This window comes from Pollachius pollachius, assembly GCF_949987615.1.
Source record: "Pollachius pollachius genome assembly, chromosome: 4".
NCBI classification, from domain to species: domain Eukaryota; kingdom Metazoa; phylum Chordata; class Actinopteri; order Gadiformes; family Gadidae; genus Pollachius; species Pollachius pollachius.
The window spans coordinates 12779829-12849664 of NC_136937.1; the positions used below are offsets into that span (position 1 = coordinate 12779829).

The 69836-nt window shown below is 45.2% G+C and overlaps 7 protein-coding genes across 7 annotated transcripts in view; 2 read left to right on the plus strand and 5 right to left on the minus strand.

The window, feature by feature from the left end:
- LOC307074052 (MAM domain-containing protein 2-like) overlaps window positions 1-10451 on the plus strand; it is a 14802-nt gene extending 4351 nt beyond the window's left edge. The window contains exons 4-15 of the mRNA XM_079734045.1: window positions 1864-1948; window positions 2378-2509; window positions 3593-3870; window positions 4506-4599; window positions 4978-5124; window positions 5626-5763; window positions 6165-6310; window positions 7166-7262; window positions 8034-8189; window positions 8995-9248; window positions 9669-9753; window positions 10051-10451. Coding sequence (XP_079590171.1) covers window positions 1864-1948; window positions 2378-2509; window positions 3593-3870; window positions 4506-4599; window positions 4978-5124; window positions 5626-5763; window positions 6165-6310; window positions 7166-7262; window positions 8034-8189; window positions 8995-9248; window positions 9669-9753; window positions 10051-10097 — 1659 coding nt within the window. The 3' untranslated portion in view covers window positions 10098-10451. The remainder of the gene's footprint in view (window positions 1-1863; window positions 1949-2377; window positions 2510-3592; window positions 3871-4505; window positions 4600-4977; window positions 5125-5625; window positions 5764-6164; window positions 6311-7165; window positions 7263-8033; window positions 8190-8994; window positions 9249-9668; window positions 9754-10050) is intronic.
- Window positions 10452-11282: 831 nt separating this feature from the next.
- slc30a5 (solute carrier family 30 member 5) lies at window positions 11283-23064 on the minus strand. The gene is made up of 17 exons (XM_079734644.1): window positions 22877-23064; window positions 22533-22752; window positions 22112-22234; window positions 21916-21982; window positions 21607-21692; window positions 20399-20486; window positions 20065-20152; window positions 19867-19943; window positions 19247-19417; window positions 18519-18810; window positions 17736-17944; window positions 16815-16972; window positions 16120-16249; window positions 15473-15734; window positions 14196-14422; window positions 12409-12537; window positions 11283-11580 (listed from the first exon to the last, which is right to left on the minus strand). Exons 2-17 carry the CDS (start codon window positions 22601-22603, stop codon window positions 11410-11412), a joined length of 2349 nt encoding a protein of 782 aa, XP_079590770.1. The 5' UTR covers window positions 22604-22752; window positions 22877-23064; the 3' UTR covers window positions 11283-11409.
- Window positions 23065-23217: 153 nt separating this feature from the next.
- LOC307074145 (annexin A1-like) lies at window positions 23218-28616 on the minus strand. The gene is made up of 12 exons (XM_079734158.1): window positions 28473-28616; window positions 27771-27852; window positions 27328-27430; window positions 27121-27215; window positions 26728-26841; window positions 26556-26646; window positions 26144-26280; window positions 25954-26047; window positions 25105-25200; window positions 24787-24845; window positions 24552-24674; window positions 23218-24051 (listed from the first exon to the last, which is right to left on the minus strand). The coding sequence occupies exons 2-12, from the start codon at window positions 27840-27842 to the stop codon at window positions 23995-23997; spliced, it is 1041 nt and encodes a 346-aa protein (XP_079590284.1). The 5' UTR covers window positions 27843-27852; window positions 28473-28616; the 3' UTR covers window positions 23218-23994.
- A 751-nt stretch (window positions 28617-29367) lies between these two features.
- Window positions 29368-42691, minus strand: tmc2a (transmembrane channel-like 2a; the record flags this gene model as incomplete). The annotated part of the gene is made up of 21 exons (XM_079735691.1): window positions 29368-30279; window positions 30818-30923; window positions 31358-31436; window positions 32563-32688; window positions 33515-33754; window positions 34088-34155; window positions 35100-35228; window positions 35937-36095; window positions 36673-36852; window positions 37507-37695; window positions 38403-38550; window positions 38793-38935; window positions 39321-39419; window positions 39543-39649; window positions 39729-39810; window positions 39911-40001; window positions 40661-40801; window positions 41272-41464; window positions 41570-41791; window positions 42217-42255; window positions 42655-42691. The coding sequence occupies 21 exons, from the start codon at window positions 42689-42691 to the stop codon at window positions 30065-30067; spliced, it is 2793 nt and encodes a 930-aa protein (XP_079591817.1). The 3' UTR covers window positions 29368-30064.
- Window positions 42692-44024: 1333 nt separating this feature from the next.
- On the minus strand, window positions 44025-50047 carry LOC307075307 (AN1-type zinc finger protein 5-like). The gene is made up of 6 exons (XM_079735857.1): window positions 50021-50047; window positions 48147-48327; window positions 47515-47677; window positions 46649-46746; window positions 46408-46536; window positions 44025-45503 (listed from the first exon to the last, which is right to left on the minus strand). Exons 2-6 carry the CDS (start codon window positions 48301-48303, stop codon window positions 45355-45357), a joined length of 696 nt encoding a protein of 231 aa, XP_079591983.1. The 5' UTR covers window positions 48304-48327; window positions 50021-50047; the 3' UTR covers window positions 44025-45354.
- Window positions 50048-51148: 1101 nt separating this feature from the next.
- On the plus strand, window positions 51149-54824 carry ccnb1 (cyclin B1). Its single transcript, XM_079734562.1, has 9 exons — window positions 51149-51220; window positions 51406-51531; window positions 51663-51752; window positions 51834-52016; window positions 52162-52320; window positions 53139-53375; window positions 53470-53610; window positions 54375-54485; window positions 54570-54824. Exons 1-9 carry the CDS (start codon window positions 51200-51202, stop codon window positions 54681-54683), a joined length of 1182 nt encoding a protein of 393 aa, XP_079590688.1. The 5' UTR covers window positions 51149-51199; the 3' UTR covers window positions 54684-54824.
- Window positions 54825-64177: 9353 nt separating this feature from the next.
- On the minus strand, window positions 64178-64630 carry pmchl (pro-melanin-concentrating hormone, like; the record flags this gene model as incomplete). The annotated part of the gene is made up of 1 exon (XM_079735848.1): window positions 64178-64630. The coding sequence occupies one exon, from the start codon at window positions 64628-64630 to the stop codon at window positions 64178-64180; it is 453 nt and encodes a 150-aa protein (XP_079591974.1).
- Window positions 64631-69836: the final 5206 nt, after the last annotated feature.

A 69836-nucleotide genomic window follows, 5' to 3' on the forward strand; every position in this document is an offset into this window, starting at 1 on the left:
GAGGTGGTAGTGGTGATGGTGGTGGAGGTGATTGTGGTGGAGGATGTGTTGGTGGTGGTTGTGGTGCTGGGGGTGATGGTGGTGGAGGTAGTGGTGGAGGTGATAATGTAAATGCCATGACGTTATTGACGGGGGGGGGGGCATGTCTGGGCTCGACAAGGGATCTCCTCACCACATAAACACAGAGTTCAGACCCGTTATCATCATCCATTACCTCGCCCAAGAGAGACTACAGCGAGGGCTCCGGTCGATCAGTCACACTGCTGTGTTCTTTACAAGGCCTTCCAGACCTTTTGGCTGGGTTGCTCTTTGCAATGAATAAGGAATTGAAATCTTAAATTCCACCAATTGAAGACCTGGTGTTTTAAGCCTTTTTTAAATAATGATCCAGTCAAATAGTGTTTGCTGCTTTTGAAGTCAGAGATAGAGATGGATAGAGATGGAGAGAAAGAGATAGTGAGGTGGATTACATTACACTACATCGGTTTCTTTGGCAGATGTTTTTCATCCAAAGTGACCAGTACGTAAAGCTCTGAACAATCATTGCATTCAATCAATCAATCAATTGATTTATAAAGCACATGTTGCCTAAATACTCGTGTAGTTGATAATAATCAACAATAATCACAAGGTAAAAAGTAAGTAGAAGTAAAAAAAGATCAATAACAATCAATAACTAAGAACAATCAATCAATAGAACGTTTAAAAGCCATGTTCAGAAAGAGGTTAGTTCCCTGTCAAATAGATGAAACCAACCAGTTAGGATAAAATGTCCAAAATGTAGACAAAATCCAAAGAGATGGTGATGTGGATTAAGTTACATTCCTTGTTTGCTTGGCAGATGTTTTTCATCCAGAGTGATGCTCTGAAGAAAATCTCTGAACAATCATTGCATTCAATCAGTATTGGAAGAAGGACAACTCTAAGGGCTGCACAAACACAGATCTAACAACATCCCAAAGCACTGCAAGATATCTGCAGGGGTCAGAACCAGGGGAGTCATATAAAGAGGATGCACACACCCTCAAAGTGCAGACAGACTCATGCATACACATATCCACAAAAGCACACAATGAAAAAGCACAGAATACACGTGATGGTCAGCACAAGATCTTTTGTAACGCCGCAAATTCAGCCAAATCTGCAATACCAATAAAAAGCTTATAACTACAACACACAAGGGTGAAACCGGGTAATAAAAACAGAGAGGTTAAGAAAAGGAACAAAAAGATAAAAGACACAGCAGGGATTCAGCTCAAGACAAACTGCATACGACCGTGGTTTAAAAAGTTTCTAACCTCAACTTTTAACTTTTGCGCATCTGCTTCCAAACAAATAGTTTTTAACCAATCAGCATCTGCCAGTGATATCCATGTCACTGTGTACGTAATGGCATCGCTCTACTTCACACTAAGTGTTTGGCTCCTTTGTCTACAACAAATACCTACTGATGAGCTAGTGCTGATCATGATGTGTTGTTGTTGAGGAGAAGAAGAAGAAGAAGAAGAAGAAGAAGAAGAAGAAGAAGAAGAAGAAGAAGAAGAAGAAGAAGAAGAAGAAGAAGAAGAAGAAGAAGAAAAATAAATAGTACATGATGAATCCCTGCAGGGGAGGACATTCTCTGTATTTAACCCTTCCTAGCATACTAGGAGCAGCAGGTTACCCCACAGTATAGGCTACACTGTGTGGCCCAACAGGAGTTGGTAGGGCCCTTTCCTTAGTCCTCTTGTATGTATTGTTTTGTGCTGGTAGTCTTTTGAGGATGGGTTGTGTGTTGGTTTGACAGGTGACATGTTATCCACGACGTGTGCTTCATGATGGGTAGTTGCTGCTGTGTTGATCATGTCGTGTTGTGTTCATCAGGTGGCCATCGAGGGCAGTCCCGGGGAGTTGCAGGGCAGTAGCGTGGCCATCTTTGAGATCCACATCAGCCCAGGATACTGCCTGGGTCAGTGACATCACTGCAGGACTCATCACTCCAGAACACATCTTCTTTTGATTTACACCATGTGCACCAGCCTAGCTGTGCTGTTATGCATCTCTCACCTCCTCCCTCTTTCACTTTCTTTTTGATCTGCCTCCCTCTCTCTCCCTTTCCCCTCTTTCTCTCTCTCTCTCTCTCTCTCTCCCTCCCTCTCTCTCTCTCTCTCGCTCTCTCTCTCTCTCTCTCTCTCTCCCTCCCTCTCTCTCCCTTTCCCCTCTCTCTCTCTCTCTCTCTCTCTCTCTCTCTCTCTCTCGCTCCCTCATTGAAATTCAGCTCAATTCAAAAGAGCTTTATTGGAACGGAAAATAACAGATTCATTGCCAATCCATGTTGTTTCTTTCCGTTTAAAGGTTGATTTATGAGACGCATGTTGTTTTGTTGTCCTGTGTGTAGAGTGTAACTTTGAGGAGACCCACCTGTGTGGCTACAGAAACCTGTGGAACACCAACGTGAACTGGTACATAGGAGGGGGGCTGGCCGTCCAGAGCGACCTGCCAAACGATAACACATACAGCAACAAAATCGGTGAGTGACGTTGTATAGCTTCTGTGATACCTCTGCTTCTCTCTCTATAGCTCATTGTTTTCTGCATCCCCATGAAGGATCCATGTGCATTATTCTGTAGTACTTAAAGATACCATGTCATTTTGTACAACTTTGCACTTTGCAATATCACTATCGCAATGACCGCCTCCATTTTGGAAGCATAAGAAACATTTTAATGTTAATTATTGTGTTCATAGAAATTTCATTGTCATGTAATTTAGCGTGAAATGATTTGTCATCATGGGATGACAGTGTTGTGTTTGAAACTGCTAAAGCATTTCTCATGCTAGACAGGCCATCTGAAAACTTTGTATCCTTCCGTCAATCAGTTTATCTTTATCATAAAATATCTCCAATAACAAAACAGGAAACAAGGCGTAACTCTCCCCACAGTTTATTTTTGGTTTCCGACCCAGGCTCTTGGCTGTCTCCTAGTAGGACTGCTGGATCAAAAGTTCTGCTGTAACATAGTAGGACTGCTGGATCAGAAGTTCTGCTATTACATAGAAGGACTGCTGGATCTCAGATTAGCATTACCTTACACAATGCTGCAAACCATGTTACTAGAGAACCAAACCCAAGTAATTAGCCAAACAAAGCTAGCTACAGATTGTTTCCTCTACAGGGAATATACTGGTCTGGCTATGTGTGGCCATGTTTTCGACCTCACATCCTGTCTGAGAGACAAACGCGCATAGAGTTGAGATTGTTATCTCTCCACCATTGGTCGGCACAGACCAAACAGAGCTGGACTGCATTTGTCGATCGAGGACGAATTACTTTTATTCTAATTCTACATTTAGTGATTGACATACACTTAAAAAAAAATGCAAAAACGTGTCATGAAAAGTGACATAATAGAGCTTTAGTTATCATAAGAATATATGATAACATCTGTCATATTTACATGATCAATCAGTATAATACATGTTCATTTCACATCATACACTTAAGCTGATACGTGGTTAGTTACAGTCAATCGATCTGTACGTCTATACAGCAAATACGATACAAAAAAACACAAGCATAATCAATGACCTCATATTGGACATCTCTTCGTAGGCCACTTCATGTACGTGGACTCCATCTATGCCAAGACCTTCAAGGAGGTGGCCAAGCTGGTGTCGCCCATGACGACCGTGCCCGTGTCGGGCTGCCTGGGCTTCCAGTACCAGCGCGGGGAAAAGCCCGGGAACCGGTTTTCCGTGTACACCCGGGACCAGCTGGGCCAGTACCAGGAGGTGTGGAACGCCGCCTCGGAGAACCAGACCAACTGGGCCGCCAATCCCTCTGAGTGGATCCCAGTGCAGGTGGACGTGAAGGCTCCGTACCCAGTACAGGTCAGTGGAGAGGGGTCTGTCTATACCCAGCACAGTATAGTGGAGCGTTGCCTGTCTATGTCTAGCTCTGTAGTCGTATTTACCCAGTACAGGTCAGTAGGGAGGTGTCTCATATCTAGCTCTATGGACCGTGTTTAGCCAGTAGAGGCTCCTCTTCCTGTGATGTTAGAACACATCCTCCCCCTATAGGGGACCCCCTCCTTTGAAATGCGAGAGATCCAAAGGGTCTCTGGTGGCCAAGCGGAGATAAATGTAAAACATGAGAAAAAAAAATGTATGTCGTTTTTTGATATCTTTAGTCAAAACCAAGCTTGTGTGTGTGTGTGTGTGTGTGTGTGTGTTTGTTTCATTGTGTGTGTTTGTGCATGTGTTTGTGTGTATTTATTACATTATGAGTATATATATGTGCAGACACACACACAGACACAACTCTGGTCTCAGCGTGTGTCTGCATTCGTGTTTACCTGTATGTGTTTGTTTGTATGTGTGTGTGTGTGCGTGCGTGTTTGTGTGTGTGTGTGTGCATGTGTGTGTGTGCGTGTGTGTGTGTGTATGTGTATGTGTGTGCATGTGCGTGTGTGTGTGCGTGTGTGTGTGTGTGTGTGTGTGTGTGTGTGTGTGTTTGCATGCGTTAGGTGGTCTTTGAAGTGGCGTTCAACAGTCAGCGCGGGGGCCGGGTCAAGGTCGATGACATCACCTTCTCCTCCGAATTCTGCAGTGCAGACACTGGTGAGCTACGCTCAATAGTGATCTACAACCACTGGTGAGCTACGCTCAATAGTGATCTACAACTACTGGTGAGCTACGCTCAATAGTGATCTACAACCACTGGTGAGCTACAACCACTGGTTAGTTACACTCAGTAGTGATCTACAACCACTGGTTAGTTACAATCAGTAGTAATCTACAACCACTGGTGAGCTCCCATCACTGGTGAGCTACCATCACTGGTGAGCTACCATCACTGGTTAGCTACCATCACTAGTGAGCTACCATCACTAGTGAGCCTCAACCACTAGTGAGCTACAACTGTGAGCTGCTTAAAAAAAAATTCAAGGCTCTCAAACTTTTGCATATCAATTGAAATTCCAACTGTGTCCTTCACAGAGCCGACCTTTGACCCTTCCATTGCGAACTGCGACTTTGAGTCTGGGCTGTGCCACTACACCCAGGACACTAACCTGGGCTCGGCCTGGAAGAGGGTGGCCGTGAAGCCCAACCTATTCAGGAACGGGGACCACACCACAGGGGCAGGTGGGTACATCTAGCTGCCCGGCTAGCTCCACATAGCATGCCGTGTGGGCTTTGTTCCCGCCCGGGGCTGAGGACTCTTGGCCCTTGGATAAAGTCCTTTGGATCAGCGGGCCTGATGTCGCTGGCTGGAGCTGTACCCGGGAATGTCCCTGTTTTAAAGAATATGATTTTTACCTCAGATATTATGTTGACGTATGGACCGCCAAACTGCAAATGTCCCGATATTTCCATTTATGGTTTCCTTACTTTGTAAAGTTTGAAGCGTCCCCAAAATGCCATCGCTGGATTCATGATATTCACTGCATTAATCTCGTGAGAAGCTAAACATGATGCATGTTTGAGGGCCGACGGGGTTGACAACACCAAAGACGTGCGTGTAATAAACTGAGATGAATGCCAGGTGCAGTCTGGGAAACAAAACCTCCCAGCTTTGCACACGCACCAAGAGGAAGCTGGAACCTCTGAGAGAGAACAGAGATGAGCTCCTCTCTCTTTCCGCAGGATCCTTCCTGCTGTCCCACTCCAGAGTGAGCCCTGGCTCCAGACCGGGACCCCGTTTCACTTACGTCAGTCGCCTGGTCAGCCCCCTACTCCCTGGCAACATGAAGTACTGCCTGAGGGTCCATTACTCTCTGAGAGGTGAGCCGAGTACTCTCTGATATACTGGACTCTGAGGGCTCAGGGAAGTACTCTCTGATATACCGCTCTCTGAGTGGTGAGTGAAGTACTCTGATGTAGTACTATACTCTCTGAGCGGTGAGTGAAGTACTCTCTGACATACTGCTCTCTGGGGGGTTAGTGAATTACTTTCTGACATTTATACTGCTCTCCAAGCGGTAAATGAAGTGTTCTCTGAGACAGACTGTCAAACGGAGTGGCTGTTTTGAGTTTGGTTGATTGGGTAATAGCCTACTTGCTGATCCTCGATTTTTCTGAGTTGATGATTTTTGTTGATTGATTGATTGGTTTGTTGATTGATCGGTTGGTCGGTTGAGTTGATCCATTGATTGAAGTCCTGTCGAACGTGTTTGTAAGTGCAGGTTTCAGCCAGACGGAGCAGGCCCTGGTGGTGTACGTTCAGCATCAGAGCAGCAAAAAGCAAGAGAAGGTCTGGACCCAGGGGGAGAGGTCCAAAGGCATCTGGATCGCCAATGACATCACCTTCCAGACCACACAGCCATCCAAGGTCAGGCTTGTAATTGTGCACGTTGCGCCTTGTGGACGCCGAACAAAATAAACATTTTGGGTGGATTCCTCAGAAACAATCGATTGTTGATTAAAGCGTGCAAGACGAGGCAAGGAGGACCCACATATTTCGACCACATGTATGCGTTTAGTTTGCGGAGGGTGACGTGCTTAACTAATAAAGAAAACTGCATTTTACATGACTCAATGATTATCTGGAAATGAGTCATTCCGGAAAAAAAGCTTTGAAAATATCCTAATGTGTACTTCCATGAGCAGGGTTGGAAAATGTTTTTTGAAGTAGTGTATATTATGGTGGTGTTGCCTTCTGGCCACTTGCTCATTAAATCAAAGCTGTCATAGGACAGGCTTTCATGAATCGGTTTCATTCTGAACAGATACATCACTGCTTGTATAAAATAGCCTACTACTTGGATAAAATTGTTATGTACTTGGATAAAATAGCCTTCTTCTTGGATAAAACTGTCTACTACTTTGATAAAATAGTCTTCTTGAGAAAAAAAATTCATAAGAAATAAAATAGATGTATTTAAATGCAGCACAGTGGTGGCACGAAAAAAACAACTATTGTTTTAAATAATAATAATCATTGTGGTCCCAATTAGTATAGACTAAAGGACACACTGAAGATATTATTTGTTATAAAATAGTCTTGATCAAAGCTTTGTACGTTTGTCCACATGTATGTTTATTATTAGATGTACACATCTGTTTCTGAGGGTGTCCGTGTGTGTGTGTGTGTGTGTGTGTGTGTGTGTGTGTGTGTGTGTGTGTGTGTGTGTGTGTGTGTGTGTGTGTGTGTGTGTGTGTGTGTGTGTGTGTGTGTGCTTTGAAGCTGCTGTTTGTCAGCATCTGCAGGAGTTTCTGGGACTGTGGCTCTGTGGCATTGGACGACATCAGCCTGAGCCTGGGAGACTGTGAGCTGAAGACAGGTGAGAGGAACCATCCATGACCCATTCACCTCCATTCAACCCAGAGAAACCTTTCGCTTCTCTCTGGTGGCCGCCTGTTTGGGTCAAACAAAAAAATGTATATCAGGGAAAAAACACATCTGCAATTGAGTGTCACCTCGTTCCCGACGTACTCTTGTCAGGACGGAACACCTGGCACGGTGTGATTCAAATGTATGTTATTGGCTGGAGAGAGAGAGGGTGGGACTTTTCAGCATGCTTAGCTCAGAGGCAGAGATATCCACCTCAGCTCCATGGGTTTTGCTGCTATGGGCGAGAGAGAGGATGGGATTCCGATAGAGGGATATCCACATTCCGTTTGATTTAGTGTCCGGATATTGCTTTGGCAAATAATTCGTCAAATAACTTCACTCACACGGTTTGCCTTTTAGTCATGCCAGGAATTCATAGATATAAAAATAAAATGGAGGTCTAAGGTACACCAATTCCTTTGATTTGTTACATATAGTTTCATAATATAAAATATGAAACTACAACAAAGAAACATTAACAACAATAGGAAAAATACCAACGCAGCGATGATCCTGTTTCTCTTACCTCCTGACCCACCGGCGGCCGCTGGGTTCGGAGCATTCGATTGTGGCTCGTGTTTTCAAAGGCAGCCGTACAACAGCTACAAGCACACAGTGTTATCCTCACCTGTGGTTTCCGTGGCGCCGTGGCCTATGGTTCTTCAGAGAACTCGACTCCCTCACCCCCATGTGTTCCTGGTTGGGGCTCTCTCCCTCACAGGGCTGTCCCTGTCCGTCCCCGGCCACTGTGACTTTGAGGCGGGCCTGTGCGGCTACACCCAGGACAAACGGGGGGACGCTGGCGACTGGATGTGGAGGAGGGGATCCACCCCAACCTCCTACACCGGCCCCAGAGGAGACCACACCACGGGACTGGGTGAATACCCCGCCCTCACCACAGATCTATAGAGCAGTATAGTCAATGATATTTATGAATGATGCTGTATGTGTGATGGGGACAACATATATTTGAAACAGTATAGTACATGTGTTTATGAATCGATGCTGTATATCTGACAGGGAGAACAGATCTATAGAACATGACTATGCTTTTTATTTATGAGTGAATGCTTGGTTGGGACAGGTTATGCAGGTCTATAGGACAATATAGTAAAGGAGTGAACGCTGCACATGTGACAGGGACCTATAGGACAGAAGCGTCAATGTTATTTATGAACGGATGCTGTATATGTGACACTGACAGGGACAACAGATGTATAACACATGTGGTCATTTATGAATGAACTCTGTCCCACCGCAGGCTACTACTAAACATGGAGGTGTCTCCCATGCTGTTATTTATGAATGAACTCTGTATGACCAAGTGCTACTACTAGACATGGAGGTGTCTCCCATGCTGTTATTTATGAATGAACTCTGTATGACCAAGTGCTACTACTAGACATGGAGACGTCTCCCATGCTGTTATTTATGAATGAACTCTGTATGACCAAGTGCTACTACTAGACATGGAGACGTCTCCCATGCTGTTGTTTATGAATGAACTCTGTATGACCAAGTGCTACTACTAGACATGGAGACGTCTCCCATGCTGTTGTTTATGAATGAACTCTGTATGACCAAGTGCTACGACTTAACATGAAGGCGTCTCCCATGCTGTTGTTTATGAACGGAGGCCAGTCCCACGCTGTCATCGTGACTGACCGCTGTGTCCCCACCAGGCTACTACATTTACATGGAGGCTTCCCCCATGATGCCGGGACAGGGCGTGAGGCTGCGTTCGAGGGCCCTGCGGTGGTCCCGCCTCCCCAGGTGCCTGAGGTTCTTCTACCACATGTACGGCTCGGGGGTCGGGGAGCTGCGCGTGCACCTGGCCCGGGACGGGGAGGACACGTTGCTATGGAAACGAGAGGGGGAACAGAGCGTGGCCTGGCTGCGGGCCGTCGTGGAGTACCACTCGGACTATCAGCATCAGGTACAATATATATATATATATAATATGTATAATAATAATAAATATAACATATATCACCTCTCATCAGCATCAGGTACATTACAATAAAGAAAAATTAAAAATTTGAAGAAGAATATTGTATTGATGTATATACAAATACAAAGGTTAATCCCGTTTTTGACAAGATAATGGCAACATAAAACATATTGGGTGTACCCCAACAGGTGGGTCACAGCACGGTAGAGTTTTGGACCCATGCTAAATGCACTGCGAGCTCAGAGAACTGGGGTCTTCTCTCCCTATGCTGCACCCAACGTAACACTTTTACATGGCTGTATATGGGGGCTGTACATTGTTCATTCAACACACAAAGTGCATTGAGCCTGTAGGGAGGGTCTGACCGAACCACAGGTGTTAAACATGCTTTTACTGACTCCCTAGATCGTGTTCGAGGCCACCAGAGGTTCATCAGTGAGAAGTGACATCGCAATTGACGACATCGTCTTTGAGAACGGACCCTGCAAAGGTGACTCACAACCAAGGGCATAGGAACCGGGGATGACGGCGGGGACGTGTCCCCTCCAATATCGGAGACAGGCGCATTTGTCCCACCTAAAAATTATACTGGATCTGTCAGGTTTCCGATATGTGTCCCCCCCAATGTTAAACTCATTCCTACGCCCCTGCTCATAACAAAGAACCACCCAACATATAGCTTCAAATCGCTAATTACAAATCAATATGTATGCAGGCCAATTTGTAGTATACAACTATGTCGTAATTTCCATCATTTTTATACACATTTTCTTTTTCCTCCTAATAGAAATCGAGATCCATGTGGCAAACGGAAGCTCAAACGAGATTGAGTAGACTGGAGAGAGGAGACGAAGATGGGGGAGAAATGGAAAACCTAGAGATGCATGAGACTCAAGAGTTTTGCACATGACGGACAAACCATTCTTCTAGCTACTGGCCCTTCTGGGTAAGAAGCAAACGTTGTAAATGTTGTTCATGCCAAGCTGAACACAGTAAGCCAAAGCATTCATAAGCGTGTTGAGGACGAACCCGTCCTTTCGCCGGGCAGATTAAGCTGTTTAGTGCACAAACCTTTTGTTTTAATTTAGTCATAGTCAGCATTCCCTTCTGCATTGTAACCAGTGAGGCCAGCGAGGGTGTGTTTAACTGTGTGTTTGAAGATGCATTAGATTAATGCTCCTTGCTTCAATAAACATGACTGTTACACAACCCCAATGTCAGATGATTTTCCTAACTCTGACATTCTTGCCAAGTTGTAAAAACAGACCACCAAAACAGACTTAGAAGGCCAAATTTAATGTGTTTTGTAACATCGGCCAGTGAACTTCCTATGAGCATGGTCCACCACGTCCTCCATGCTGGGAGTAAGCCACACATCTGTTACTCTTTGAGCATTCCTACAGTGTGTGCCATCAATAACACGTGCCATCCAGATGCCAGCTTATCCTCTGAACAGACAAAGTTTCATGTCAAAAGACCTCTGATTTATTTCAATGGAGTTCCCCAAGCCTTTAGATCCCATCGTCAGGGTTCAAGCCAATTCTAATTGACATGTGCCTTTGAATTACTTTGTAAACAATAAGATTTATGCGAGGGCTCCGCACCAGGGCAGATATTGCACTGAATGGGCTGCAACGTGGTAATAGGCGAAGCCTTTCACTATTTCACCCACGACTGTGATCTTGACCAGCTACTGACTATGTCGTCGTGGCATCTTCAGTTCCTCCTTCATAAACACAGACTTAACCTTCTTCCAGTTGCAATGCCACGGTCTGGCCGCTCTGCCGTGAGACCGATGAGTCAGTAGAGACAAGATACAGTCTCTGGTAACGTGGCAGCAGTGATGTGCCTGCCATGGTTAGTTCGTGCCACGGTCCACTCTACCAAATAGAAATGCAGCTCTGTTTTGTGAAGCGCAGAGCACACAAGCGGCTAGATCTGTACACAGGAAGTTCAAAGTTCAGCTCTACAGAATCCAAAGTGTAGGAAAAATGAAATAAAAATGACAGCAACAGCGGGTTAAAATCGGTATACTCGGTTTATTTTACAGGAAAACACAAACATATACATTTTATTGAGCGAAAAAAGAAAAAACAACTCTCAGAGATAAACAAAGCGAGTTGTACTTTGGTCCGCGTGCCCTGGGCTACATGATACAAGTCCCGTCGTTCAGGCACTGCACGCTTTCCATCTGCTGCGTCATGGCCAGCACCTCGTGGAAACCGCTGCTCAGGCCCGACATGTGCTGGAAGTAGGCCTCCTTCTCCACCTGCACCGACAGGTTGTTCACCCCCGCGTCCTTCAGCACGCTCGTCACCTGGGCAGCCGCACACAAACAGCCAGAATGTAGCTCACAGCTGCTTGAGGATAAGCGAGGAGGCTGTGCTGGTTGCTACGGACCTTCTTTGTGGAGATGCATCATGACGAGAGGCAGCCTAACCAGGTAGCATTCCATGACTAGCCCAAACTAAGTCACGTTTGGGTGTATGTCTATTTATGGGGAGTCACTATAACTAAAAAAGAAATTCTTGATAACAATTACTTAAAGGGGACCTTTTATACCTCCAGGCGTGAGTGTGATTAGCCTTACAAGCCGTTTCGAAAATCGGCCCCATGTGACATCACTAGTGGGCGTGTCCACCTAGATCTGTGCTGGATAGATGAGCAATGTTTACTTCAGTCCACTGGGTAGGCTGGTGGACTGAGCTATCCAGCACAGATCTAGGTGGACACGAGTGATGTCATATGGGGCAGATTTTCGCATCTACTTGTAACTGCTAATCCCACCACACCTGGTGGCATGTCATGGGACCTTAAAAATAAATTTGTGAAATGACGTACGACAGCGGTCAAATAAAGTCTGATTGAAAAATGTATTAATGTGGTTATACCGTACAGGTGTATGGTAATTTTAAAATGAAGCGAACAAGTTACATGCCAACCATCAAGTGAAAACCTTTAGGATGCTTCCTACTGAACCAGGACATATGTGGCACAATTCATATATTTGCCACGGACTTTGACAAAACTGATATTGGTAAGGGATGTTTTAGTGAGGCCAGGAAAGACAGTTACGATGGGTTGATCCTGGGTTTACATCATTAAGGGCTTTTAAAACAGTGAACCTGATGCACATCAACCGTACCTGCTGTATGACCCTCTGCTCCAACACCTCCGCCATCACCTGGATGTGAATGGTCCCTGCCACCATGCTGGCCGAGTGCCTCCAGAAGTGAGCGTCTCGGTAGGATAGGACTCCATCGATCTTCTCCACCTACAGCAGGACGGGGTCAACAGATGTGCAGTGAGGACTCAGATGGAGGACTTCTCTAACACAACATGATCACTAATGGAATTCAATATATCGCGCCTTTGTCTTGGGGAATGTCGTCTTGGGGAGTAATGTCGTATCAAATGATTACATCTGCCTTATTTAACTAGATCGCCTGACATCTGGGACCTTTGGTGCAGGTCATACACACGCACACATGTTATCCATACGCCCAAATTCGACCAATCACAACAAAGTGCTCATAAAAACATCTCCCCCCCACACCCTCCCGAGGCAATTGCAATGCAGAGCTAATCGGTCGGGGGACTGATTAGGTCCCCCTCCCTGGTCTCCCCTCTGGTCCCCCCTCTGGTCCCCCCTCTGGTCTCCCCTCTGGTCTCCCCTCTGGCCCCCCCTCTGGTCACCCCTCTGGCCCCTCCCTGGTCTCCCATCTGGTCCCCCCTCTGGTCCCCCCCTCTGGTCTCCCCTCTGGTCTCCCCTCTGGCCCCCCCTCTGGTCTCCCCTCTGGCCCCTCCCTGGTCTCCCCTCTGGTCCCCCCTCTGGTCCCCCCTCTGGTCTCCCCTCTGGCCCCTCCCTGGTCTCCCCTCTGGTCCCCCCTCAGGCCCCTCCCTGGTCTCCCCTCTGGCCCCTCCCTGGTCTCCCCTCTGGTCCCCCCTCTGGTCTCCCCTCTGGCCCCTCCCTGGTCTCCCCTCTGGTCCCCCCTCTGGTCTCCCCTCTGGTCCCCCCTCTGGTCTCCCCTCTGGTCCCACTCTGTTCTCCCCTCTGTCGCACCCTGTTCTCCCCTCTGGTCTCCCCTCTGGTCTCCCCTCTGGTCTCCCCCTGGTCCCCCCTCTGGCCCCTCCCTGGTCCCCCCTCTGGTCTCCCCTCTGGTCCCACCCTGTTCTTCCCTCTGGTCTCCCCCCTTGTCTCCCCTCTGGTCACCCCTCTGGTCCCACCCTGTTCTCCCCCCTTGTCTCCCCTCTGGTCTCCCCTCTGGTCTCCCCTCTGGTCTCCCCCTGGTCCCCCCTCTGGCCCCTCCCTGGTCCCCCCTCTGGTCTCCCCTCTGGTCCCACCCTGTTCTTCCCTCTGGTCTCCCCCCTTGTCTCCCCTCTGGTCACCCCTCTGGTCCCACCCTGTTCTCCCCCCTTGTCTCCCCTCTGGTCTCCCCTCTGGTCCCCCCCTGCCCCCACCCTGGTCTCCCCTCTGGTCTCCCCTCTGGTCACCCCTCTGGTCACCCCTCTGGTCCCACCCTGTTCTCCCCCCTGGTCTCCCCTCTGGTCTCCCCTCTGGTCCCCCCCTGCCCCCACCCTGGTCTCCCCTCTGGTCTCCCCTCTGGTCACCCCTCTGGTCACCCCTCTGGTCCCACCCTGTTCTCCCCCCTTGTCTCCCCTCTGGTCTCCCCCCTGGTCCCCCCCTGCCCCCACCCTGGTCTCCCCTCTGGTCTCCCCTCTGGTCTCCCCTCTGGTCTCCCCTCTGGTCACCCCTCTGGTCCCACCCTGTCCTCCCCCCTTGTCTCCCCCCTGGTCCCCCCCTGCCCCCACCCTTGTCTCCCCTCTGGTCTCCCCTCTGGTCTCCCCTCTGGTCCCCCCTCTGGTCCCACCCTGTTCTCCCCCCTTGTCTCCCCTCTGGTCTCCCCCCTGGTCTCCCCTCCCCTCCCCGACCTTGGCCAGCGCGTGGTCCAGCTCCTTCTCGTGCTCGGCGGGGGCCCGCAGCACCAGCACCTCACAGGCGTCCTTGATGAGCGGGATGACGCTGAGGAAGATGAGCACGGCGATGAAGAGCGAGCAGATGGGGTCGGCGATCAGCCAGCCGAACTGGTTGATGAGCAGGGTGGAGATGATGACGCCCACGCTGCCCAGCGTGTCCGCCAGCACGTGGAGGAACACACCTGGGGGGGGGGGGAGGGTGGGGGGATGTTAGTATCACCCACAGGGGATCGGGTTGGGCGTCTCCACGTAAGGCGCACCGACAGATTTCTCACTGTTAACTAGTTTGACGGTTCATTGTTAACAAGCTTGATTGTGAATCCCTATCCGGTTTGATTGTTGATTTCTATTTAGCTTGATTTGTCAGTTGTTTAAAAAGGTGACATATTATACCACCAGGTATGAGTTATGAAAATCTGCCTCTTCTGACATCACAAGTGGGCGTGTCCATCTAGATGGATCAGTCTACCAGCCTAGCCAGTTGACTGTAGAAAAAGTTGCTCATCTATCCGTAATACATCTAAGTGGACACGCCCGCTTGTGATGTCAGAAGAGGCCAATTTTCAAAACGGCTTGTAACGGCTAATCACACTCACATGGTGGTATAATATGTCACCTTTAAAAAGCTTGATTGTCAACTGTTAACTTATGTAAAAACTGGTTCATTAAATAAACGATTGCCTGTAAGATGGGCTGCATTCTCCGTAATATTATCACTCATTATAATAAATGGTCATGTGTTTCTCCTTTCCCTTTTTTCTTGCCTTCGCATTCTTCGATGTCAACGGCCCTCAAAACACAGATGTCTCTTAAGCCGTGAAATGCAAATAAGACTGTTCCACCTTGTCACATCCCGTCCCAAAAGTCGTTCCTTATCCCCGAGACTTCCTCGACTGCCAAGCTAAACTCAGTGCGGTGACATGAACTTGGATGGCCGTTCTCAACAGCTTATCGCCTCTACTTTCCCACATATAACACCCCCGTGTTACAGGCCGGCAGACAGCTAGAGAGCATACCAAGTGACTTTTAGGATCATTATTATATTATATAACAGAGTCATAACAGAGAAGCAAAACATAGGTTTGGGGCCATTTCACAGCTATCACGTCTATAAGTAATTGTATTACACAAAATTGGAAACGTTCTTTCTCAGCATGGTGAGCCAAAGGTCACCCAATAGGTTGAACCGATTCCACCAAGTCTTCCGGTGGGTTCGTGTGTCGACCAATCACCTCTCATGTTGGCGTTCATCCCTCCGCCCCCGCCTCCGTGAGCGTGCCCGTGGCTTCCGTGAGCGTGCCCGTGGCCGCCGTGAGCGTGCCCGTGGCCGCCGTGAGCGTGCCCGTGGCCGCCGTGAGCGTGCCCGTGGCCGTGCTCGTTGTGGGAGTGGCCGTGGTCGCTTGACGGACAGCTCTTGGCGGCGCCGTGCGAGTGGGCGTGGCTAAAGGCACAGATGCCAACAAGGTTGACGAGGAGGCCTCCCACCGACACCGGCTGTTGGGGGAAGGGGGGAGAGATGGAGAATGATTCAAACGTACAACAAACAGGTGTGTTCGGAGCGGGGAGCAGCAGCTAGAGGCCTTCACTCATAGTGTGTGTGTTTTGCCACTCTGTATGCGTACAACACAATCACAACTACAACGTCACAATGTGGAACAGACCAAAATGATATACAATTACGCAAAATGATATACAATCAACAAATATGTGATTTGGGTTCATATTTTGCAGTGAGGTTTTTAGAATGTCAACATGCAACTGACTTGTGAAGTTCTAACTGCTGCTGATTGCGGATTGAAAAACAATGCATGTACTGGTGTCCTTCCTCTGGTGCTTGCGTTGCGGTCGATACGAACGCAAGAGCAGCCGAGGCCTTTACCGTGAGCATGTCCGTGTTGATGTTGGGAGGGTCGAACAGCCGCGACACCGACTCCACGAACACGAAGAAGGCGATCACCATCAGGAACAGCCCGTTGATGAAGCCAGACAGGATCTCCACGCGGCCGTATCTGCAGGCGGGGAAGGAGGGTGGAGCGGGGTTAACCAAACCATACGGACGGGAATCAGACATGGGTTTTTTTAGGAGCTTTAAATCTCATGCAGTCGTGATTGCTTTCTAAACGATGTGACAGTGCGTGCCTTTTATTTTTATATGATGGTATGATTCCTAGCCCTTGCAGTGAATCACGCAGATCATTATTCAGGGCCAACTGGTACACAAAGGAAATTGGTACCATGGACATGGTAACAAATCTGGAAGCTGTGTCTGCGAGCGCATATAAAAGAGCTATTAAATAAGGAGTTTGGACCATAGACAATCATTCAACCCTTGATGGGCCAAATATGGATCGCCATAATAATCTCCAAGCAACAACAGCGCCCATAAGGTGAAATCGAAGGCCTCATGCTAACGTCACAGACGCTATGTCCATATCGTTCATAGTCTAAGGTCGTCAATGTTGGACCCAATCTAGAGATTAGGGAGGTTGTTTGCTGTACAGTCCAGATCCCTGTAGCGTGGGAGCGCGGGGTCCCAGACCCAGGTCTCCCCGCCCGCCGCCGTCCTCCACCCACCCGTAGGAGTAGATCTTGGTGGCCTTCCAGCGGGTCATGAGGGCGGCGAACAGACCCAGGACCAGCGCCGAGCAGTCGAACAGCATGTGGAAGCCGTCCGAGATGAGGCCCAGGCTGTTGGTCCACACGCCGTAGAAGAGCTCCACGAAGGTGAAGGCCTGGGGGACGGGGAACACGCACGAAGCAGGGCCCTGGTTAAATAAGTCTGAGGGAGGAGGATTCTGGGTAGTCAGCGTCCGAGCCAAACAGATGGGCTATATCGTAGACACGCTATTGAGAGAGAGGATTTTTACATTTGTCTACATATTTTCTTTATCGCATGGTTTATTTATGTTTACACTAAATACGCAAAATCACAGGGAAAAACCCGGATTTCAGTCTGGCTTGCCTGCACTATGCTTCCAAGACAAAGTGGAAAAAAATCTGTTTATATTTTCTTTGTTCTTGTATACAAATTAAGAGGGGCGACCTTAAATCCTGGCCAACTCGTTAGAAAGACATTTAATCAGCAAGGCCTTTAATGATCGTGTCGGGATATTGTGGGTGTAACAGCAGGAGACATGTGTGGGAGACATAGGATAAAGACCTATACAGCTGTGGGAACTGGGAAACCCACAAACAATTTGGCCTAATTGAGCCACATACATAAACAAGCAATTTTGGGAGCAAAGTCTCAGTGCGTTCAGACCAGGGTGAGCAGTGCCAGCGTGTCTCTACCAGTGTGTCTCTACCAGCATGTCTCTACCAGTGTGTCTCTACCACGTTGGGCAGCGCCAGTGTTCCAGTGTGTCTCCACCAGCGTGTCTCTACCAGTGTCTCCACCAGCGTGTCTCTACCAGCGTGTCTCTACCAGCGTGTCTCCACCAGCGCGTCTCCACCAGCGTGTCTCTACCAGCGTCAGCAGTGCCACCCCATTCCTACCAGGTTGAGACAGAGGAAGTAGAAGATCTGCCGGGAGTCGTACTCCTCCAGGATCTGCTTCAGGGACTCCTTGATGAAGCGGGGGAGGCTCTGGGAGGTGTGCTGCAGGGCGTCGCCCATGAAGTTGTAGAGCGGGGTGCCCTCGGGAGAGTAGCCCACCAGGGTGCCCTTCTGCCCCTTCCTAGAGGGCGCCGACAGGATGCTGGAGGCTGCAGCACGACCACAGGAGGAGGGATTATGTTCGAGTGCCCCCGGAACCCTAAACGTGTTACAACGGCTTCCGCAACACACTCAAGACTCACTTGTTCAGAGTTCACCTGGACTCTGCATAGCCTCCCCCCTTATTGCGTACTTGTGTAAATGTACTTATTGCAAGCCAGTTTGGATAAAAGTGTATATTAACAATGTACCCAAATGTAAATGTAAACATAGGGATTCTATGCTATTTTTTAACTGCTACTCAAATAATAGCATAATGCAGAAAGGGTTTCGGCCGAACGGCTAGTTATTTAGTAAAAAAATGATGAGATAAAACCTGAACTTTGAAATACGTCCCATTAGCAGCCTCTAGTGGCTTGAGTTGTTGCTACATTTACACCTTTTTTTTCCCAAAGAATGTTAAGCCTCTTTGGTTGTCATGTGCTCAATTTGGATGCTGACTGCTAGTCATTTTTTTTGTTGAGACTCCCCCACCAAACCACCGCACGGTGGTTTGGTGAACCACCATTAAAGAGGAAAAGGAGGGGGAGGAAGAGGAAGGAGGAGGCGGCCCCGAGTACTGACCCAAGACGAAGATGACGGCGCTGACCACCACGCCCCCGGAGAGCACGTGCTCCGTGCCCCCGCGGCCGTGCAGGGGGGTCCGGACGGACAGCAGCTGGTCCGTGAAGGGGTGGCTCCAGAAGTGGGCGAGCAGCAGGGCGCTGAGGAAGAGGGCGGCGGTGCTGTAGCGAGCGCAGCGCGGCGCCTCCATCTTGGCGGCGCACACCGCCTCCACGTAGAACTCCAGGATCATCACCGAGAACACGATCAGGGCCAGGGGCAGGATGAGGCCCGACCACGACTCCACCTTGCTCTGCAAAGGCCGCCACAGTCAGGACCCTCAATTTGGATCGATATAGCGCTAGGATAGCCGCCAGGCACTAGCTCACACAGGTTTTCCTTTAAAGAGTCAGTGAACTCCTTTTTACAGCAGAAATTCAAATGTGTTTAGTGATGATGACGATCCTAAAAGAGATATTCCAAAAATCACACATGACGTGTTATAAAAACACCCCTACTCAAGCACTCCGCTCAAATACCTCAGCTTGACGCCAGGTACAGCCATCGCTACGAGCAAGCAAAGGTTGCACAACAAAGTCACAACTCTCACACACTTATTGTGTGATTGTTCGTCCTGGCACACAATTTCAGACGCTGCACGGTTCAACTGGCACACCGTGTCAGGCTTTGAGGACGGGTCGTGGGGGGGCGTGGAAGTGCAGGGTGACCGGGAGCAGCGCGGAGCCTACCTCGGTGGTGGCCGACAGCACGATGACCCAGGGCAGCAGCACGGCGCTGGACACCAGGTTGTCCAAGGCGTAGAGTCGCTTGGCCCCGCCCACCTCAACAGAGAGCTTCCTGGAGGCGGCGTGGAAGCCCACCTTCAGACACAGCGAGACCACCAGCAGCACCACGCCACCCTGGAGGGAGGCAGCACCAGGAGGAGGGAGGGAAGAAATGTAAGGAGGGAAAATTTGGTGTTCGTCGCAAAGTTGCACGAGAAATATTCTCGGGCTTTTTCTCTGCCGGTACTTTGTTGCTTTTGAGAATTACTCACAATCATGTCCAAGGGTTAAATTGAAATGTTATGTGTGGTTTGGGTTTCTAGGAGAAGCGTTCTCTCATAATAAATACACACATGCATGGTCGTTTTTAGAAATATCTTTATATAGGGTTGGAATGGAGTAAAATGTCCACCTGTTCTTTTGTCGACCCAAGATCTTTTGGTTGACATGTTGCAAATCGTATCCATAAGAAAACTGAAGTATCCGTTCTCTGCGTGAAGTTGGACGCTTTCTCTGAGGCACTTGGCGCTCGTCACCAAGTGAGGGCCACGCCTTTACTTTTGCAGGCTCCTCGCCAGACTTACCTTGTGATCGGCCACGCCAAGGAATGCGATGGCAGTGTAGAGGAAATGGGTGAGCGCACTGTCGTGGTGACCCTCGGCTGGTGAGGGACGGTCAAGGCACCAGAACAACACTGACGGGCACATTATGTAGTGAACCGATCATTTGGAGATTTGCCTTTAAAGAAAGTCACGACGACAATCAAACAAGCGTGAGGATACGATGCTCCGCCATCTTGGCCATGAGGTCATCGTTGTCGAAGAGGAGGAGGCAGACCACAGCGATGATGAAGAGGGCGGCACCTCTGGTCTGGTAAGGGGCGAAAACAATGGAATGCATTTAGGAATGGCTTGTTGTTCCCTACAAAGCCCAACAACAAGCCATTCCTATGGCATGCTTTGTATAACTATAAGACAGACATACTAAAGACAACATAACAAAACATGAATCCAATGATCCAAACAGCATTACCATCCATGCATCCACATAAACATATACATGCGATTCCTTAGAACAATGCACTCAAAGCGCTGCACGGTACAGATGGGGTCTTACCTTAGAGGGTCCGCCCCCTGAGGTGGTGAAGAGCACTGCCAGCAGAGCGAGGACCACCACATCGCTGTGCTCAAACAGCAGCAATGTCCTGGAGGAGAAGAAACAGAGGATCACCTTGTGGTAACTTATGGAATGGAATGCATGCATTCACCATGACAACTGAATATCATTTATTTATAGGCCTCACCCCAACTGTATGTCACTTATATATGTAAGGTGATAACGATGTAAGTTATAGTGTCTAGCAAGATGTAATGGGAAAATTATATTTTCACATTCTGTTTCTCTAACTGCAATTTGTTGGTATCTGCCGGTTTTCCTGACCCCATGGGGAAGGTCGAGGAGCAAGGATCCCAACTTAAAAGGCACGGCTACGTCCCCCCCTTTATGACATCCTAAGGAGGTCATCGATAGTTTACTGCCATCTGGTTAACCAATACTATAGTTTAATTTGGGGGCAGATGATTGTATGTAACACTAACCCTCAGATTAGTGATTGTTTAATGTATCGTTTGTTGTTTGTACGTTTATTATTTAAATAAATGACCGAACTTGTTGTTCTAAGTTCGGATTACTCTTTATTCTTAAACAGTTAAGACAAACGATTGACGTAGTCCAAAATTCAACCACACAAGGCACCATCTGCTAAGAGTTGCATAATTTTACAATATTATGAAGGAGAAAAATAACAATAAGATGAAGTTCTATTGCTTCACCAAATGCTCCCTTTGCTTGACACAGTAAACATGTCATCATCACACAGTCAAGCAACTAAATCGAATAACTGGTATAGTCGTATAATAGTAAATAATATATATGTATAGTATAGAAATTATAAAAGCTTATAAACTAGGCTAGTTTGTGTAGCCTATTCTACAAATGTGCTACAATTAGTGGGATCTTACTGAACAACCCACTGAACATTAATACAAGCCATCAAGCTAGGCAGGCACCCCTCACACACATAAGAGCAGAGGTTCCTTCGGTTCCTTCATCTCAAGGTCTTATGGGAAGCAAATGCCGGTTAAATTAATCGTACGGATGGGTTCTTCAGACCAAGCCAAAAGCATGTTTGAACAATTTCTGGGGATAAACATTGGAAGTCTTCTGTGCCACCGCAGGGAAGCTTCTATTCTCTGATCCCTAGAAGATCCTACTTGTGAGCCAGAGTAGTACAGGTCGGTTAGTGAGGGTGGCAGAAACGTTACCTCAGCGGGCCACAGAGCGTGAGTCCGAAGAAACCCAGTAAGGAGATGATGCATCCTAAGACGGAATGTTTGAGTAGCTTTATCCACTGAGAGAAGACAAAGAGAAGAACAGAATCACTGGGCAATTAATACTGAGATTTAGACATAAATAAGCATAGCCTACGTCTTGTCCATAGCCAAAAGATATTTAAAAAGGGAAAAATAGTCAGTAACTAGACGATCAATGTAACAATTCATTGATTCTTCAATGTCTATCAGTGATTAGTAATGATTTTATGTTGCTATCGGAGACTTATTAACTCAACAGACCTGTCTTTTTGAAATGGCTTTTCCAGAAGAGAAAGGCTTTTGAAAGAAAAGCAAAACCACTGCACTCCTGAAAGAAAGAAAAAACATAAATGTAAGAATTCAAACATCTTAATTTACATGCAAGGTCAATTAATTGGGTAGAAGACCTAGTACATCAACAACCAAATACAAATCGTCTACATCTGGTCTTACTTACCCTAATTTCAGTATGAAGATAAACTGGACAATATGGACAACTTTGAGAATGTCATACGACTCAAAGATCCCGACAGCTTTAAGGACTTTGGAGATGAGCAGTAAGATGATGTACCTTGTTAACCTGTGGAGAGACAAACACAGGGAAAAGCCAATCATATGCATGACCGAATGTTCAGAGAACGTGTCTGGGAGTCAAACAGAATGTAGTCTGACATTACTTTGACAGGGCAACAATCATACCGGTTGGGAACAACTGCCATAGTGGCTACGATCCTACTGAGCATAAATGACTGACTGAATATGCATGGCTCTGCATATTATAATGTAGAATATACAATGGAAGACATGTCAACATTTCCCATTCATGATAACATTGTGCGACGTAATAAGTACAGGTTTGAGCTGGGTCGTAAACATACCTGGCATTGGGCACTTCAACCATTCCGAGTTTCCCACTAGAGAGAACATTGCTGCTGTACTTTTCATCCATCTTCACTCGTCTGGGAGCGGAACAGCTGGGAGGAATGGACTTCAACCAAAGCAGAATATCCTACAAAGTGTCCTCGTCTGTCCCAGAGATCCGATGCAGGGACGTCTTAAGGGACATTTCTAGAGCCTGCCGACTGATCTCCGGTCGCTCTACCGACGTGCATCATTTTAAAATTAAATATCAGACTAATATAGTGTATTACAGCAAATATAGTATATTACAACTAATCTTGACAGCATCTAGCTGCTGATTGTTAGCTGTGAGCTAGCTTACCATTGGAATATAACTCAAGTATGTTACCCAAGAAGTCCTCTCTACACTTGGAACTGAATGCCGATGGCAGCATTTACGTAGTTCAAACACAGACACAAATATTGTGTAAATCAACCATTTCTTTTAGCTGAAGATAATCAGAGGCACCACAAAAATCTGAAAGAACAACATCTAGCTGGTCAGGCCAGACTTCCGGACACGGGGAAACGTGACACGTCACGACTGTGTGTTCGCGAAGGTTAATCTTGCGCAGCCCATTGCGCTTGCGTAAAATAAATAGTTAGACGAAAGAGCAGCACAGCTTTACGCATAAATCTTACTTTATTTTCCAAGTGACCAAACCACACAGAATGAATGGCATTAATTGTCTATTTGATAAACACTGCATTTAACACCTAACGGATATATATATATATATATATTGTGAAAGACATACATAGATAAAAAAAAACAAATGTGTCTGCCCATCTAAACCTTGCCAAACTCTTGAATTCAAAAACAAACATCCTGACTTTATTTATTAGAAAATTGTTTAATATTCTATTGACCAATGTAATTTAAAACAATCAAATTGACATAAAATGTATGCCATGAACTTGAGAAAATTGTTAATTACAGCGAGAAGTATTCTTTCAAGTGAGTATTTTAGTATTTAACAGCCCACTTCATATTGCTGTACATTAACAGCATTTTATTTTGCATTTTTTTATCTTTGTTGTGGTTTAGTAACCAGTTGTCAGGAAGAGTAAATAATCCAGCCAGAATAGCCAGTTGACAAAGCATTCAGCCACACGGTTTATACTGCCATCACTTTGACCCATTAGGTCGAATTGAATATGCATTAAATGGGTAAACCTACACTGCATAAAACATCAAGTTACTCTTTATTTGTGTTATAATGTGAAGAGTCTAAGTGCACTGGAAACGTTGGTAAATAAGGAGTCAACAAGATGACCAAAGTACAGGACATTTTTTATGAGTTAAATATTAAATCTTAGTGAAGATCTTTTGATATTTTAAGCATTAGATACATTTGCTTATTTTTTCCTTTTAATAGACACGACCATGACAGCGATCAGTAGTAAATCCACGTCCACTAGTAGTCCAGCAGCTGCGTTCTACTGGGGTCCGCACAAACCCAGCAGGATCTTCTCCAAGTGGCCCTTGGTGTCATCCTGAAAATCACGGAATAATCAAAGTGATTAAAACATTTAAGGAAGCACTGCGGTTTGTCCCAATGTCAATTTTATTTGTGTGGCCCTTAGAAAAAGCCCTGAATACCTTTTGTTTTCCAGGTTGAAAACAGTTCCACTCGGGTCTCACAATGTGTTGGTTAACCTTAATGTGTGTTTGATTAAACTTTACGAGTAGGGCAATCACCATTGGTACCACAACACGTGTCAGCGGCCAACTCAATTTATTCTACACCAGATTGCATTTCTTTTAATCTCCAGGGCAGCAGTTCTTCTTGCCCTTTTACCACAGTTTGAGTCTCAAAGGGCTTCACAGGCCACCACTCCTTACCCAGAGTCATTTAAATGGCAAGGAAACACTCTTTATCAGGAAAGGAACCCATAAGAGGGATCCCTCCTAGCTGGGCGTGCAGTAGGCTCCATAATGGGCAGATGTAGTGTCAGCAGCATAAACAAGCAAAGCAAAGAAAAAAGATTCGTACCAAGATGCACTGCTGTAGGGTCTTGCCGTACATCAGCTTGAACTCGGAGATGATCTTCTTCAGGTCCACCTCGGAGCGGCCCACTAGCACCCTCATCAGGGTGTCCTCACAGGTGCCGTGGCCCTGGCGGAGCGCACCAGTCACGGGTTAGAAGAGTCGCTCGACTAGTTCACGTTTACCAAAATATTAAGCATAATTGCACACAATTATTGAGCATGTCAATATTGGTCTTTACCTCCATTGCTTTGTGCAGTTTTTCAGCGAAGAAAGCAGGCTTGCTCCAGGAACACTTCACTAGACGCCAAAACATACAACACTAATTCATTGTAGGAAATACAGCAGGTTATTTAAAAATGACTACCATATAGCTCAGAGTATAGCTACAGCTCCAGATAGCTAGTCCCTTGGCAGGCATGTCTTACATTGTAAAGTATCACGGGATACCATTCAAACACTGGTTTGTATTGGTTACTGGCTGCAATTTGGCCTGCAGCTAACGTATTGAGCAGGTTTATATCAGGTATCTTGGTGTGAGACGGAGGGTTTTTCTTACCAATGTCAATGAGGCAGTCTTCAATGTCTCCCCTCAGCTCCATGTCCAGGGCCTTTGGTAGGTTCACGTCACTTATCTTGGAATAACGCTTAAAGGCTGGGGATTACACACACACACACACACACACACACACACACACACACACGTAACGTTTAGATTGTAGATCATCAAATAAAGCAATCAATTATTGCAATCAAATTTTATACTGTGGTAGGCATCAATATGCCTGTTCATTGGCATGTCTGAATGTGTCCCGTGTTATGGTACTGCAATTATTCAATTAAAAATGCAACAAGGTCAAGTATGATTTTTTCCTTGATTGAACACATGCTCCTTCTTGATGCCCCTCTCCTGACCTAGGAAGGACCCTTGCAGCTGAGCATCCATTTGCTCTGAGCCATTTCAATGGTTTCATAAGACCTATCTGCTCTGCTGTCCAGATCAAAATGTATCCATTTATTTATGTTTACATTTCAATCTTCAAATGCAATTCTCAAGTGACCGAAATGAGACAGTTGACATATTTATAACGTCACTGAAAAAGGCGAAAACAACGTTTGGGTCATGTTAGCCGTGTTCTGCGTATAGTCCCGTATTCAGAGTGGATCCACTGGTTTGACTGGGCGTGGTAGAATCCACTGAAGCTGTGTTCAGACACAACTGGGAATGTTATGAGTCATCCATAACCGGTCAAAATAATACAAATCATGTTAACTGCAGATGTCTATCATTGGTCATGCCTGTCATTGGTCATGCCATTCAAGTCCCTCCTTTGGTTTGCGTTCATCCCTCACCCAGCAACTCCTCTGCATTCATCAACAACCATAACCATGTTCAAACAAGGCTTACTCTGGATCAGCTGGGGCCCGCTACGGGTGGTCAGGATGTCGATGAAGACCGAGATGTCGATATCTTTGTGTTCCTCACCTGCCTCAAAGAGTTCCTGCAAAACAAAAGACAAAACAGACCATTATGTCTGACCTAAAGAAAAAAAAAAAAAAAAAAAGTATGACAACATTGAGAACATAAGATGGCATACCCTCGCATCCTTTTTGGCCAGTGCTAGATCTACGATATGACCCTCATTTTTGTTGGCCTTCAACATGGCGTGCAGAGCCAAGGCAAAGTCCCCGTCGGTTTCACTGTCGATGACCTCTTCCATGGTCTGCCCATATTCTGGGGGAGGGAGTGAGTTAAAGAAAATAAAAGTAACACCGAGACATAATATCCGTGATCTATCTTTTGGAATAATCAAGTATTTTCGGTCTAATTAAAATCCATTTGAGTTCTTGCCCTCCGTCATATTTTGATTTACCGAGATTTAAAAATTGTTTGAAAACCTAGTCCAAGGCTATGACATGATCCAAACATGATATAAAGTGAGGACAAGCCTTTGCAAAAATGCTGTCCAAACATATAGATAGGGAACACTGAATAGTGGAGAGCTGTACCTTCTTTAAAAGCCTCTTGAAGCTCGCGAATCTGTTGATTCGTCCTGGATGCAAGAACTTCCACGATGACGTCTTCATTCGTGCCGAAACCCTGCACAGGAGGCCAACAACGCAGTTAGAGACACGATAAGAGGGATCAAGGCAGAACGAGTTATTGTTGGATGCTATTCACCTTGGTGGCTTTCCTGATTATGAAGGCATCATACTGAGCAGGTGTCATGAGCAAAGCCAGAACAACATCTTCCAGGTGGGACCTTAGCTCAGATTTCAGCTCATCAGCCAGAGACTGGAACAGAAGAGCATTGACAAATATGAACCAAAAAACATAAAAATGCACCTCAGAAAGTTAACCGCCCAAATAGGTCAGTCGGCCCACGATGCTTAATAAGGAAAAGCAATTATCAAGAAGGATGAATTGAGTGTAAAAGAACATCGCGTCATAGAAGAGAACTCCTTTATTGCTGAAACAGCACAGACATTGTGTCGCAAGATTATCAACTAGGACTTAGCTAAACGGCTGTTTCACCCTACAGCAGTGTACATCAGTCAGGGAGGGGAATGTCACCTTTCCAGTGTCGGCCTCGAAGACCCTCTTGATCTCCTGCCTTTGTTCATTGCTTCTCTGCACAAGCACTGAGATGATTGTGTCCTCGTCCACATCTTGAAGAGCAAAAAGAACAAAGCATTAAGTCTCCTAGTATCCAGAAGCAGGCCGGATGGATGCGATTCTTTTTCAAACGACACAAAAGTCGTTTGAGAAAGTGGTTCTTACTTCTGGAGTTGATGGCTTCCTCCAAGAATATAACGTCCTTCCTTGGGTTGAAGTTCGGGTAAGGGGGGATGGTTCCGTGAAACTCTGGCTTCTTATGGGTCACCTGTGAAGATAGTTCAAAGTTAGAACTATCTAAGTTAGCCTTGAATAACATCCATTTAGCTCCGGTCTTTCACAGTCCAAACATAGGTATAACCAGCATTTAAAATGTCCACAAACTCCATAGAATTGATATAAAATATAAAGAAGAATTTATATAATTCTTCTTTATATTCATATAAATTCTATGGGGTTGGCGGACATTTTCCATAACCTCATACACACATCCAGTCGGAATGCCTCTCTGTCATGTTAGAGGTGCATTGTCATAGTGGTTAAAACTCCATTAAAGATTGTTTTTTCGTTTTTTTGTGTTTCTATTTGTAATCTTAACTGGTACTCACTTCGAACGAATCGTCCTCCTCAGAGTCCCTTTTACTGACGATATCTTTGAAGAACTTCTTGAAGAAAGTCATCTTGGCTTTTCTGAAGTTAGAAACACATGGACTAATAAGACTCCTTTCACAGAGACATCATCGTAGGACAAACACAGGTTAATAAGGTGTCTGCTCTTTTTATGAACCAGGGTGCGGTTAGAAGGCTAAACTAGTAAAGATATCCCACTTTGACCATGGACCATTTGCCCTGGTCCATAAACAGGCTTTCAGGCTTCAATTTCAATGGACACTCTACAGAGGTAGGCCTGACATAGCAGAGCTGAGTAGACCCAGGTGTAGCCTGTAACTTTAATAACGAGTGCATTCCATTTTGTCATTGTTTACTTACTCAAATTAACCTCGCCTACATGCAAAAATTTATCCAACACTTTAAGCTTGTTACACTCAAGTATCATTTTAAAGATTCAAAGATAACTTTGATTTGCACTTTTGGTCAACATGTCAGTTTCAAAGTATTTAAATACAAGGATTGACATGAAAACAGCAAAGCACAGTACAACATAATCCTGTACAATTGAAAATGAAAGCTTTGCATATAAATTAAAGGCTGCTATACTTTAAAACCACATCAACAGAGAGACACGTTACACACAAGAATATCAGGAAAACAGAGCTTCTGTGTCAAAAGTTCAGATAATCAAGTCTCACCTGTTGGCAGACCAATGGTAGAAAGCAGATGATGAATGTGGAGTTCACTTCCCAACGCCTGTTTCTGACTACACCCACGTCGACCTGATGGGCAGGTTTGGGTGCAAATGGTTGTATCGCATGCAAAACCAGTCCTTTGGAAGGCGAGGCAGTCCTTTGTTATTTCCTCAGTGTGAACGAAGAATGTAACAATTACTGTTTCATTTTGTTTCAATGTCAACTACTGTTTCAAAATTAACTAAGCCTATTCTGAATTTAGGCTTTCAGTAAGCTTGCGGTCCATGGAAACACCTGACAGTGACCATAGGGATAGTTATATATCCCATCATGATACATCCACCTCCTGCTAGCTGAATGTCATATGAAATAGGGATTTAGGTATGTATTGTGCTGCAAGTATCCTTTTCTTTCAGTTTTGAACATATTTTCTGGTATGGCCAAACCCATATCCCAACAATCAGTATTCGATTAATTATTAATTATGGCACTTTTTCTACCTGTCCTAATTATTGAATGTATTCATTTGGGTTCCTTGGTTCCATTTTTTCAATGTTCAGTGTATAGATATTTTAATATGTAATTTGTTCAACTTTAGGTTGAAAGACTTGTATAATGCTGTTTCTATTTGGATCACTGCAGATGGGTTGCGGACACAAGACATTTTCAAGTAAAGATCTCTGAAAAGTTGGTTCAGTGCAACAGTTTCAGTTAACCAAGGCGATATATATATCGTATATATATATAACTCAAACCCAAACAAACAAAGTAATTGATGTTAAAATACGTCAAACTTTATTTGAAAAAGGAAGGTATATTATAAGTGTATATATATAAGTGCATAATACAATTTTGTAAAATCCTTGAAACTTGATTCGTATTCCATTTCTAATTAATTTAAATTGATCACTAGTAATTTGCTGGTTTTCATGCTTTCACTGGTCAAGAACTTGAAACCAAAAAAGAAATATCAATGAGATTACCTGAATAAAATAGATAATAAGTTTTACTGTGTATAAAAAAAAGTTCAAATTAAGACTTGCAGAATTCCAACACACAAAACCAACACACACTTCCTGTGTCCAACACTTTAGGCATGTCAAACGTTTACTTACAACTCCCTAGTATTAGCTAATCCAGGTCACATCTGCAGCTGTACGGTCACGTGAGGAAGGTTGCCTGTATCCCTGGAGGATAAATAACACCTAGTGTCATGTCAACAATGTTGGTATTCTGGCCTGCAATGTCACATATCTCACCTACTGCATCTTATAGTTTTTGTTTTGTTTTTTTAAGGAAAACAGAACTCAAAGTTCCTGAAGGGATGTTTTAACAGTATTCCTTTGTATTTCTAAAAAGACATTGCTAACACTTAATAATAAAGTTCATAACAAGCCATTCGGTTAGTCAAATGTATGTAAAATAAATGTGAATATATGCTAAAAAAAGTTTGCTTAACGTTTAAACTGTCTAAATGCATTCAACGTGTGTGTGTGTGTGTGTGTGTTTTATCAATGCATCTCAGAAGGATTGAGGGTTTGTAACGAAACAAGATGGGGGGGGGCGGGGGGGATTGCTCCACGCTCTTCTCCTCCTTATCGTGTAGGGGGCCCTGGCCTCCCTTGGCCTCTCCCCCCCGGGTGGCCAGGCATCGGCCCGGGGCCCCTGGGGCCCCTGGGGCCGGGCGGGCGGTTCACAGGCCCCAGTACGTTGGGGTTGGGCGAGGCCAGGGCCACGTCCTTCTGCAGGTCCTTCTTGCCAGCGGCCCCCGGCTTCACCTTAGTGGGCTTGGGGGGCGGCTCCTCCTTCTCTGTGGAGGGTAGAGTTATGAACGATTATTGAAGCTGCGGTAGGAAAGACTCCAGAGTGGGAAAAAGAGCGGAAAATAACAAGATTTGGTAAATAAATCAAGAAAATGTCCCTTCACTCTCTGCCCCCGTTTCTCTGCCATTGAGAAGTGCTATGTTTCCCGCACCTGTGATTGACAGGCAAGATGGATTCTCTGTAACCAGAGTAACCAGTTCAGAAATAGTCTAAAATTGAAATTGTTCGCACAGTCAACATATTCATATATAGTATATCAGAGAGCGAACCTTTCACATTATTAGACAATGGAAGGCTGCCATTTTGTACAAATATTATTATCTTTAAATCCTACCCCCCCCACACACACACACACACACACACACACACACACACACACACACACACACGCACACACACACACACACACACACAGAGGCTATCCTTTCCTGTGAGTGACTGTTCCGCAGGTCCATACAGTATGAGGGAGAATGTTTGCCCCCCCTTCCACAGAGCACCTCAAGGCGGTCTGAACCAGTACTGACCGGGCTCCGGAGCCAGCGAGCGGTTGGGCAGCAGGTCCTCCAGGTCCTTCTGCACCTGGTCGGTGCTCTCCGTGTTGTTCCTACGGTTCTTCTCCTCGTCCCGGGCCTGGGGGGGGGGGGGGGGGGGGGGGGGGGGGGAGAGAGAGACACAGTCAGAGAGGGAGAGAGAGAGAGAGAGAGACAGACACAGTCAGAGAGGGAGAGAGAGACACAGTCAGAGATGGAACGAGAGACACAGTCAGAGAGGGAGAGAGACAGACACAGTCAGAGAGGGAGAGAGAGAGAGAGAGACAGACACAGTCAGAGAGGGAGAGAGAGACACAGTCAGAGATGGAACGAGAGACAGTCAGAGAGGGAGAGAGAGATAGAAGAGATACACAGTCAGAGAGGAAGAGAGAGCAACAGTCAAGGAGGGAGTGAGAGAGATACTCAGTCAGAAAGGGGGTGCGAGAGTCACAGAGAGAGATAGAGAGGGGAGATACCCAGGGCAAAACCGGTTTTCGAGATGAAATAACATGCAAACTTCTGCTGTAACCTCACCATCTGCATCTTCTTCTTCAGCTCGATGTTGGCCCCTTGATAGGCCTCCGACACCGAGTTCAGATAGTAGATGGCCAGTCTGTCGCGGAGACATATGATAAGATATGTTTTCAAAAGGGAGACGTCAAAGGTATTTGAGTAAAACTGATGTTATAATGGGCCTTATTCAGCCAGCCGCCATCTTGGTTCTAAACACTAGGATGTAGAACCAAGATGGCTGCCAGCAGTATAAGGCCAAACGGTTGCAAATTTGTATGTGCACTACAAACAAAAGAAGCAGGAAACCTTAAAGGAGAACCATCATGCTGGGCTATTTTAGCAATTGAGAGTGATGCTATATACAGTGTGTTGAACAATAAAAACACGCGACCTGCCACATTAACCTACATTGTAGACCAATGTAGAGGGGTCTACATTGGTCCTGGGAGAGGGGTCCTGGGATAGGGGTCTACATTGGTCCTGGGAGAGGGGTCTACATTGGTCCTGGGAGAGGGGTCTACATTGGTCCTGGGAGAGGGGTCTACTTTGGCCCTGGGAGAGGGGTCTACATTGGTCCTGGGAGAGGGGTCCTGGGGAGAGGGGTCTACATTGGTCCTGGGAGAGGGGTCTACATTGGTCCTGGGAGAGGGGTCTACATTGGTCCTGGGAGAGGGGTCCTGGGATAGGGGTCTACATTGGTCCTGGGAGAGGGGTCTACATTGGTCCTGGGAGAGGGGTCTACATTGGTCCTGGGAGAGGGGTCTACATTGGCCCTGGGAGAGGGGTCTACATTGGTCCTGGGAGATGGGTCCTGGGGAGAGGGGTCTACATTGGTCCTGGGAGAGGGGTCTACATTGGTCCTGGGAGAGGGGTCTACATTGGTCCTGGGAGAGGGGTCCTGGGATAGGGGTCTACATTGGTCCTGGGAGAGGGGTCCACATTGGTCCTGGGAGAGGGGTCTACATTGGTCCTGGGAGAGGGGTCTACATTGGTCCTGGGAGAGGGGTCTACATTGGTCCTTGAAGAGCGGTCCACATTGGTCCTGGGGAGAGGGGTTTATGTTGCAGGTCACGTGATTTTATTGACAATCCCACTTCTCAGGTTGTTTCTTATCCACAACACACACAAGGCCATGTTCAGTTAAAGAGCCGTCGGTACGGTTCCTCTTCAGCTGGGTCAGTGGGAGGGGAGCAGAGTGACATTGATGGTCCCAGCTGTGTACTCACACCATGAGCAGCACGGCGGGGATGATCAGCCCTGGGTTGGCCGCGTAGCTGAACAGCGTCCCGAGGAAGGCTGGCAGGTCCAGGTCGATGGTCTCCATGATCACGTCAAACATCTTGGCCTTCCCACTAAGAGACGACCATGCGTGGGGGAGTGTTTGCCGTTAGTGCTTCTCGTGTTAAGTTTGAGCATCACAAATTAGACTTTAGTTACACAGTCTAATGTCTCTGATGGAAGATGAGCTCAAATCTGGGAGACCTTGTTCGTTTGGGTGTCGTTTTGCTTCCTGTTTGATTCCACCAATCGTTATTGCTGGAGGTGGGGATCTGTAAGCGCTGTAATTGGCTGACCTCTAACAGAAACTCGCCCGAACTATAACGAAGTTTCCCAGTGGAAAGAAAAGCTAAAACTTCCTGTCTAGATACCAACGTCCTTAAAAAAGGTGGCTGTAAAGGTTTCAGATCAACACTGTGCAGACCGGCCACTATAGAAACACACTTATTAAAATTCCCATCCTGAAAGCTTTGTTTACTGTGAAAAACCTTCTCTTCTTCCCCCCCTGAAGTTCTGCAATAAGATAGTAGGATTGCTGGCTCCAGTATAAATGTGAGGGTATGTTGTCAGTCGAGCCTTACTGCATAACTGCCCTCATTCAGTGTTGAGCCACCAAACAACCTTTAAGTGTAAATGTAATGTAAATGGGTCGGCTTAGCTCAGGAGGTAGAGCAGGTTGACTTGTGAGTGAAAGGTTGCTAGTTCAATCCCCTCCTAGCTGAGTGTAGACAATTTCACCCCAATTGCTCCTGGCGAGCTGGCTGTCGCTTTGCATGGTTGCCCTCCGCCGTCGGTGTGTATCATCCATTGTATCTCACTTTAGAGGAAAGTGGCTGCTAAGTGCTCTTATGTAAATGGCAGTCCCATCATCACCCCATGTGTCCAGCCGTGTCTCCCAACCTGAAGGGCCCGCAGTCGAAGGAGGGCGGCAGGGTCATGATGGTGTAGACCACGGGCAGCAGGCTGAGGAACAGGATGAGCAGCAGCAGGCCCATGTAGAAGTTGTTGGACTTGGAGGCCTTGAAGACCCTCTCGTGGGGCACGTTGGTGGCCATCACCGCCCAGCACTGGTAGTACATGGAGGAGAGCAAGCGCAGCACGTTGATCCCCACCAGGCCCGGAGCGTAGAACGCCCCCATCCTGAAGCAGACACACACGCACACACTTTTTATTGGATGGCTTTATGAATGTCTCTAGTGTCTATAGTGAAGTGGACAGGGCAGTAGTAATGGACAGAGGAGTTGAGATGGACAGGACAGTGGAGACGGAGAGGACAGTGGAGGTGCACAGGGCGGTGGAGGAAGCAGGACTTCTACCTCCACTGATAAACGTAATCTCTTTGGAGTGCCCCTTTGTATTCAACTCGGTGATGATCAACTCCAACAAGTGTAATGTGTTGACTCCTTCTGTCGACCCACTCTGAAAGTGGCCTCCATTCACAGTGAAAAGGATGAATGATGGAGAGGTTCCTACCAAATCATGCCTTGGTTGAAGACCAGGCCCAACACGTTGCCGCTGATGTCAAATTCCCCATAGGAGGGCTATAAAGAACACAGGAAAAAACACAGACGCATTCTACATATTAATGAGAATTACCACCATTTATCTCAGCAGTAACCCAAGCAGAGACGATCGAGGGAAACGTTTTGTTTGATTGGAAGGCCCCCCTTCTATGATTTCTGAATGACTCTCTATCCCCACAGGATGTCTAAATGCAGGCATGTTTGATCATTCATGGTCTGTAGTTCTCGTCCTGACCGTCAAAACAGACAGATAGGGCTCTGATAATACTTTCTAATTAATTCAGCACTTGTTATCATTCATTAATTCTGGGAGGAAACAGTGAGGGATTTGTGAGCCGACCAGGGGACGGCCACCTTCACTATCAAAAGAGTCATTTCTGGTCCCTCCCACCAAATAGAAATATCTGGAGCAACAGATAACACAGTTTCTAACGTTTTAGATATAGTTATACTACATATAAAATAACCAATAGCCTATAGTTTGTTGCATTTATGAAATGTGTGGGGGTGTGACGTTCATTTTAGTTGACCTAATCTAAAACCCTTTATTTTTGGTATTTTACTGTCACAGTATCACCTTGATCTCAAAAATAGTAGGAGTTCCCTTTGAGATAAAAAAATTTAATAGTTTATATCATTTATTTAAAGAAAAATTCAAAGCTACATGGAGCCACTGCAGAGGAGTGGAAGAGCTGCGTTCGGCTCCAGAGCCGCGGGTTGCTGACCCCTGGACTAGACCAATGTAAATCTAAATCATATACTCAACAGGAGATCATCTCCTTAGTGGTCGAGTACCACTAGGGGAAGGTTACACTGTGAAATGATGCAGAAACTGCATCTTTATGTGTCGTGATGTTTTTGACGTGAAGTTTTTCATGTCCTTCCTTGCTGCGGCTCTAGGTTAACTCTGGCCAGAGAGGCTGCCAGTGTGCCTGGTTAGGCAAGCTCCACGATGGACTTACAAAGCCGGCCTCCAGGTCCCAGCACCAGCAGTAGTTGAGGAAGCGGACGATGACCGCCCGGGCAAAGTCCCCGATCAGGATGGTCAGGTAGGTGACCTGGATGTCAGAGACCGTCAGCTTCACGAACTCCTGCGTTATAGAGGAGCAGGAAGGGAGGGTACAGACAGACAGACAGACATACGGTTATAGTTGGATAGACAGAAAGACAGACTGTTCAATAGGAAAGCAGGCCGGCCGATAGATAAATAGATATTAGGGTTAGGCTCAATTATGGAAAAAAACATAATCACGATTATTCAAACGATTATTTTTGAAATGTTTGAAAACCTGATGTATTTATTCAGCATTACTCTCCAAAAATCACTTTGTAACTGAGAACGAAAAAAGAAATTTCCCCTTAAAAAAATACACATACGTTCAAATATAAAATGTTCAAATAGAAAATAATGTACAAATATGTATCCAGCTGGATAGTGTATAGTACAGTAGTTGTATAGTGTGGAGTGCGTGTGATTGATGGCTGGTTTGAGCCAGCCCCACCAGGCCTGAGTAAGACTGATAGGACTCTGGGGCTGGGTGAGGCTGCTTACCTGTTGCACATTGAGCAATCAATGTGCACAGTTTGAACCAGCCATCACCGCACACACTCAGAAAGATCTCCTGCATGGCAACATGGAGCACCAGCTCATGTATCATAGTCGATGAACTCCTACAGTTAAGCTTTTTTCCAACCTCCCCATCCCAGCCCAGCTAAAGCCACCTAGGTGGCGTGTAGCAGCATGGTCATGACTACATACAGATAGATGGATACATGATAGATAATTCATGTGTCTTTACTATGCCCACGCCTGTCTCCCAGCAGGGTCCTCTGATGACGTCAGAGGGATGCATGGGCGGGGGCGTGGCCTCGGTGTCGTTGGAGTTGAGGGTGAAGTTGGTGTAGTACTCCTTCATGTTCCAGAGAGAGGCGTTCCTGATGGAGCCCTCCAGCTCCAACTGAAAACATTCAAAAGAGCTTTATTGGCCACGGAAATTAAACATTTACAATGTACAGCAGTACAATGTAAATGCACAGTTAAAGAAAAAAATCACAAAGGGAAAATGACAATGTTTACTTCAAAAATATAAAACATTGAAATGTTTGTATGAATTTGTATATATATTTATCCATGCCCATGACCCAAGCGGTGTACCATAATGTTGTTCTTGATGACACCTAGTGGTAGGAATTTAAAATTCAGGTTGTTTCTACTTCTGTTGGCCACTGCTGACGTCTAGACAGCTTTAGGACATTGTTTGCTTCTGTAACCCCCAGGCACTATTTAAAGTACCTCCACTTTACACGGTCAACAAACAGCCACAAGCATCCAAGTTGTTGTTCTTTCAGATCTTGTAAGAGTAACTGCACAAAGTCCACTCACCTTATAAACAACAAAACAACCTAAAGCCTTACTTATGTCAGAATAACAAACCTAAAGCTAGTACTTCCCACCACCTCAGTAGAAAAAGCAAAACAGAACCACAAATTACAGCTAGAAAACACCCTTCGCTCACGACTGTCATTACGACATACCTTGGTGTTGACCTCATCGAACAGGGCGAACAGAAAGGTGTACAGATTCCCCAGGAACAGGGCGAAGATTCTCCCCAGCTGCCACTTGAGGGCGATACGGGGGTGGTACTCCTCCAGCTCAGCGATGGTCTCAAACAGAGGAGGACACACCAGGCCCAGCAGAGACATGATGATCTCCAGCTGGACGGGGATGGATAAAGACCTGATGGAACCCCTCGCAGATACAGACCAGCTGGATCACACCTGTGCCGTTCACAGTCACGTTCGTTTATATTGACATTCACATTTAGGGCTTTTATCCAAAGCGCCATACAATAAGTACATTTGTCAGAAGAAAGGGAAACAATATTATTCATTGAAACGAGTGCAGCTTAGCACTTAACAATTGCTAGGTAAACCCATTCCCCTTACAAAACAAGATAGCTAGGATAAGATGATACACAATGCTAAGGACTTTTCTAAAGTACCATATTCACCGTCGTATGCCATCGATTCAACAACATCTGACTTGTATTGCCCTTAGTCCCAGAAACAGTCAAAGGGCTTCACAGGCAAAATTCTATGACACATTCCGAAACCGAAGCCCTCTAAATGACAGAGTAAAAAGAAAACATAAATCTCAAGGAGGAAGCCTTGGGAAAGGACACAGAAGAAGGATCCCGCCTTCCAGGGACAGTATAGTAAGGGATGCCAAATTGGCAGACATATAATGGTAGCATAAACAACGAGATCACGTCGTTAGAAAATAGTCTATAAGTAATAACTCAATCAGATGATACCACTGATGATATAAGAATGATCATTGCACCTTGCTCAAAAAACGAAAACCATTACCTCGTTTTTCTCGTACCAACTGAGGTCATCCCTGCTGGCAAACTCCTGAGACCTCTTCACCACGAAGTAGATGAGGTAGCCACTCCCCCCGAGGCTGCAGATGATCATGAAGTTGGCCAGGACCCTCAGAAACCGCCGCAGGTGGATGTTCTCATCCTTCTGGTTCTCCTGCTCGTCCACGATGGACTCCTGGTGTTGGTCCAAAATCAGGTGCGTTGTTCTACGTGCTTTTGGATATTCCTTTTTTTGGTTTGATTTCTGTTCCTTACTGCGGTTGTTTGTGGTGTGGTGTTTAGTTCTTAATGCTAGGGTTATTGAGAGAAAGAAGAGGCCATGTTTCGTGAAAGGGTTATATAGATAATAGAACATGGCCGATGGAAATGAGACAAAACTTTTTGGGCACCATTGAGGAATTTCCACTAGATAGAATGAAATGGAAGAGGATGGATTTCTGGATCCATGCTGGAAACAACAGAGACCGCGCCTCTTTCAAGAACATCTCACAAGCTGACTCGTGTACTTTTCAATGATTTAGTACTCTCCAATGCACTTTACTGAGCTGGACCCATGTTTTTAAATTAATGATTGACTCACTTTGCATTTCGGATTCCTATGGCTTCTTCGCATTCCAGTTAAAGTGCCAACTAAGGGTGGCTCTATAACTATTATATTTATTTTTTTATGACTTTAACTCTACTTTTGATTGTATGATTTCGCTTTTCTGAGCATCCCCTGTAAACTGCTTTGTAAAAAAAATGTCTGCATTATGACTCAATGAAAACTTAACTGTAAATATGTGTAATTTCATCCCTTTAATCATACTGATTGGTGGATTGATGGATTTACTGTGTGGGTACCAGCAGATGACGTCATAGCGGCGGGGTTCCCACGGTTACCTTAAAGCTGGTGGTGATGGAGGCGTACTTGTTGTCAGCCGTCTCTGCGTTGCCGATGAGGTAATCCCAGCTGGTGAACATCTTCCAGGCAAAGGTGAACTCCCCGTCCTCCCCATCGCCACCGCCTACATCTGCATTCTTAGCCATCCTACAAACACAAACCGTATCCAAGCAGCACACCACATGAACGACTAGTTTTGGTCTAACTTGATTCAGTCTATAGGATGTTAACCATACACTATTGTGAGGTGCTTTCTATTCTTACCTACAGTGCCTATATTTGTGTGTGTGTGTGTGCATGAACAGAAATATATATATATATATATACATATATAGACAGCTAAGGGCTCCAAAAAGACTTGATGGAATAGCGGTCCTTCCAGAACTCACGTTCGAATCACGACCATGAGGCTGTAGCCGAAGGTGCCAATGCCAACCATGAGGTACGACAGGGGTAGCCGGAACTGGAGCAACCCAATAGTCCTCTGGTTGTTGTAGAAACCGTAGAAAAGCACGGAATACTTGCAATAGCCCTGGGGACAGGAAGAGACAACGTCAGACAGATGAAAAGGGCTTGGAATGGGGTTCTCCACGGCAAACACTTTAAATCTGCACTAAGTGAGTGTCGCCATGAGCCGTCTCTATTGACCTGAGTGGGAGCTACAGGTATAGGCACATCATTACAGGGAACAGTGGTCCGATGTTTTCCCACGGTGGGCCGGGGTCAAGAAGGGACCAGTACGAAACCATTGATAGATAAAAGGTCCCTGTATGGGTCGACTCATGGATAGGCACGTTTAATCCTTAAGAAACCTTATGGTTAAAAAAAAATGTATGGAGTAAATAGCTGCAGTAGAAAAGTAGCATAGTGCAGGTTTAATGGTTTATTTAAGTGAGAGGATTTGATGTTGGCTCTACGTTGAAGTCCATGAGGACAGAGTAGTCCTGGGCACTGTCCGCTTCTGCCCTGGGCACCGTCTTCCTGGGGATAGACCCATACGGAAGGCCCATCAAAACCTGGGGGTGGGATACAAACAAATCATCCACAGCACTAGGTGGCAATACATGACGTTTCAGCAGCGGACTCAATGCTGTTTACGTCCAGATTCATATTCCTGTGTTGTTTGGAAAAGGCTCTACCTCTGGGATTACGACCAAGCCAAAGGTGAAGCCAAACAGCACGAGGTTCATGCCGTACATCCACCGCAGGAAGATGAAGTAGGAAGCCACCGATGAGCCAAAATGACCTGAGGGAACACAACTCCGCTGTCAGTTACCGCGTAAGTCCACTAGTGGGTAGCGTTGAGAACGTGGGATTTTCCTTACTTTCCACTTCTTTAATCTTTCGTTCCCACGGTATACACGCTGTTCTGAAGTTCTCAAAATCTCTTTGGAACTTGATCCATTTCTGGCAGTAGCAAAAACATTTACGCACATTAAGTCAGACATCACACAAATCAAAGGGCAAAAGGCAACAGGAAGTATGCACAGTGTTGGTCCGTGCTAACCTTTTTCATCATCACTTTGTAAGCATACCACTTCCTGCCTTTCCCTTTGCCTAGAGCGCCTTCAAACTTATCAACAAACTGCTGAGACTCCCTGGAAAGAGAGACAGGAGGGGTCAGTGATATGTGGCACATGCAACCATTTACACAAGTAGGATGCATTATAAGCTGCTATTAGCCCGGTTCTTCCTTGATCCTCTTTGTTTTCTTTTGATTGAGTCTCATGGTCCTCATTTGGCCGTGGTTATTAGCCAAACTAGGAGACTCAATCAAGGAGACTAAATCAAAACCAGATCGAACCTCAAGTAAGGGGGGGTGATATAAAGTAGCTGACTGCAGCATTAACTGTAGATCCGTTGGCGTAGCTCCTACATGTTGAAAGGAGATACCTGTTGTCCATGCGGCTCTTTGAACAAAGCCTTTGGTGGCCCCTGGGCCCTTTCTTAAACGGTAACCATCACAGCGCTTGCTCCGTTCTTATGTATAGAAGCACTGCTTCATACATCCTGCTGTGTCATTATCGTGGACTGCCACATCGACTCTGTGTGCGTCAAACAATCCCGGAAAAGTTGGTTGATTGAGACTGGGATACGTTTTTCCCATTGATCCCAATTTGGGAGAGTTATGCAAACGGTTCAACTTCTCCGCTCAGTTCCTGCGGAAACGGAGAGGACGTGACGGATTGTTTTTTTTTATCACAGCCCACACAGTGTGAAGCAGAGCACTTAGACACGTGGACGGGGTTTGCACCACCTGAGGTGGGTGAGCCTCCTCCGCATCCGCCAGGGCTTGTTCCTGATGGTGGCGATGAGCTTCTTCTTCTCCTCCACCTCCTCCATCAGCTTGGCCATCTCACCCTCCGACATGGAGTCTTCCTCGTCAGAGTTGGATGAGCTGAGGGTTAGGGTGGCGGTGGTGGGGGTGGTGTTGGGTGGGAGGGGACAAACACAGACGCCAGTGTGAACCTAAACCTTTACAGTATTCTAGCGTGCCCATGGTATACAGGAACTGCAGCGGTGTTCTCTTTGTTTCACACTGTGTCTACGGCGGTCAGGCCCTGATCACGTTAGTGCCATTTGATGACCCTTTGCGCTAGTGTCCGCTGACAGTGTCACCTGTCGGTCCGGTGTGATAAGGCATGTAATACGTGTAACACAGGATGCACTTGTACTTGTGTTTGGGGTTAAGGTTAGCAAAAAAGGCTTGAAAACCACTTAGGAAGGCTCGTTCCATAACGTTATTACACATTAAGTACACGCTGCTGGTTACACATGTAACTATACTGTAACAAGGACACTGTAATGCAAAGTCTGACTGCTCATTCTGCATGTGATTCCAGCACGATCCTAGGAAATGCTTCGTACCTGCTACCTCCTCCCTTCTTCTTCTTCTTCTTGTCGTCCTCTTTAGCCTTCCCCTTCCCCTTGGCTCCCTTCTTGCCCACGGCTCCTTTATCGCCCTTGCCTCCTTCCGCCTCTTCCTCTTCTTCTTCCTTCCCTTTCTTCCCACCTTTTTTCTTCCCTTTGGCTCCCTTCTTGTCTTCCTCCTCCTCGCTCTCTTCATCCCCCTCCTTACCCTTCCCGCCTTTCTTCCCCCCTCTCCCTCCTCTCCCCCCTCCTCTTCCTCCTCTCCCTCCTCTTCCTCCCCGGCCCCCCGCCCCACGCTTCTTAGGGCCCTTGCCGTCTTCGTCATCGTCATCGTCGGCATCCTCATCGTCGCCATCTTTTCCCTTGCGCGCCGCTTTCCTGTTCCCACCCCTTCGACCCCGCGGTGCCGGCACCTCATCTTCGTCCTCCTCTTCCTCGCTGGCCGCCTTTTTACCGCGACCTCTGCCCCCTCTTCCTCCTCCTCTTCCTCCTTTCTTTGCTCTCTTTGGGGCTTCCTCTGTTTACACACATACATGTATATACACAGAAACACACCACCAAATATACACACACACACGCCCACAAACAGACACACACAGACACGCACACAATTTTAAATCACAGAAATCACGGCACATTCACAAACACACTGAAAAAGGGACGTGAACACACACAAAGGATGTGAAAGCGTGCGCAAACAGAAACACACAAACACAGGGTTGTGAGCGTGCAACTGCATAATCACACACAGACATACAAACGGGTGTTAGCGTGCAAATGCTCACAGCTATATGTGCGATCACAATGGAAGATACAAAATGGACACTTTGGAGGCTGTGGATAAGCCAGCTCCTGGGGGTTGCGTTACACCAGAGTCTGTGGCTCTGCTGGACTTAATGGGGCGTGTCACGTGCTCACACTTCCACTCACATATCCACTTACCGTCGCTGTTGCTCAGCTCTGTGTCTATGTCTATTCCGACTGGAAAGTCCCATGCAATTAATCACACAGCATAGTTATTAATATTACCCCACAAATGAGCGGGAGGGGTCAACCTCACCGACACTTGTTTTTCAATTAGAGCAATTTGTTAGATCCAACGGTTGCAAATTATTAAACATTTCCCACCTCCTACACATATATACAGTACAATGCATACTTCCCAATATTCCATACACCGTACTAAAAAATTATAATTATCAACTTTTTAAGACATACGAAGACCCTTCACATTCTTTTAAGAAAAATGTTTACCCAATAAACAAAGAGGTAGGTATGATATGTATATATATATATATATATATATATATATATATATATACATATTTATATATACACATACACACAAACACTTCAATAAAAATATCCTAACCCACTCACCATCCTCCAGCTGGCTGACATCTGTTTTCCGCGGCATGTTGAGAGCAGAGAGGGAGTCTGCCTCGTTCCTCTACCGTGCGCTGGGCTGGCGAACGCCAAATCCTGGCTCACCTCGCCTCAACCTCCACTCAGGTATTGTGGCGGCTGCCGCCAGGCCGCCGTCGCTATGACGACAGCGGCACGTGACGGCCCAGCACGGCCTCTGTCAGCAGGGGAGGAGTGAGGTGGTCATCTGTCTGTGGATAATGATGATGGCGTAAGGAGTCAATATTTTCCCATAGGAGAGGTCATCCCTGCAAAACACTGGGGTGTTTTCATGGCTGAAACAACAGGATGAAATGGACAGATATTTTGTGCCTTTTTTTCATCTATCATCATACTATGGCCCAAAGAAAAAAATAAGCAGGTGTCAAGCATGCAAATTACAACCCAAGTGTACTCTTACTGTAAAGAGCCTATTGAAATAAGTACAGTTTGGTATAAGAGCTGAATGGCCGCATCACTCAAGCAGCAGACACTCTCACTCTTCTCTCGGTCATCGGAAACCAGACAGACTGAGAAGAGACACTCTAAACTTTTAATGAGAGCTACGGTTTCTTCCAGTCAGACCCTATCACGGTCACACCAGGAAGCAACCAAAAACGATACATCACTTGCATGGATCCACTATTTCTGGGACCGACAAAGCGTATAACTTAATAAGGACATCACTTTTGAATCGAAGAGAAACCTTATATCAAACCGTTGCTAAAAAAAGATCAAAAGGAGGCATGGATGAACAGCTGAGTCACGTTAAATAATGGAAGAGGTCGTCTTCCAACAGAAGATATTGTTCCAGTACAACACGTCAGCGAGGCCAGGAAATGAATGGATGACCTTTCTAACCTCTAGCTTGGAAAACAATTTAATAACTGTGATGTCAAGTATTTTCCAACCTTCTCTCTTAAGAAGTGCTCATGCTGGCCAGATATTGTATACATGGTTCACACTGTGAAATGGTAGTGGACATGGTGATAGAAGGTGTACCGGCAAATGCTTGACCCTGTTGGGTGTGTGATGAGGTCAAGACTAGTATTCACATTGACTGTCTCCTAGTATAAGGTTATTGATTATACATAAACACACCGGTTAGTCATTGGATCTTGCACCACACCCGGGTGCAAGATCCAATACAAAAATCACAAAGAGGCTTTGGCTATGAGAAGGCTTATTTTTCTAGTAACAAATACAAATTAAATAAAATGTCAATAATCATGGAAGAGAATGCATGACGGGCACGGCAGTTGTTGACATGTTGCTGATGGAAGCCTCATTAGAAAATCACACTCCAGTGTGAAGCATTAACACAACAAAAACAAGCCTGGTTTTATTGTATATCTCTGATGGTTTTATTATTTACATGATGTGCTATTTGCAGTAATATTTGTAGGAAGATTATGTGCACAGCAGTTTATAAATAAAGATTGTTTGTACAAACGTAAAACTAAAACTAAAATACGATCACACACCCACAACAGATTTAACAGAAGGAGATAAAATGCTATCCATGGATTCACAAAGTCACTGTAGCACACGTTAACTGCTCTCAGACAACCCTCTATGTCCCTCCACACAATTCACACTCACTTGATACAAAGAATGCAAAAACATAAATGTGTCAGCTTCCACGTCAACAAAACGGATATTAAATTAGTACAGCGAGCCATTCAAACCTGCGAAAATTAATTTAAGTTTAGCCTACCTACGCTACCAAATCCCATGTTATCCTCACTTTCTAAAAAAACTAAATAAAATAAAAAACATAAACAGGATAAAAAGGCGTCTTAACGGATAGAAATCCGTTTAATGGATGGGTTTGTCTAACAGAAGAACGGTTAACGGGCCTGAAAGGCGTCTGCCATCCAGGTTAATGAATATAAAGCACATCACAGCTTCCAGCCCTTCATTCCACACACAAGGGGAAATCCTTTTCTTTTAAACAGTCAACCTAATCCGTAACCGTTCCTCAGGTGCAAAACATGGCCAGAGGAGCCAGTCAGCAAGGAAAAGAAAGAAAAATTCATTCACACTCCTCCATTTGTGGTCTGTGTGTGTGTGTGTGTGTGGCGGTTCAATACATTTATTTCATTACCACGCCAGGAAAACAATGTTCACGAGTGAGAAGGCGAGACAGTCCGTTCTGCCCGAACGCCTCAGCGTATTATGGACGTGGTGGTGGTGCTGCTGCCATTACCGCAGACGTCTCAGTCTAGTTCCATAAGGCAGCGTCCAGGTGTCCTCCATGAGCACCGTGAAACGGCACCACCCAATCAGGCCCGACGACGTCTCTAAAGGATCCGATTGAATGCCGGCCGCCGTCACGATGCGGGCGGTGTCACACTTTTGTTTCACCTTTTTTCGCCGCTACAACCGGCCCCCGAAGGAACTCTCTTCTTTCCACACATTCTACGTCGTGCTCCTCCATTAGAAACACCTCCCGAAATGTCCCCTCTCAAAAAACCACAATACAAGCAGAAATAAAAAAGAAAAAAAAAAGAACCTCAATAATAATAAGAAGAAGAAAATAAACAAAAGGTTTTTTTTTGTTGCAACAAGTGGTCCTTCAGAATTCAAGCTAGGCTTGGGGGGGGGGCATCTCTCTTTTAGTCCAAGGCGGTGGGGCTCGGCAGGGTACGGTCCGGGTGGGTCTGCGGGCTCCGCTCATATTCTCTGGATCTTGTCGGCCACCACCACGGGGTTCTCCTTGCGGATCTTGGCGGCGGCCTCCGCTTTGTAGTCGTACGGACAGTTGTGCTTGTCCGAGTATCGGTGCCCGCCGCAGAACAGGTTCCCGCAGCGACAGTCAAACCCTGGAGGGACCCAGCCGATTAGTCACAGAGGTCCTTCCCAGACAGGAAGAGCATCGCACGCACACGGACACAAAACATTTGCTTTGCCCAAAGAAAAGTAAGCCATTCCATTGGTTGAGAGCTTTCAAAGGATTGGTCAGGCTGTATTCCCCCATTCAAAGCGCTGATGTCTGCAGACAACTCTGACCGCTAATGCTTCTCGGAGCTCTGGCTGAATTGCTGCACTTACTTTACCATCCGTGTGTGTTAGGTGCATATCTAGTGGCTTAAATGGCTACTCACTCACAGCGTTAGTGATTAGACGATTATTCGTCTCTAACTTAGAAGAGTCTTGGGTGAGTACAAATGGGTATGTTTTTCCTGCTTTCACTCCAGCCTGGTCGTTCTAAGGCAGACATGGGCGTCTGTAGGTGAGGTTCAGGTGGAAGCAATGGTATGTTTCTGCAAAAACTGAGGCAGCAGTTTCTTAAAGATTGAATGAATGTTTGTGAGTTTTGGCCATAGAGTAGTGCTTGCCGGCCATTCAAGTCCCTCCCTCAATGTGAAAAAATAAGGAGAGTTGCGGCTGCCGGTAGTAGGCAACTCTACACCCTTAAAACATTTTTGTGTAAACCCTTGGTGACTTCCCGGACTTACGTCCATATTTTAAGAATAACATACCATGATCTGCATTCACTGAGGGCTTTATATTTGTCTAGCCATTAATTCATGATTTGGGGTAGGCCTATGCATTTCAGGCCCTGCATTTCAAGAATAAAATAACTCCAGGGTTGAGCCATATCAGGTCTTTGTGAACATTACTACCCCCCCCCCCCCCAATCAGTATTTTCAGAAAGCCCAACATTTGAACCCGAGAGGACGTGATGACGAGAAACTGCTGACTAACCGGATGCAATTAGCTCACCTGTTAGGCCGACCTTTTTACGGCACATAAAGCATCGATTCTTCTTTGGCTTGAGCAGCTCAGTGAGGTCTGATCCTTCCCCCCCGACAGCGCCAAGTGGGGAGGCAGTGGCTGTCGGCTGGGTGACCACTGGAGAGAAACAACAACAACATCAGCAGCAGCAGAGTGCATGAGCTTAAACGGATGATTACTCAACTTTGGCTGCTGTCATTGGTATTCCACAGGGATATTAAATACCAACCAGGCTCCTCTAACTCCTGATTGGCTGAGGTTCCACAATCCCCCGAAGAGAGGCTTAGCCTCGACATCTGCCGAGTCATCGAGAGAGGCGCCCCTCCGCTGTCGTGGAAAAGAAATGAACAGAAAAGTATCAGAATTGGTTTTAGTTCTCCAAATGCATTTGCCGTAGCGACGCGCCAAGACGATAATGAAAATAGATATACACCAAGTAGCAGTGTGGTGAAGTCAGGGCAAGATGAGTGACTGAATGACTAATGACACTAAAGGGGATAAGAGGCTAAAACAGGCCACCAAAATGTCTGCCACTACAACAGAAAGCAGATCCTCTTGAAAAGAGAAGTAGTATGCTTCATGATTCATACTCAATGCTACTTATATTCCCAAAAGAGGCAGGGTTTGCCTCCAGTAAAATACTGTGGTATCAGGTCCCGGCAATCATAAAATAGCTCTTCATGGACACTTTGCACAATTACATACTTCATCTATGCCCCATATAAATTTATGCTTTATGCAACACTACTTAAACACTCCTAGTCAAGTATGTCCTTAAATGCTAATATTGCAGTAAAAGTTAAATTTATAATTAACGTATACTATATTTTTTTGCTGTTTGGGATGGGGAATGTTTCATGTATGAAGATTCATAGCAATAATGATAACAATTATCAAAAAGTTGCAAAATTGCCGGTCAACCCAAACATGGAAGATTTCTGCTCAAACTAAAGATAAACACATGCAACTGGGGAACCCTAGCATTCTGGTACCGGTTCATTAGATCATTAAAAATACATTATTGACCTAACACACCCGATGGGAGAACGCATTTTTTGTCTGTTGGAAGGGTAATATCTTGTAATGCCCACACACCTGAGCACTTCAGTTGCTACGGCCTCGGCGGTCGCTGCTGCTGCCTCCGCTGCGGCGTCCTCGGCTGCTGCCGCGGCCTCCGCCGCCGCCACAGCGTTGAGGGTGGCCTCCAGCCTCCGCCTGGAGGACGCCTCTGATGACCCCAGGGACAGCCCACCGCCACCTGAGCAGAGCCGTGAACACGTCAGTCAGAGGAGCGAGGCGAGTCACCGCCGACACAAGACCGATACTTGAAGCTGCTGTAGGTAACCATAGTGAGTTATGAGGAGAGAACAGAAGATGGCAAGACTTTGAAAGCCACATCCCCTCCCCCCCTCCGCCCTCGCTGCTGGTTTCCCCACCGATGAGAAGTTATACGGTCGCACACTTGGGAGGGAAAGGCGAGATGGATTACCCAAACCAATCACAAAAAGGATGCCCCGATTTGTCGGAAATTAGCTGGACGCAGTCAAAATGTTTTAACGTCTCGGACAGAGGGAGGCGCCATCATCTAGAAACAGGTATTCTCACAGCACGTTTCACTCACTAAACGATGGTTATTCCATTCCTATCAAATTACACTCTAATTAAACCTCTTAAATAAATAGCACCTTTAAGTAATTAATAGAGTACTATAGGAATTGAAGTCTTACCCATTGGCCCCATGGAACTCAGGCCGCCATTGTTCTGTCTGGACAAGTGCTCCTTATGGCAGAGGGAGCACATGCCATTGGTCCTTGGGTTGCCATAGAAACCACAACCTGTGGCGCAGAGCGTAGGAACTGGACTCTGATTGGTCTCCTGGGCCATAGTGATGCCTGGTGCTGAGGTGACCTGTAGACAAAAAAACAACAAAAAAAAAGTGAAAATCAGTTGCACGAGTGACAATAAAAGCCCTGTATTGAGATCAAACAGTCACAACTTCACATTAGCTGTTGTGTATACTGGGTTAAAAAAACGAAACTATTTGAAACAAAATGTGTTAAAAAGTTGGAAGAGCGTAAATGTTTGTTATTCAACGAGTACTGGGTACATTTAAACAAAGGAGGAGTCAGCGATATGCGTTGAGAAAGAAACTGATTCCTATACAAGTAGTTGCAGATTATCACTTCCTCTTGAAAAATGCCGTCATGTTGACAAGGCTGACTGCAGTGATCTCTTCACAACCCAGACCTCACATGCGTTTCAGCAGCCTGCTGTCACAAGACTGCAATGGACACGGCGATCGGAAAACCACACACAATCCGACTAGCTTTTATAGTTCACAGCACGCTTCTATATTAAGCAATCCCGATAGGGTTCATTCCCAGCACAAGAATAGTACAGAGCTCCACTGCTCCAGCCAATGGAGACGGCTGCCTAAACTATATTTATTGATCCCCTTTCATTTTAGCATCTCATTTACGTACATACCCATGCTATATGCGCTCCATCTCAGGAGATCAATGTAAAGGGACTACTAAAGTAAAAGACAACACCCATCACGACCGATGATGGATCCTCAAGTCACTTCCTGCATGGAATGCTGTGTTGATGTTGTGCTGTGAATCCACTGAGTCATGCTAGCAGGTCCACACAACACGGATCATACCGGCCATCCCCTGCCACAATCACAACAAAACAACCCCGAAACGCGACGGGTGTTTTAGGATAAAAACATCATAAAGACACCAGTTATCGCAGCCGGATCACACGGGATTTGCCATGATGAGTTAGCATGTTAGCAGCTAGTTATAGCCTGGTGGCTACATCAGAGCAGTCTAGACATGTTTGCTTTGTCTGTTGTGCTTTGTTTTTGTTGGCTAGTCCTCGTAACGTAAGCCACCAAATATGTCATCAGAATCAAACAATAAAATGCCCGAGAATCGCGACTTGTCGTGGGGGCTACGGGCGACATGAGCCACATAGTGGGAGTACAGCTTTGAGACTCTGGAGACTTTAGCCCACCATGCTAACGACACAGACGACCTAACAAGGACCTAGAGACACGTGTAACTACAGGATCAGAATGTGTTGTGAATAAACCGACCCAACCGTCCTAACTAATCCACCGTGACCACGACTTACTGGTTGTTAACTAAAGGATCAGAATTTGTCTCTAATAACCCGACCCACCCGTCCTAACTAGTCCACCGCGACCACGAACTAATGGTTGTTTTTTTTTACTACGGTGCCTGTTGGCGTCAAATGTTTTTCTCTTCGTGTTGCAACCCATTGTTATAAAAGTTAAACGGGTTGTAAAAAGGAAACCGTTCCCTGGGAAATCTACCTTAAACATTATGTCACAAGAGGAATCCAGGAGAAACGAGCTGCTTCCAGTTTCTATCTACTTGTCGACCTTTATTGTTTAACGTTACCGATTTGTTTTTTAAGCTTTTGGGTCAACTTTGATAGCTAAATAAAGTTAGAATATGGACCAAGTACTTTCATTTCTCCGCCAACCACACGTCACGGGTTTGGGTTTTAATTAAGTCGACTTATGGCTGTCGGGGACCGTTTAAAGAAAGTTTATTGTAAGCGTACTTACCAGCTACAGGGCTCTGCGTGGTGTTGTGCTCAGTGTGTCGCCTGCTGGAGACCGCTTGTATTTAATACTGCTGGTCGATTACGTCACGTAGGACTCAGGCTCTGATTGGAGGAGCCGGGCTCGGCAGAATGTACAGAACGGTCACAACATTGAATCCCTTTATGGTCCTTTACATTTGTATCGTGTTTCTGCTGCCTTTTAAAGAAGGAAGACATATTCTTGATTAGACGCAATACCACTTTACCTAGTAGTACTACTAATTCTGATGGTTTTAGAATTTCCATAAATGCATCTTTAGTGAAGAGAAATTAGCTATCATCGAAGTGGACATTTGACATAAAACTATTGCTTGTTATACGACTGGATCCGCTAATAACCTTAAAGAGAATATCTATAATCTTTCGGTGATATTGTCAAGGGATGATGACAATATTATATTACCTAATTTCATTTAAAAAAAATGAAATTAGAAAGCATTCGTAAAACACTTTCTGTATAAAACATTATACATCCTGAAATAAGTGAACTGTATGCTGCTTCAGCCTTGTTGCCAGATACCTGCATACAATTATATGACCATGGACATTTTCAGCTTCTATTGATGATTCCATGTCCCAGTTGTTAAAGTGAAAAGCTTTTGTGCATACGTTTTATTTTAATAGGACAATAAAATATTTATAACGGTTATTAGAGCAGTTTTTATTATGTTGCCATACATGTAACAATGAATTCCCTTAATGCTCGTAGGCTACTCGGCTTCCTACAGTCTTATCAAAATAAGGTTTAATTCACGATTTAGTTTGTGACCCACAAAGGTTGATCTTTAATTAACTTGCACAACTGCTAGTATAAATTGACGTATTATTCTTCTAAAAAGTGATGAATTAGCACATTTAATGAGAGCGAATTCTGTCTATACTTTTAGACATTTACTTTCGCTGTAATGTTTAAAGATTTCAAAGGGAAGTGACGCGTATTTCCCATGCGACTTCCGTAGAAACGCCTTCAATGCATGTGTGCTCGTTCGGTCCAATCAGGTATCAGAAGCTTTTGATTTTGAGCGAATCAGATTTAAGCGAACTAGCATTTAAACCGAGGTGATACATTCATAGCTATTGTGCAACAGCAGTGCAGAGTTCTCCTCATTACGAACCAAGCAATCGAACCAGTGGTTTAACTATGGCTTTCCGCGTGACCAGGGTAAGACCTTATTTGTAATCCCTTTCATATCTATTTTGCTCAAGTTATCCATTTTATGGCTATTTTTTTTAAGTATATATTGTAAAATGTTCAGATTATGACTTATTCATCGTGTTTCAGTAAGTGTTTCGCTCTTTCAGCCTCCTTCTCCCTCATGTTTCCTTGACTCTAAATTTGTTTTGCAGAATCGTATTGCTTCTGAGAATGCCGTTGTTGGCAAGGCCGTACAGACGGCCAAACCTACACTGCGGCCAAGGGCAGCGTTGGGGAATATCGGCAATGTTGCGATCTCCGTGCAGGGAACGCAAAGGGTAAATTGAAGGCCGCGTTTGGAATGCAATCAAATACAATACAAATTCAAAAATATATCAACAATTATATATTACAATTGTTATCATTGTAATACAATGGTACAATTGTTAACATTGTATATCATTTACAGCAGCCCAAAAAAGCTGAGACAAATATCCCCAAGCCCAAAACAAAGATCCGTGTGCTCCCTCTGGAACAGCCTGCCAAAGAGGAGCCTAAGGTGAAGGAAACATTTGATAGAACCCGCACACTTTTGTTCTCACGCTTTTTTTATACCAAGCTAATGTATTTCATTTGGTAGGAAATGCCCGAGCCCCCATCTCCTTCTCCAATGGACATCTCCGGCTGTACTCCATCAGATCTCTGCGACGCCTTCTCGGATGTCCTGCTTGACATCAAAGATGTGGATGCGGACGACTACAATAATCCCATGCTCTGTAGCGAATATGTTAAAGAAATCTACAAGTACCTCCGACAGCTCGAGGTAGACTTTGTGCACTTGTATATTGGGGCCGGATTAGCTCTGAAGGTAGAGCAGTTGTCTGCTAAATGCCCGAATGTTAATGTATAACTTCCTGTTTGGGCCATCTTAGCCATTCCATTTGTTAATGTGCTTAACCCCATCCCAGGTGGTGCAGGCTGTAAAGCCTAAATATCTGCTGGGACAAGAAGTGACCGGAAACATGCGTGCAGTCTTAGTTGATTGGCTTGTACAGGTGTCTGTGAAGTTCCGTCTCCTCCAGGAAACTCTCTTCATGACCGTGGCCGTTATTGACCGCTTTCTTCAGGTAAACTCTTGTCTATATATGTGAGTTACTTCTCTTTTTTTGGGCCTGGCAGCAGTGTTTGTAGAAGACGTGTGTTTAACCGAGCACCAGGTGGCAGTACAGGCAAAGCATCCATTTTGTCTGCAAAACCACCGTCTTGATTTGAACAGTACGGGGGTCCTCACTAGGGATCGACCGATATGGATTTTTTTTTTTTAGGGCCGATACCGATATTTTTTCATCAGCCTTTGCCGATAACGGTTACGCCGATACCGATTTTCTTGAGCCGATAATACCCTGCAAATCCAGAGTTCTTGCGAGAGCACAATTTGAATTTGCTCAGCGAGTCAATCTGGGAACAAGCAATATACTAGTGTATATTCTGGGCCTCCCCTGGCCCAGAAAATTAATCAATCACATCAGTGTAGCAATATAGGCGGGCCAAAAGCGTTGCTGTTTTATCGACCGATACGGCAAGAGTCTTATCTATTGGTTAGCTCCACTGGTCTGGATATGTCACCCCTTGTATTCTTCTGATATTTTCGAATGCATGCTTGGTGCGGCCCCTCAAGTTGGGCCATTTTCATTACTTGTTGACAGACCCTACCGTTTTCTAGATGTGGGTCTGAATTACCAGGCTAAGCCTCCCTCAATTAACATCATAAAAATGAGACACTGATAACTGTTTATTGAACTGTCTGTAAATCATGCCGAAGGAAGAAATAAAAAAAGGCAGATGCTGAAAAAATATCGACCGATACACATAAAAGACGCAAATATCGGCCGACCGGTATAACGGTCGATCAATAGTCCTCACTGTGAGCTATCGCTCCCAACAGGACCATCCAGTTCCCAAAAAGCAGCTCCAGCTGGTCGGTGTCACGGCCATGTTCATCGCCGCCAAATACGAAGAGATGTACCCGCCAGAGATCTACGACTTCGCCTACGTCACGGACCACACGTACACCACCGCCAACATCCGGGAGATGGAGGTGACGGTGCTCAAGGTGCTGGACTTCAGCCTGGGCCGACCCCTGCCCATCCAGTTCCTCCGACGTGGCTCAAAGATCGCAGAGGTGAGTGTGTGTGGCCTCCCCGCACGACTGCCGACCCACAGAGCTCGCACTGATTTTGCCAGTGGGGGTCAGCTGCTTTGGTTACCGTCCTCAGGTGGCGGCCGAGCAACACGCCCTGGCCAAGTACTTCCTGGAGCTCTGCATGGTGGACTACGAGATGGTCCACATCCCACCTTCCAAGGTGGCCAGCGCCGCGCTCTCGCTCTCGCTCCGCGTCTTCGAATGCGGTGACTGGGTAAGGCCCTACAGGCACTACATTCTTTAGTGGTAGTCTAATACCTTGGTTACTTGCTGTGTATGGGGGGCCTTCTGTCCCCTGAAGGATCCAACGCTAGCTCCATTCATGTCCCTTGTAATCATGACTAGGGTTGGGTGTCGTTTGGGTTTGATCCAGTGCCTACTCTGTACTTTTTAAACGGTTCCGGTGCTAAAACGGTTCTCAGACCGGTACTTAGAAAGAAAAAAAAAACTAAACTGCACACACTTGCATACATGCACGACTTATGAGTTTCACATTAAGCAGAAAGCCAGCGGACACTGAGTTGACTGGCACATGACACACTCCAGTTGGCCTGAAATGCCACGCCTCACAGTCATGGACCTGTAAAGAACATCGTAGTCGTACCATGCGTGTTTAGCGCAACATCGTAAAGGGTCCCGTCTGAAACAGTGCCGCGCTACCTTCCGAACGTTGTGTAATATGGCAGGATATGATTTTTTTTTCTTTTATATACCGAACGAAAATACACACCGTTATTCGGTGTGTATTTTCGCGGTATACCGGTGTGAACCGCTGGGCGGTATACCGGTATACCGCCCAGCACTAACGCAGGTTGACGCCACAACACCATGGTGGCGGGGCAGGGGGCGTTAAAAGTCAGGCACCGATATATGCATTCTTATTCGATCTTGTTACAACCGTTTACGTCGGAACCGGTTCCCTACTGGAACCGAGTTTCGGTGCTCAACCCTAATCATGATTCTTGTGATTTTCCTCAGGATACGACACTGGCACATTACATGAACTTCACTGTGGAGGAACTCCTTCCTGTGATCCAGCTCATTGCAAAGAACGTTGTCAAAGTGAACGATGGTCAAACAAAGAATGTGGTAAGCAGGACCCCAACCCGGTGTTTCTACTACACATGCATGACACTCTTAGCAGTATAATGATTCCGTTCCTTTGCTTTTAAGGCTGTGAAGAACAAGTATGCGTCCGCCAAGATGATGAAGATTTCGACGATTGCACAGCTCAAATCATCCCTTATCACAAACTTGGCAACAGATTCAAAATCTTTTATGTTGTAGTGTACAGATAACGTAAGTTTTTTTTTGGGTTTTACCCGAAGCACATTCTTGTTTAATCATTTTATATATGAAGGGCTAATCTTGTTTTTAAAGTTTAGACTTGTGTGAATTTTAAGTTTTTATTCAGAATTAAAATTTCTACGAAACAATCTTTGCTGTATAATTTCACCTGACCACCAGAGGGCGCTTAAGGATTATATATACACCCTTGTAAATGGTGCTCCTTTTTTCTTTTTCAAAGTTAAGAAATTATCTGACATAAATTGTCAGTCAAAGCCACGAACGCTTCTAATAAGTGATTTTGAGCTTAGGTAGGCCTAGACCTTCAATCTGGCATCTAACTTGCTTATAGTCATCATTCAAACGCCTCCCTACGCCGTGGTTGTGTGCCCACCTACTTTACATCACGGCCATGGACAAGGTGAAAACAAATTGAAGCTGATAACTTCAAAGATACAAGGATCGTCAACTTTAATCATCCGCAACTGGAGCCAGGCTGTGGACGATCGTAGTGGGGGTTCCACACTGCATCAAAGCTGTCCTAGGGGATCTTCCGTGTAGTGGGCTATGGCCAACTGCCAGCAGTGTCCACCGTAAGGAACCCAGGCAGCTTCACTGGTGTTGGCTTTTAAATATATTCTAACTCGGTCCAGTCACATTACACCTTACCGGCCATAGGGACCACAAACCTTGTGCCTCTTTTTTTTTTTTTTTTCCGAGCTGTGAACACCGTGGTTCCTATTATTGGAGTTTAATATAATCGTTGGATCCCTCATGCGGTGTAAATATCAAGCACTTCTAATGAGACCTTGTGCTTCAGGCAAGGCCTACCGATCGGATTAAAGAAGTTCTGAATTGTGTATATCTCTTTACTTTAGCACGGGGTCGCTGCCGTGCTGATATCCAAAAGTGAAGTAGGCCTACAACCGGTTTGTATACATTGGGATCTTTGCAGATAAAGATGCTATGCTTAATCTTTCCTTAGAGACGAGTGATAATTGGTGTGTTGCGTGTCTGTAAAGGGAGGCTTTTAAACCCATGGCTCATGTGGGAATTCATGCTTGAGGGCTGAGGTCATCCCTGGGCTGCAGTATCGGTTTACAAGACGATCCCCACTCCTGTGTGAAGCCCAAAAAAAGTCCAGCTGCTCTCCAATATCGTGCATTCTACATTTCTAGTTTATAAGGGAATTTAGGTTTGGATATATATATTTGTAGCTATATCAGTGAGGTCCAAAAGTAGAGTTCACGCTCCAAAAACTAGTTCGGCCTACAAACTCACTTGTGGATGCGCGCACACAAATAAACGTTCCTCCCTAAAGCATGCAATTTCCCTCCCAGACGTTTATACAAAGTCCATAAACTCAGCCGGTGGAGGTAAACACCCAGCTTGTGTATGACTTTGGATCCTTTCAGTTGTAGGCCTACTCCGCTCACGGCAGCCATCACTTCTGTTCGCAATCATTTGAATGGACGATTTACTCCAGATTAAAACCAATCCATCCATGGCTCCATTGAACCTGCCCAGGGTGTTCTTTCCTCTCCAGCTCTAAATCAACGTTGACTGTGAAGTACCAGAGCGGAAGATCTCCACGCCTCCAATCCATAGCAGAGGACCATACGATTGATGCGGATCATGTTCTCATTCATTTATTGTAGGCCATGTGTATTTGAAATAAGGTTTGAATGATAGTGATCGCTACGGCTCTACGTGGGCAACTTTGTTATAGTGGGTGAAAAAAAGGCAATTATTGATCAGTTATTTTGGTCAATCCTGGGACTTTTCAGTATAGTTTCCAGTACCCATGTCAAAAAGCGAATAAGATGACATAAGATGAATTGAATATAAATCCTAAAACAAATACTTGTACATGTCCTCCGCTACCGTTGATCATAAGGACTATTCGCGCTGTGCTTGTATCCCAATTTTGATGAAGCAGAGTCAGCCTGTTCGCTGGCAGACTCTGCATCTGTTCTTCAAGAGGATCATCCTCCCCGGGGCCCCAAAGTGGGGAGAAGGGCCAGAGATGGGTGTGCTGCTGCTGCTGCTGACACGATGTAAATCTACCTCTGGGGGTCACTGTCTCCCCCAACCCCCGCCCTGCCCCGCGTTGTTCTCAGCTCTGCCGCATCATTGGTCGGTGATGCGACTCTATGACCTGTCACTCACAGGCGATGATCAATTCCTCACCCCTGGGTGCGTGTGCAGGATGTTTTAGAGGGTGTCGTGTCAGCAAACGATTATGCTCACTCCAGTGTTACTCGTTTCCTTGCCAAGTTCAATATATCATTACGGAGGTGAAGTTCAGAATCGGTTTGAGTGGATTCTGCTTTTCTGTTTTATGGATCCCGAGATAGTGCTTTTGCTGGGAATAGTTTATTATTTATTTGCTTTTTTTCCTGAACAAAGGAGGACCTTCCTTTTAAAGTCTATATTGTCAGGAGGAGGGTCAATGTTTACAAGACCATGAAGTCTTAGACCCTTCTTAATAAATATACCTAAAACAATTAATATATTTTCCCCATCACATCACACACGCCTGCACGCACACACACGCGCACAGTGTCCTCAGGGGAGCGGCTGAACAGAAGCAGGGTTATTGATTATATGAGTCAATATAGTTTCCTGCTAGACTATTATCCAGATGCACTTAGGGAGTACGTCCCTGCTCTCTCCGCTGGCCAGGTTATAAAGTGCACCAGTCCACCTAAATTATTCAGAAGCCTCCCTCCTCCTTTTCCTCCTCACTCCTGACCCCCTTCCCCCCCCCCAACCCCCCCCCCCCCCCCGCCATCTTCCCACTCATTCTCCTTCTCCTCCCTCACCCCTCAGCTTCCTCCTCCTTCTCCTTCTTCTCCTTCTCCCCCTCCTCCCCACCACCTTCCCTCTCATCTTCCTCCTCCTCCATTAGAGTGACCAGCCAGACAGGGGACACTGTGGACAGAGAGCCTCAGGACTGTGTCAGCTGTAGAGGTAGACACACATTTGCTGTGTGTGTGTGTGTGCTCTCTCTCTCTCTCTCTCTCTCTCTCTCTCTCTCTTCTCTCTCTCTCTCTCTCTCTCTCTCTCTGCAGGTCAATTCAGCATTAGTAGACTGAATGAATGGGTCAGTGTGATTGGTTGTGAATGGAGCCGTATATAACCAATCATATTCTTCATCTCTACCATTGAGAGATTGGGGTTAGAAACCCCAGTGAATGAGTCTGCACACCATATGATGTGTATAATAAGAACATAAGTAAGTATATATATTTATGTATACATAAAGATTGTCTACAGTAGTAGTAGAGTATGTATGTGTGTATTCCCTCGTCTGAGATTGTTCTGTACGGTTGCATCATCAACATAAAACAAATAATAAAATAAGAAAAGTGATCAAAGTGCATGCGCTTCGCCATTTTTTTCGTTTTATGACATCTTCATTATGTTGGCAGAATATACTGAGCATCTGCTTCTTCTTTTTTTTAAAGCTCCATTACTTATTCAACTGTAAGCCTACACCTCACCACTCGGCCTGTCAGGCTAATAACCCACGTCGTTGTGAGTGACAAATCGCTAGTCAGGCTAAACCTGTTACGGCCATTAGGCCTTGTTTTAAATGGACGTTATGAGGAGGTCTGGGTGGATATCGGCGTCGGGTGTCATGTAGCCATCTGACCATACTATTAGCCTGATCATATTAGGTAACGCCAGATTGAGATGAGCCCCTCCCCTCTCTATAATGAAGGCCTACACGTATCGGGTTGCGTTCAGTGAGAGCCACGTCTGTCCCCGGGTCTGCACTGTAGCCCTACGGGTTGTATGAAGGGCTCATTCGGATGAGGCACTGGGATGGTGTAAATAAAAGACAGTGGGAGATTATGCTGTTAAAAAGTCATTGATACTCCTGATAATAATACTGATAACAAAACAACAGTAAGACGGATAACATTTCACTTTCACCTTCTGTTCACATTCTGTTTCTCTGGGACCGTCTGACCCCAGTTTCTCTCCCAAAAAAGTTGAAGCGATAGGACCAATCAGAGTTAGGGGGATGGAGTTTCCGTCGATGATGAAGCAAAGAGTGCCAAAGTCTGCAGAATTTCAAAAACAATGGCGGGGCCCGAAGAAAGTCTACCAATCCACGGAGCGGCTGTATCTGTAATAGACTGAATAATAATAATGTGAGGTCGTGCCCGTATTTGGAATTCAATTGCTACCTGGTCATGGTCTGATATTAATTGCAAACCGGAAACTTGAATACCATTATGGTCTCACAAAGCTTACAAAACACTGTCTCCATAAGGCTTACCTGAACCGTCTAACAGACAAACCTCCCACTCTGGGATCAATAGCATCATGAAGGAAGTCACATCTGAGAGGAGATTCCCTTCACTCACAGCTGACACAAATTAGAGGTGGAAACCAAATGCATGTTTTTGCTTCTATGTGTTTTTGGTTTGTTTACTTTTCAACTTTAATACATTGAATGGAAATTAGAGTTCATTAATCAGACTTTACTTAAAATTACCTTTATTTTTACGTTATATAAATTCACCAAATTGCTAATTATAATTGCAATTATTTGACATACCGGAGATACATAACCCAGATGGAAGCAAGCACCAAAGCACCTGATGTGGGTTGGGGATCTATGGAGGGGGAGGGGGGGAGATGTATGTGGGAGGGGGACATGGGGCAGACAGGTGTAAATGTAACACAAGTAGTCGTTTTGTTCTGGAAGTGTGGGAAGGGCGACCGCTCTTACGTATATATGGGACTTCTCAAGCAGTTGAGAAATTCCTGAGTCAAACTGAAGGTTTTTCTGAGTTTAGGGCTTTGCGGTTATGGAGTGTCTTGTTATTCCCACTGGTATACCAATAAGGGTATGTAGGGGAAATTAAATAACTTTCCACAGTGGAAAGGTATTTTCAACTTTAGACATGTGACTTTAAAGTCTTTACACAGGTGATAAAGGGCCTGTCCATATTGAATAAACGTCAGCTTAATTACTGGCTTTGTTCCTACAAAGAAATTTATATTCCATTGGCATTTTTGTTAAAGGGCAAAGAGTCTGCTCAGGTAATGGAGGACTAGAGCACAAGGGGTGACTGTTCTTGAAGAGTAACCCTGGTATGAGCAATACCACGAACACTCATTACCTACAAAATCTATTTTAAATTTAGGAAACTGTACCGGTTCTGTTTTGGTCCTTTTAGTAACTGAAGTTGGCTTCTACATGGTGAAATACTGTGGGATTTGGGGATATTGAGATTCTCTGGAACAAGATAATCGCAGCATCCAAATCACTTCATCATGCTGGGTTGTTTGGGCCCCCTTTGCTACCCCAACGGAGGCTGCTGCACACACGATTATAAACACACAAGCATAGGAGGAAGCAGGCCATGGTAGACCTACTCCTCGGCTATAATTAGCCCTCATGTGGTCACCTCTTTTCCCCTATGTCAGCTGTCAGAGACATGTCCCATACTGCCAGCCACCACAGCCAACAATGGGAACATTGTTGCTCTGATTTCTCGGCATCCAGGGTTCGCTTCGCCAATTTGAAAATCTGCAGCAGAGATAAGTCGAAAGATTTATTTGTTTTCAGTTGACTTAGTTGACATGCCATTTGGCTGGTAACTTCACATAGTTTGTAGGACCTATTTTTATACATTTGTTTTAATTGTTGATAACATTTATTACATTAAATAATAACAGCAATTTAAAGGTTTTGTCCAAGGTCATAAGAAGCATTTTCAAGGTGGGGGAAAGGAGGACAGCCTAGTACAAAGGACCTTTTTCTCAACAAATGTCGTCCAAAGCAATTTTGACAACATTTTATATATATATAAAAAAATAAGTGTTAAAAGTATAAAATTCTAAGTAGTTCTCACACATCATTCACACCCGTATATGATTGTCGGGTCTTGCGTCCTTTTAGCATGTGCTGGAAAACATCCATCAGCCAATAGCATGACCGCATCCACCTTTCCAACACACTCACCCATCTGGACCTCACCCAGACCTGTGAAGCGTGCAGACGCCCAGGCCTGACGCCTCCAGATAATGAAGCCGTTAAGACAACTCCATTGGACGGCTAACCTTTCCCCCCGCCATCCCTTTGCTATTTATAGCCACTATTCTTGCAGAAGAATCTACATGTAGGGGAAGTGAGCCTGTGCAATATCACGCTGCAGGAGATAAATATGCACTCCTCACAGCCGGCTATAAATGTCTTTTAATGTTTGCAAAGGAGTTTTAAATAAAGTTTATGCAGTTGTAAAACCTATGTGATTTTTTTATTTTTGAATTTTATGAAACTAATCAACTAATCAATGATCATACTATCTACAGTGATGTGCCACGCTATACTAGGCAGACAGATTGATACTGCTTACATAATTACTGATGTTAAATGGACTTTTATCAACACATCTTCATGTGCAAATGTAAAGAACATCATGCAAATAAACTTGATTGTTTATCTTACAAGTAAACCAACTTCTTCGAATACTTTTTCTGAAATCATACAAGTCAATCATCATGTTATTTTTTACAGATAGGTTTGATTAGGGGTCATCAATCAAGCACAAAGATATTTAAATATAAACTAATATTTGAGTTCAAACTGAACAAATGAAAATTGTTGGTAAGATACGAAATGTTGTAATCAAAATATCACTTGGTAGTAAGTTGTCTGGGTTTTTATTTCTTTGTTCAACAGCTTCCAGATGTTAGCCATACTCTGCTGGCTAGACTGCTAGAAATACAATGATCCAATGGGTGGAGAACCAAGATGGCCGCTAGGTGGACAAGGCCCATTGGCCATTCAAGAGCCTGGGCTATTTGCTCCTACATAGGAAAGGAATGTGGGGGGAGAGCTGCCATCATATATTATAAATGGAGAACCAAACCCATACATTGTGTACATTAGATGACTCACTCTTAAGGTTATTGCATAATAAAACCTCTTACTGGCTGATTTGTTTTTCTGGGACTTGCTATTGTAGAGTTGATGCGTCACACCTGTACTCGCTTATGGGAACTGAATTGAAGGTGCGTTTACAGTGGAGCCGGTAATTTGACCCCTGGGTGTCAAAGTCACTGGACTGAACAGTGCATCAGTTACATAACTGTTTGGGGCTATCTTCTTTACGCCATCGGTTATTTTGACAAAAAATAATAATAATTAGAAGCCCTCCTCATATTTTACTGTAAATAATAATACACATTACAACAGGCCCAAGAAGTTGTATTTAAAAATATTGTATTATTTGTATTATTATTAATTATTTCATAGTTTCTTAATATGCTTAAGGGTTGTACAGCAGGATCTAAAACCTGAAATAGCGAAAAATGAATGTATCCACGACACACCTATTGAAAATGTCCAAAAAGTGTACTAAACACACATCTCAAAGTCAGCTAATAAAATCATGAATCATTGTTTATGTTCCGCGGAAACTGTTGTGAAACCAAAACTAACAATTTGCAGTCAGAAATCAAAGCCAAAGTCCCTCAGCCACTTGCAAACGGACTGGAATAAACAAGATTAGGAACATTTGAAACTATTTTTCAAGCAACTAAACCACAAATGCACTTAATAAAAAACAAACAGAAGACGACAACACATAAATCGTCGTCAATCATCTGGCCGAAAGGGAGATTGTGTTTAAAGCCAGATATAGAACAGCTGTGTTGGGTCACAAGTGCATTGGTTCCATCGCCCACTTTAATGACATCATGCGTTGAAAAGACAGTGTGAGTAGTGGCTGTTGCTGCTGTTAGCTTTACACAAGAGCCCAATCTTCAAAAATTGGAGCTTTTTATTTCAGTTAAGGCTTTTAGAGCAATCATTATTGACCTGATTGCGACACAAGGCGTCCAATTTGTACAGTTTTTCTGGTATTTATGATCTCATAGTCTTGTGTTTAAAAACATTTTTAATTTCTTTAATAGCTTCTTTTTCTCTAGCTGATGTATTTTCAACCAAATGAAGGTTTTAAGTTTAGAGAAATTAGCTTGTGCTTCTTTATATGAAACACATATATAATGGTTATGACTATAACATGACAAAGAGCTGTGCATACAAACATATAAACAATAGTTCTCTGTCGCTCAGTAACTTAACTCAGAACGTCTAACTTGACGTTCACATGGAAATACATGTTTCACCAATGCATGTAGTTATGTATGTATGTTGTGAAAGAAAATTTGTATTCTTTGTCAAAGCTGAAGCAAATAATGTTATTTCTCAATTCATGGTCAGTGATCAAAGAGTGCATTACATCAGATCATCTGTCCATTGCAACAACTTAAGGTGTTTAATAACTTTGTCTATACAACGCCACAAAGCTAATACCCACCTCTGATTGGCTTAGCACCATAAAGGTCAAACTCTATTAAATTCTTCCAGCTGAACGCACATTTGAAATGAATTGAGGGACGTTTTGACAGATATTTTACATTGATTTCACAAGCTCACGATCGCTTAAACCTCATTCGTATTCCAACACAGGCACATGTGGATTAAATAAGATACCTTATCACACAACGACTGATGAGTGCATTTATTTACTGAAGAATTTGAAACAAACAACACTCATAAATGCGGATAAATTCATGTGCATACATGTAGAGTGCTGGTTTAAAAGAGGCATCATATTTGGCATTTCATAGTGTTTGCCATGTGAGGGTGCATTTTGAAAGGTTTATTAATTTTCCATGCTGTGTTGGAGTAAGCTGCTAACTATGTTCAGGCCTATTTACCATGTCTGTATGATTTTTTTGTTCGATATTATTTAGAAAGGTATATCTTAGCTTACCTTAATTTAGTTTATCATACCTTTACCTACCATACATTATGGTACCTAACTATCTATCTACTATCCTAACTCTCAACGATGGCTTAACGGTTGAATACCACATCTTATTGACTAGCAGTAATATTGCTTGGTCACAGGCCTACAATGGTAGACCAAAGAGATGAAGTGATGAAGTGTGTATTTTTCCCCTGCCTTGTAGCAATCGCTCGGTAATTTGCACATTGTATGAAGATAATTGCTGCTTTTGCGTAGTTTCCAATTGAACATTTTGGTCATTACCGAAGGCTGCAGAGCATGAATTCATCAAACAATTCAGAACAAGACAGAAAGTACAACGAAATTACTTTTATTTGCAGACTCATATCGAGTATATAACGAGTATTCTGTATTTGACATGTCAAAATGAGGCAGGCTTTTTGCGTGAAGAAGTCACCAGTGAGTCTCCAAGTCTCCAACTGACAATGAGGAGCAGGAGCCCTGGAAGAGGAGGAGGAGAAGGGGGAGGTTGAGGAGGAGGAGGAGGAGGAGGAGGAGGAGGGGGAGGAAGAGGAGCTGGAGGAGGGGGAGGTGGAAGAGGAGGAGGTGGAAGAGGAGTTGGAGGAGAAGGTGGAGGAAAAGGAGGAGGTGGAGGAGTCCACGGCGATGACGATGATGCTGATGAAAGAGGAGAGGGCCTCCATCCAGTGTCTATGCCTCCCAGCAGGGCCGGTACACCCTCCCCACCATGCACCTCATGGTGTCCCGCTTGCGGAGGGCCATCCCGGGCTCCAGCCCCATCAACCGCTCCTGGCGCTCCAGCGTCAGGCCGCCGTCCCCGGCCTTCGTCTGCTGCTGCTGCTGCTGCTTGTAGTAGGACAGCCCTCGGTCCAGCACCCTCAGGTTCCTCAGCACTGCCGCGTCGGCCATCATTACGATCACCCTGGGACCCCCGCTTCTGCCCACCGCGATGGCGGGGTCGTCGCCGGCCAGGGACTGCTCCGCTGCCCCCTCGCCGAGGAGCAGGGCGCTCAGGATGTCCTGCTCCGAGGAGGAGTCGCCGTCGTCGACGCTCTTGCTCAGGGGCACCGCGGCGGCCGAGGCGTAGCACTGGAAGAGGAGCGCGGCAGCGAAGAGGGAGGGCATCACGGCGGACTGTCTCATGGCGGTGGCGATAGTGGTGGTTCTTGGTTGGATCTGTTTTGCCCGGGGGGAGAGCTGGTTAGCAGGTGGCTGGAGATGAGGCAGGAGAAGCTCTGGCGTTGCTGCTCTGAACATCGGTGGTTCTCGGACGGGCTTTTATAGCGTTCAGACCTATGGGATTAGCCGGGTCGGGACCATGCTTGGGTTTCGGCGTCTGCGTTGGCGTTCCTCCCCGCGGAGATATTATTTCAAAGACTGAAAGAGGGGATGATGAGACTCTCAAGTGTTTTGGTGGAGACCAGCGACGATTTCACGCCTCAGACCTTGGAGGTACGTTGGTCAGATGCGTCGGGGAACAGTAGGACTTCGTTGAAGGGGTGGGCAACAAAGGGTAAGACATTAATCCAAAAACATTGCCCTTTAAAACAACACAGGTGCATTACCCACCTGTGGCCCTCTGTGTGGAAGGAGCTGTTCCCTGAAATGAGTTATCCTCTCGTGGCATTGTGGTGAACCTCGTTCAATCAGGGCTCTTCAGATGGGTATTGGAAGGCTAACATAAAGCGAACAGAATTCTTGAAACGTTGGAGTGTTTGTGGAAGGGATTTGAGCCACAGCGGTATTGTTGTGGGAATAACTCTTCAAGGATCAATTAAGATGTTTTTTGGTGCGTAGGATTATATGGAACATAATACACTGCGACCCTGTGAACCTATAGTGCTCTATGATTTAAATGTATTTATTATAATCCTGGCGAAACTGGGTTGATTGCCATCAACACCCAGTTTGTTATATAGAACATAATACTGCGAATGCAGTGGGCCATAGGCTCCATCACCATTGTGTTACCTCATTCTGTGAAAGAAATTTACTTTGAAAATCTTTGAGATTGCCACTCTAAAGCACGTCACTGTTCATTTTCTGTTTATTACGGTGTTGTCGTTGATCATGTATAGCGTCACAATTTAAACACATCACGCTTTGACGCTTGAAAAAATGTAGAGACCTAGTCTCTCTAAAGACCTAGTAGCAAACAGTTACGTTGTTCTTCCTTTTAATACACACTACAAATACATATTGTGAATGTTTCCAAGAATCTTATGCATGAATTACTACATGTTCTCATGATCTCATTCTGAAAAACCATGAATTTGAAAAAATGAATTATGAATCAACTAGGTTATGCATAGTGCTCAGAATTACATGCATAATCATAAGACATTATGCAACTAGAACCATTACCAGAAAATGTAAAACTGTGTGTTGCCCTAGATTTCACATTTTCAATTTCTTAATTTATTCTTTTGTACAAAATGTCAATCACTGCTAATATTTCACTCCTTTTTGTCTTCTTTTTTTCAGCAAGCACTGGGCAGAAAGTCAACTTCCTACAATTAGGGAGTCTTTCTTTTTCTTCCTTTCCTGGAAACCAGAGAAAGTGAGAGAGAGGAGGAAAGGCCCATCCATGTGGCCAAGGAGGCAGGACTTATCACAAGGTGTGTGTGTGTGTGTGTGTGTGTGTGTGTGTGTGTGTGTGGGTGTGTGTGTGTGTGTGTGTGTGTGTGTGAGATTGTGTGCGTAGGTATGTGTTTGTATGATTATGCTTCATTGACTGGGACAGTGCTATCGCAAAGTGCGTGTGTGTGTGTGTAAGTGTATGTATGTGTGTAGGTGTGTGTGTGTGTGTGCTTGTCTGCGTGCTTGTGTGTGTGTGCTTGTGTGTGTGTGTGTGTGTGTGTGTGTGTGCATGCAGTGATTGTGCTGGTAGGGGTGTGAAAATATGCCATGTTTTTAACAAAGACACTGACTCACATCCTGCTGCGTTCTATAACAACAGACAGCCCAGACTCCAGTGTTTTTACAGCTAAATCAATACAGCCACACGTCAAACACTAGAATGCAACAGAGCTGCAGATTAAGTTATGATCCTGTTAAAAGTCCAGCAGTTACCGCATTCAGAATGTGTCTCAGTTTTCTTGCTTTCAATGACTAATTAAAGGTTCTTTAGTCTCCCTTTCCACTTATAATCTGTTCAGCCGTCTATCTATCGATTCAACCAGTCAGTCTGTCTGCTTCTTTGTCCGTCCACCCCTCCAAACCTCTAAACTTTCTTTCATTCATCCATCCATCCATCCATCCATCCATCCATCCATCCATCCATCCATCCATCCATCCATCCATCCATCCATCCATCCGACCATGCATTATTCAATCAATCCCTTTATCCAAAAATCCATTCTCCTTCCTCTAAATTGTTCAGCTTTTACGGTTGTCTTGCCACAGGGCATATGCACAGCCCGCAGACCTGGGAGAGTGAATGGTTGGTTGATACAGCCGACACAGCTGCTCGCACCTGAGCTGAGTCAAACTTAATCTCTAACCTAATACCCTAACTAACCCCCTCTGACCTATTACCTAAACTAACCACCTCTAACCTACTACCTAAACTAACCACCTCTAACCTATTACCTGTCCTAAACTAACCACTTCTAACCTTTTACCTAAACTAACCACCTCTAACCTATTACCTGTCCTAAACTAACCACTTCTAACCTTTTACCTAAACTAACCACTTCTAACCTAATAGCAAAACATAACCATCTCTAACCTAATACCCATACTTACCACCCCTAACCTTATAGCAAAACATAACCATCTCTAACCCAATTTCGAAACTTATCCGTCTTTCTAATACCTAAAGTTAACCATATCTAACCCAATATCTAAACTTAGCCATCTCAGTTGTGTCCATTTAGTCTCTCCCCCCCTTTCTCCCATTGACGTGCGCCAGCTGCCCCCTGAGATCCCTCAGCATCCCAAAGGCATTGTGTGGAAATACCCTGGGGCTCCCCCAGAGCCCCCTTCCTACTCTCAGGACCAGATAGATGCTCCATGCAAATGCAAAGTTAAGAGGGAACGGCCTAGCGAATGGCGGATACTCTAATAACACTCTGATGGTTGAATACAGGTTCTTTACAACAACCCATAAACCTATATTCAACGCATTTCGTTATTCTATATCGATTAATGCACAGCAGCAAATACAAATCAATAGGATGATCATCAAAATATGAACAGATGGGGAACAACTGAAGTGAAGAGGAAAGAGGCAGTCCAAATATTGTGGAAGAACACCAGAGTATGTTCGGATTAAATAGCAGAAATAGAGACGTCCAGCACAATACCTAGACAGTGGTTCGATGACAAGAGGAATTTCACATAATTTTAATGGCAGGTCAGTCACAAAGGCAAAGCCGTACTTTCAGCCTCTAAGGGCTTCTGGGGGGAAAAAGAGAAAAGGGAAGGAACAAAAAAAAAAGACACACCTACATAACTCATCAATAGATATGCTGCAGAGGCAGCCGCTGGTCGCCATGGAGATTGGTCAGTGAACATGTAATCACAACTGCAACACAGAAATAGCAGCATTATCTCTCCGGGCTTTCGTTCAGAGGGGAGAGCAGGACTAGCTGCGGCTGTGTGACATGATAGGTCTTAGGAGAAATGTGTTTATCCACGGCATGTTGATAATCCCCTTCTGAAACCAAAACCAGACCCAGTAACAAGTACAATTTTAATACGAGGAGGGTGTGTATGTCTGTGTGTGTGTGTGGGGGGGATGTGTGTGTGTGTGTGTGTGTGTGTGTGTGTGTGTGTGTATGTGTGTTTGTGACGTCCCACCACTTTAAGCTTAAGTTGTCGTATTAACATGTCATCCACTTCCTTTTACCCCTCACAGTGAGCACAGAGTTAAGATACTTTGATTGAATAATGGCTTCGGTTGTGTAAATCTTTTTTTTAAAAAAAGCGACAGACACAAAGATATTGATGTTTTTCAATATAGGAAATGTCTGCTATGTGCTGGACTAGCATGTGCTACACCAAGTAAAGCTAAGTAATAAGGTCCTCTCTTGGGATTTAGCTTCAAGAGAAGTGGCTGGAACTAATTTCATCAGACACAAAAGAGAACACATTGGTCATCCAAACTGTCCACAGAATTTTACTGAGATGTTAGGAATGTGCATCATCATTATTTTACTAAGCTTTTTCTTGAAACCAACGGTATGAATGCCTGAAATTATGATTGATTTGAAATACTACAAAAAAATAGCGCTTTTCTGAGCAATCATTTTGAGAATGGACCGAAATCCAATGTACCGTAATCAAGCCCAGTAGGCCTACTATAAAAACGCTGATTATAAGCAATCAAGAGCCTTGTCATATTTTCCTCTAACTCTTCTCCAGAGTAAAATCAGTATCACAAGTCAAGAACATTTGATTTATTCACATTCTCTTATATCAGGCCTTTATGACTATTTGAATACTGTAATAAATACTGAAATCGGAATTCTGCACGTGAGTAACCTATCAGTTGCAGATTTTCATACATTAATATTTTGCCTCATGTTCTCAGACAAGTTTGGAAGATAAAATAAACATTTCAATGCCACCCTCATTCATGGCTAAGAGTTACACCTGCATGTGTATCCGAGTCAACATACACATAGAAGTGGAAATAAAACGTCTACTTTAAAATGCAATCTTCTCGATCTCATCGTGGGTGTACGGGGAACAAGTGGGGACATGTCGATCAGTAACGAATAACGATCAACTTCCAGAAGGAATGTGTTAGCTAGAAGGCGTTGTCATGGTGATCCGCCGGACAACAGTGTCCACAGGTCGTCCCTGACCGGCTGGCGGTGCTCGTCAATTCCCTTGTTATCATTTCTAACCCGTTGCTATCGCAAAGACGCGCCTCTAATACAGCGGTCTGTTTACCAGTTCAATGGATTGATTGACAACGAGGACTTCGACCGCCGCTATGGAGAAGAAAGTTGGAAAGTGTCTATTGGACAATTGGGTGGAAGAGGTCAGTATGTTTAGTAGAGGCCATATGTGTATTTCGCCGTAGTGAATCATAATCATTTTAATCATAGTCAATTATCAATGATTGTTCGCAATAAAATTCCTAAAATCTGTAAAAAAATAAATAAAAAAGTTGACCCTTTAAATTTGTGCGGCATGTGTGTGTGTCAGTGTGTGCATGTGTTTGTGTGTGTGGCATTTTTCCAGTTTCTTATTCATATTACAAGAACCTGCAGCTAAAGTATTTGTTGAACGTCATGTACTTGCAGACATAAACATACACACACACACACACACGCGCACGCACACGCACACACACACACAGGCACACACACACACACACACACACACACACACACAC

What these genes read in the sequence shown, in the direction of transcription:
- LOC307074145 (XM_079734158.1), bottom strand. Translation starts at nt 27,842, where the DNA reads ATGACTTTCTTCAAGAAGTTCTTCAAAGATATCGTCAGTAAAAGGGAC. An exon ending in AACTGCACAAAGCAATGGAG is followed by an intron (nt 24,675 to 24,786) that starts GTAAAGACCAAT and finishes GCGCTCCGCCAG; the next exon opens with GGCCACGGCACCTGTGAGGA. An exon ending in CCCTACAGCAGTGCATCTTG is followed by an intron (nt 24,052 to 24,551) that starts GTACGAATCTTT and finishes CGTGATTTTCAG; the next exon opens with GATGACACCAAGGGCCACTT.
- slc30a5 (XM_079734644.1), bottom strand. Translation starts at nt 22,603, where the DNA reads ATGGATGAAAAGTACAGCAGCAATGTTCTCTCTAGTGGGAAACTCGGA. An exon ending in ACGCTCTGTGGCCCGCTGAG is followed by an intron (nt 20,487 to 21,606) that starts GTAACGTTTCTG and finishes CTTCTCCTCCAG; the next exon opens with GACATTGCTGCTGTTTGAGC. An exon ending in TTGGCGTGGCCGATCACAAG is followed by an intron (nt 19,418 to 19,866) that starts GTAAGTCTGGCG and finishes GCCTCCCTCCAG; the next exon opens with GGTGGCGTGGTGCTGCTGGT.
- LOC307075307 (XM_079735857.1), bottom strand. Translation starts at nt 48,303, where the DNA reads ATGGCCCAGGAGACCAATCAGAGTCCAGTTCCTACGCTCTGCGCCACA. An exon ending in GAGTTCCATGGGGCCAATGG is followed by an intron (nt 47,678 to 48,146) that starts GTAAGACTTCAA and finishes GGCTCTGCTCAG; the next exon opens with GTGGCGGTGGGCTGTCCCTG. An exon ending in TCAGGAGTTAGAGGAGCCTG is followed by an intron (nt 46,537 to 46,648) that starts GTTGGTATTTAA and finishes GTTTCTCTCCAG; the next exon opens with TGGTCACCCAGCCGACAGCC.
- ccnb1 (XM_079734562.1), top strand. Translation starts at nt 51,200, where the DNA reads ATGGCTTTCCGCGTGACCAGG. An exon ending in CTGCCAAAGAGGAGCCTAAG is followed by an intron (nt 51,753 to 51,833) that starts GTGAAGGAAACA and finishes TTCATTTGGTAG; the next exon opens with GAAATGCCCGAGCCCCCATC. An exon ending in TTATTGACCGCTTTCTTCAG is followed by an intron (nt 52,321 to 53,138) that starts GTAAACTCTTGT and finishes CGCTCCCAACAG; the next exon opens with GACCATCCAGTTCCCAAAAA.